Genomic DNA, 70,513 nt, shown 5'->3' on the forward strand with positions numbered 1-70,513 from the left:
GCTCCTGCTCCTTTCCCTGCCCTGGCCTGTGCTCCTGTTCCTGTCTCTGACCCAGCTCCTGCTCTGGGTCCTGCACTGGCCACGACTGCTGACCCTGTCCCCGCCCCTAGCCCAACCCCTGCCCCTACACCTTCTCCTGCGGGGCTCCCAGGCCCGCCTCCAGAGCCCACAACTCTGCGGGGAGATCTCCCCATAAAAATACCATCAGTTCCATCCCCTGACCCCGACATCCCCCCACTATGTTTCCTCCCCTCCCCCTGTGTTCTTCCTCTCCTGTATGTAGTCACCGTTATCGTCACCATCCATCTCCTGTATGCTGTGTATTATTTATTTTAAATAAAAGGACTTGTTTTCCCCTGAACACGTCATGAGCATGAAGTCCATTCCCGACGCCGTGCCACCACACCCCAGAACCTCGCTGCAGGATAGCTCCTTCCCCAAAGGAGATCCCGAGCCCAAGCCCTCCCTGCCCATCGCTCCCCCAGCCTGGCCCCTCGCAACCCCGGAGCTGCTTTCTCTTTCTCTTCCTGCACGTGTTCTGGAGGTTTCTGCAAGTGGAATCCCTCCACAGGTGTCTTTGTGTCTGCACCGATGGTCAAAGGGCACTCGTTTGGTTTGTTTCTCTGTTGGACATAGAATTGCCCTTATTGGGGGGCGCCTGGGTGGCTCAGTGGGTTAGAGCCTCTGCCTTCGGCTCAGGTCATGGTCCCAGGGTCCTGGGATCGAGCCCCGCATCAGGCTCTCTGCTCCGTGAAGAGCCTGCTTCCTCCTCTCTCTCTGCCTGCCTCTCTGCCTACTTGTGATCTCTGTCAAATAAATAAATGTTAAAAAAAAAAAAAAAAAGAATTGCCCTTATTGGATGTGGAAACGCCCAATGGATTACAGAGGAGATGTCATCCTAGGGACCCCTTTAGGAATTCTGGGCACAATGTCGGGGCCAAGGCCCCTGTTCCTGCTGGGACCCCACAGTCGGTCCCCAGACAGGACACGGCTGTTTCCTCCTGTGGCCCCCACAGAAACCAGGCAAATGCAGCAAGCTGGGAGACACACCGCAGAGGGCAAAAGCATCGCTCACAACCCTAGGCCAGAGAAAGGTTTCCCATGGGTCTGCTCCGATCCATGCTCCAAGTCACTGGGTCCCACAGGGACAGAGACGAAACACGTGCAAGTTCAAGGGGGAGGACAGGCACACAGGGAGTATGTGTCAGGAGATGCAGGAGCTCCCGGGGAAGGACTCAGGCAAAGGAAACCCTGGGGAGGCAGTGCTGGTCACCCTCCGACGGGCAGGTGTCTGGTCTGGGGACCAGCAGTCCTGGGGAGAACGTGGGGAAGCAGACGTCCAATGCAGGTCCCCTGGAGAGAAGGGGGACAGGCACCCCTGTCTAGGACAACGGTGAGCGGCACCCATCCCAGGCCACAGGTGCACCTATCACCTAACAGGGCTCAGCCCGTGACTCACCCCCAGAAACTCTGGCTCGGTTTGTCACAGATGTGTTTTCAGTAGGATTTGGCACAGCAGTGGTGGAGACAGCAGGCAATGGAACAATGTTCATGCCAAAGGAGATGGAGGGGATCCTCATTCCCCGTCCTCAAGACAGAATGTCCTGTAACTACTATCTCAGTGTTGTCAGTGATATCAGGATTGGGATAGGCCCTCCTGAGACCCCACTCCTGCCACCCTCCTCCTGGGTACATTCATAATTTTTGAAGGAGGAAGTGGAGACGATCCAGGATGACAGACGGCCAAGGAGAAGGAAGGTCAGCACTGGGCGGACGATAGACTGCCCCAACTTACCATCCAGGGCCTGGGCTGTGATTCCCTCAGACCTCACCCAAAATAATGGCTCCTGTTGTATGGACCGACTTCTGGGGTTTCACTCCCTCCCTCCCTTCCCAATTTTTCACTTCATCATTCATTCCTCCCCTCTCCTTCCCCTCTCCCCCTCCCTTCCCTCCCTGACTCCATCCTCCTCCCTCCCTGACTCCCTCTCTGCCTCCCTCTCTCCCCTCTCATCCTCCTCCTTCCCTCACTCTCATCCTCCCTCCCTGCCATCCTCTGTCCCTCCCATCCTCCCTTTCCTCTGCATCTCTCCCCTCCCTCTATCCTATCCTCCCTCCCTCTCTCCCCTCCCTCTCTCCCATCCTCCCTCATGCCCTCCCTCATTCAGCAGAGCATTTGGGGTCCCTGCTCTATACTGAGCACTGGGGCTTCATCAGTGAGCCCCCCTCACCCATGTGGTCACATCCACTATGGGAGGTGACAGGGGGTAGTCCTCAGGGCTCACAGTGGTGATGAGCACCAGGAATCTGCTCCTGAAAACAGAGGCCCATTTCACAAAGAAAAGAATGGAGAGACACATGCTTAGCATTTCCTCAAGAAAAGTCTAGTCCTGCAAAATAATGAAAAGTAAATATATCCTAGACTTCATGCAATGTGAGTTCTAATGGCCCATACACACTGATTCCTAGAAGCAACAAAGAGTAACTCATTCATTGCTGACTGGGGGTTTGTGACACAACTTTTCTGATCAAATAACATTTCAGCCAACATCTCCAGGGCCTCTGAGTTTACCCAAAAGTCTGTGTGATCCTCTGACTCTTCCATCAACCTCCAGGGAAGCTCAGTCCTGTTGCCTTCCTTGTCTCCTGCCTGTTCTGGGACACTTCTATGGACCCCTATCCCCACCAGGGCCTCCCCCACCAGGACTCCCCATGCCCTGTGGCCTGGTACCCAGATCCTGCGCTGGGTCCCTTGAGCCCAGTGCTTTGTGCAAGGGCTGGGTGCTCCCTCTGGGGTCACTTGGCATCTCCCATGTAGTGGCCTGCATCTTCCTGCACTGGGTCTCCTCTGATGAGTCTGTGAGATCAGCCTATGCCCATGTCATGGGCATGGAAGCACGAGTCCAGAAGGTCCAGATGACCTGCTCCCAATCCCAGCGTGTAGAGCCTGGGCCAAGAATGGTTCCTGAGCAGAGGATGACTTGGGCCTAGGGAGCCTAAGGGAGGACGTACTACACTGAGCCCACAGGAGAGTGAGCACAGTGGGGGCCTGGCACTCAAGCCAACTAGAAGACCACACCCCACCCGCAATAGCTCTGCCCCCAGGGCTGGAGGTCATTGGGGTATCTACCCTCCCATGCTGCAGGCTGGCAGTGACTGGCAGGGGAGGAGGCACCACTGGAGCAGGAGAGAGCCCTCCACAGAGAGGAGGGGGCAGGGGCTCTCCCAGCAGCAGGTGCACTGGGGTGGGCTGAGGAGGCATCAGGAGACAGCAGTGTCTGCAGCTGGGGTCTCCACACAAACCCCCTCCTCAGGTTCAGCACAAGCTTGTCTGGATGGCCTTTGTACCCCAAACACAAAGTCTGACTCAGGACTTCCCCTCAAGCTCCTACTCCCAATCCTTTGTATCAGCTCAAGTGACAAGAAAGGGCCAATAGTTTAGGTGGTGTTGGGTGCAAGACATGTGATTTTCTAGTCCACACTGTAACACTGCTGGCATTTTAAAGACCTCAGGGCTTTGATGCAAAAACGGTAGGATGCCTGGGACCCTGGAAAGCTTTCTGAAACATGCCTCTGTGCCCTGCAGCCCTCCCATCCCACGAGCTCTGCTTGGAATCCCTCCAGCCACAGACCCACAGTCTTGGGTACTCAGACAATGTGCCTTCAAAAAGGTGGGGCACCAGGACACACTGCGGATTCCAGCAAATCCCCCGCCCGGAAAGTGCAGGTACCGCTGGACAAACTGTTTGAGAACAGCCAGGTCAGGGTTCCAGGAAGACGCCAGAGGCACTGGAGTAACTGAGGAGCATCTGAAGGCAGCCACCTCACTACTGGGAGAGTTGGTGGAAGCGAGAAGTCACAGAGGACTCCAAAGGTCTGGACTTGGTGTTTCCCTCTCCTGAGATGGGGACACCTGTGGGAGGAGCAGGTGGCCAGCTGGTGGGAAGTGCAGGCGCCTGACATGGGCAGATGGGGTAAGTGAGGCCCGAGACCCCCAGGGGATGTTCCTGGCATCTGGACTGAACATGTCTTCAAAGCTACAGATATGTTGGGATCATCTTCAGGCTGAGAAGGAAGATGAGGGGGACAGAGGGGACTGAGGAGGCTCGGCATAGACAGGAAAGGGCTGAGCCACTCCTTTGGGGAGAAAGTGGGTCAGCTCCAGGCTCATGGGGACAGACCTTGAGGCCATGATGCTACATGAAATAGCCAGTCCCCAAAGGACTGAAACTGAAGGACCCCACTTGTGAGGGACAGAGAGCACTGATTCATAGAGGTGGAGGAGCTAGTGGGTGCCAGGGCTGGGGAGGGGGAATGGAGGGTTAGGGTTACGGTGAGTAGAGTTCAATTTGGGGTGATGACAAAGTTGTGGCAATGGATGGAGGTGGCAGGTCCAGAAGAGCGAATGTACTTATCGCCACTGAATGGACCCTGAAACGTGTTTAACGGTGTCAGTTATATGTCTGATACACCACAGTAGGAAAGAAGTGAGTCAGGAGGTCAGGGCCATCGTGAGTCCCAGGAGGGCCCTGGAGCAGGGATCCTGTATCTTAGTTCTCGCTCTCACGCTCTGCCCCTTGTTGGTGACTGAGCTCACAGCAGGCACTCAGTGAATGCTTGCTAAGACACAGCGCAGGCAGATGGGGGCACAAGTGCAAACCCGCCGGTGGGCACTGAGGAATCCCAACAGGATGCACATCCCGGCGGAGCCACTACAAATACCAGCACAGAAATAGTCATTTAAAACCAAGGCAGGGGGGCGCCTGGGTGGCTCAGTGGGTTAAAGCCTCTGCCTTCGGCTCAGGTCATGATCCCAGGGTTCTGGGATGGAGCCCCGCATCAGGCTCTCTGCTCGGTGGGGAGCCTGCTTCCTCCTCTCTCTCTGCCTGCTTCTCTGCCTACTTGTGATCTCTGTCTGTCAAATAAATCAATAAAATCTTTAAAAAATAAATAAATAAATAAAAAATAAAACCAAGGCAGGAACCACATATAACCCAGAGGGTTCCATTCTCCTGGAGGCTGAGCTAGCAGCCACAGCCAAGGCCTCTGGCAGTCAGGGGACTGGGGGTTTGACAGGTGGCTCGGCACACCCTTGACCCTGAAGCCCCATGGGACTGGGAGGGAAGACCCAGCCAGGGCCCATTCTGGCTCCACATCAGCTGCAGGGCCACTCCCAGCACCACCAAGATGTGTCTGTTCAGAACCAGGGAGGAAACCTTTTCTCTCGACTGTTCTTTTTAAAGATGATTGCTCAGCATTGACACAGAAAAACATCTGACATAAAACTGGAGCTGTTGGGGCGCCTGGGTGGCTCAGTGGGTTAAAGCCTCTGCCTTCGGCTCGGGTCATGATCCCAGGGTCCTGGGATCGAGCCCCACATCGGGCTCTCTGCTCAGCAGGGAGCCTGCTTCCTCCTCTCTCTCTCTGCCTGCCTCTCTGCCTACTTGTGATCTCTGTCTAATAAATAAATAAAATCTTAAAAAAAAAAAAAACTGGAGCTGTTCACAGCTGCCAATGACCCAGAAGTTATCAAAATGTAGTGACCACAAAGAGAGGAACTTGTGTCCCCAGGCAGGCCTCCCGTATGCAGGTGTGGCTGGGGGCCCTGGACATCTGGGCCTCACAGTCTCCCTCAAAGGGAGAAAAGAAGGAACCTGCTCTGATGGCTCCACTGGCAGCATCTCCGGATGGAAATGGGGGCAGCCCGTCACGTGTTCCTGGTGTCCGGATGATTCTTAGGCACAGCCATGTCTCTCAGCTTCTTCATGATGGGGAAGGAGGTGGTGGGTAGCCCAGCAGCTGCGGATCCCACAGATCCTCCAGGGACAGCCCAGCATCTGCAGGTCCCACAGGTCCTCCAGGGGACAGCACAGCAGCCACAGGTCCCACAGTTCCTCCAAGGGACAGCCCAGCAGCTGCGGGTACCACAGGTCCTCCAGGGACAGCCCAGCAGCTGCAGGTCCCCCAGGTCCTCCAAGGGACAGCCTAGCAGCTGTGGGTCCCACAGGTCCTCCAGGGCACAGCCCAACCACTGCAGGTCCCACGGGTCTTCCAGGGATAGCATCTTGGTGAGCTTGTGGTCCAGCAAGTACCTGCTCAGGTGGCTCTTGTCATGCCACATGGCCTCCATCCCATTGGCCAGGTCGACCCCCATCGCATGGTGACGGGCCAAGGTCAGTCAGTGAAACTCCACCACCAATACCCTAAAAAAGGCCCCCATGTAGTAAATGTTGCCCTGATCCCTGGGGATGTGGGCCTGGGACTATGGCTGGCACTCATAGCTGAAGTCCTTGCAGGCTGCCCAGTAGAAACTGGGGTACAGGGTGCCAAAGAGGGGGGACAGAATCTCCACACCCATGTGGTCACAGAACTTCAGGTCTATACCTGCACACCAAGTCGTCCACCTCACGGAGGAAGTGCTGCTCGCAGAAGCCGCTGACCATCACCATGTGCTGCATGGACACATCCTGCCAGTGCGGGGCACCACAGTCCTTGAGGACCTCCACCCTCCAGCCCTCCTGGTGGGGACACAAGGGCCCGGCAGCCAGCTGGTCAGTGAAGATGTAGCAGGTGACCCTGTGTCTCACCATGAAGACCACTATCTTTCAGCCCTCCCGGACAGGAACAAGGGCCTGGCAGCCGGCTGGTCGATGAAGACATAGTAGGTAACTCTGTGGCCACCATGAGGACCACCAACATCTGGCTCTCCCAGAGGGACACATGGGCCCGGCAGCCAGCTGGTCAGTGAAGATGTAGTAGGTGACCCTGTGTCCCACCATGGAAGGCTTCTCCACTGTCTGCAAGAACAGGTCCAGGAAGCTATAGGGACAGGGGACAGGGTGTGGGGAGGTTCACTGCCAGAGGGTGGCAGCAGGACCCCAGAGCTGGGGGCTGTGAACATGTACACCTTCTTCTAGGGGGCAGGCTCTGGGCTGTTTTAAGCAACAGCCACTCTCCCAGCCTGTCCTGAGTGAGTCCGCCCATGGGGCTCCCTACCTCCTGCTCCCAGAGATGGGGGCCATCAGCACCCCACCTTACAAAGGGGACCCTAAGGCTTAGAAGGTTGGAAACCCATGCAGCTCCACATGTAAGTGGGGGAAGCTCACACACGCCCAGCAGGCATGAGCCAGGCCAACAGGGGCAAATCGAGGCTCAGCCAATGGGGAAACAAGCCAGACGTGAAGCAGGAGGAGAGAACCGTGCTCCTGGCAGAGGCACAGCGTATGCAAAGGCTTGGATTCCAGCCGGAGGCACCTGCGGGAAACCACACTCCTCGGTGCCCACAGAAGGGAGGGTCCCCGTGGGAGAGGTGAGGCTGGGGGCGGGGGGGGGGGGGGCAGGAGGGGAGCAAACCACAGCCCAAAGCTTATGTTCCAGAAAGACCACTCTGGTTACTGGAGGAGAACGGGCTCTGTGCGGGCGAGGACAGGGAGACCCTAGCCCTAAGGCAACCGGAACCCTAACCCTGACCCTAACCACTAATACCAGCCCCAGTGAAATCATCACAGGATCAGCGAAGTGCATTCCTACAGCTTTCTTTGGGTAAACGTGAGGAGCCTGACCAGGAAAACTGGAAACCAAGAGCTCACGGACTCGTCTGCGCCATAAGCGAGTGTCTCTCGACAAGCGTCTCCGCTTCAGAGAGTGAAACCATGTTGCGCACCACAATGAATGTTTCAGTGAAACCACGCGGGCCTGTTAAGTGACGCAGAAATGTTCTGACCCAAATGCACGCCTGTCGCGGATACAAACACTCACGAAAGCAGGAATGAGGGTCATTTTCCGTCAGTCTACGGCGACACCGCGCGCGCCTTGAAGGAGATCCGGAGCGAGGCCGGACGCCGGCGCTCACAGGAGGACAGACACCAGGACCCGCTCGGAGGAGGCGTCCGGGACACAGCCGGATGCGGCTGCGGGGCCGAGGCCGGGACCGGAAGCTGGTGCTTAGCGCACACGGTCGCCCTCGGGAGAGCGAGAACGTTCTGGAGACCGACGTGCGGCACGTGACCTGGGCTGAGGCTGCGCAGCTGCCACCTGCCGCGTCTGGCGCGGTCCGTGTCGTCGTGCTGGGTCGCCGTGAAAACACGGAGGATGACGCTGTCCCCACGCGCGTGCACCCGGAAACGGCCCCGTGACGTAACCTGTGGAAATGCCCTCCGCCGGGAGCCTCTGCGCCGTAAACCCGTCAGGGTCGGGCACACCGCGGGTCTCGGGGCGGCTCAGGGAGAAGAAAACCGGACGGGACCGGAGAAGACGCCGGACCGTGCGGCGGGCGCGGCCGCTGACGGGGGCCTACGGTCTGGGGGCCACTGCGGGCGCCGTCAGAGTTTCCTCACCTGGGGTTCCGTGGGGGTTCCGCAGGACACTGTCCCTGTTTGGGGTCAAACGCCCCGAAGCAGCCCGTGCGACGCGGCAGACGTGGTTCGGAAGCGACAACAGAGGGTCTGCTGACGCGTCTGTGCGGCGGCCACCCGGTCCCGCAGATCCGAGGTCACCGCAGAGGACGCGGCGCTTCCCGACACCCCCGCGGGACCACGTCGCAGAAGCAGAGACGACCTCGGACTCCGGGAGGGAGGCTGAGCCCGCCGGGTCCAGAGGGTGTGGCCGAGGGAAGGACCCCGCAGGGCTGAGGCGGGGGGAGCACGAGCACCGGGAAGGTGGCTGCGCCCTGACTGCAGACTGTCGGAGGCGCCCTAGGAACCGAATCGGAGCCCGGAAAGGGGAGACCCGACAGCCCCACGCACGGCACCACCGGGGACCCCACGTCAGCCCACACGAAGCCCGGGAAGCAGGTGTACACAGCACACCCTTCCCCCGCGGGGCCCTGCGAGCACGCGCCCCCTCAGCAGTCCCGGTTCCGGCAGCTCCTGCTCACCGCCTTCTGCCACCGCGGGTCCTGAGGAGGCCGCGCTCTCGTCAGAAGGGACCGCGCATACCGCTCCCCGTGGCCTCTAGGAGCTAGGCTCTGGCGCCCCCTGCGGGCGGTGGGGGCAGTGCAGGATGCGGTGCTCTGTTCAGTGGTGACACCTGTCCCCTCCTGGGGCCCAGCCAAATCCATTAAATTTTGGAAATTCACACTGAAATCAAGCCCAATATCCCCTGACACCTCCAGAAATAGGGACAATTATCTGGAAACTATATGTAATTAAAAGAAATGCAGATATAAACTTAACAACTTATAGCAAAATTCATTCGAAATTGAAAATAAATTTAAAATACAAAACTACCAAAATATCAAAAAGAAACCATAAAGGAAAATCTACATGACCTTGGGTTTGGTGAGGAGTTTTAACGCACAATACCAGAGGCCAATCCACAAAAGAAAAAAATTGATAACATGAACTTCTTAAAATTAAAACTTCTAACTCTGAAAAAGATCTTGCTCAGAAAACTAAAAGACAAGTCACACGCTGGGGGAAAATATTTGCAAAACACATATATGATAAGGGATTTGTATTCAAAATACACCAAAAAGCTCTCAGAATTCAACAAAAAGGAAGTAACACAATTGATCATGGATAAGTATCTGAAAGATGCCTGGACAAAGAAGACGTATAGATAATAAATGAGCATATGAAACATGCTCCACAAACAGTGAGACAGCACTGCACACCTATTAGAAATGCTCACCTACAAAAAACAAGGATACCAATTGCTGGAATGTGAGAAATGGCAGCAACTGTCCTTCACTCTGGGGGAATGCACCTACCACTGCTTCGGAAGACAGTTTGGCAGGTTGTTTTCCAAAGCTAAATCTTCACCTTTAGGATCCAACAATCGTGCTTCTGGTATTTAGACAACTGCACTGAAAAACTATTTCCAAACAAAAACTCGCATGCAGTTATACACAGCAACTCTATGTCTAATGGTTAAAATCGGACAAAAATCAAGAGATACTTCAATAGATGAATCCATAAGCAAATCAGAGTACATCCAGTGAAGGAAGCAGAACATGCCACCCCAAATATGCCTCTTTGGCACAAGAATTATTTGGGGCTGATTAATTTTAAGAACCAGCAGACACAGGAGCATCTCTGAAAACTGAGCAGAGGTTGTCATTTGGTGAATGAAATGTAAACAGATAAAGGAAAGCTCCATTTATAACGAGCTTCCTGCACCAGGAACAGAAGAATGACTAAAACTCAACACACTTGTACCAAAGGAGAAGGCACAGACATAAATATGCATAACGACCATAACTTTCTTTCCTGTGCTTGGCTTGGTACTGTCCTTTAACTGGCCTTTCCACCACCCAAAATCTTTGTGTCTTTAGCTGAAAATGGCATTTAGGATGATGGCTGGGCCACTTTAGGGAGTTACTCTGCTTTCCTGGTTATCTTCCATGAATACAGAACGTATGATGGTGTTAAACTTCTGTTTGTTTTTCTCCTGTTTATCTATTCAGCAAAAAAAGGAATCAACCATCACCCCATACAAAGACATGGGTGAATCTTACATGTATTTCCCTAAGTGAAAGAATCAAGTCTGAAAAGGATACACACTGCATGACCCCATTTATAGGACATTCTGGAAAAGGAAAAACTACAGGGTGACAAAAGGATCATGGTATGGGAAGCTTGAAGTATGCCATGATATTTTAGCGCTGGATACCTGCCACTGTGCATTTGTCAAAACCCAGACATCTTCACATCCACAGAGTAAATCATAATCTACTCAAGTTATTAGAACATGGGAATATCACATTTAGGATGTGGGGTGTTTGGACCAAAGGCTGCCCCAAATGTGCCACTTCAGCATACCAATCACTTTAAATAAGTTACTTACGAGACAGCCTTGTAAGGGGGACACTCAGACCCTCCTCTGTTCCCCTAGAAGCAGGATATCAATCTCCACGTGCAGATCTCCCTGTACCAGGAGATGAAAAGACCACCTAATCACCAGATGGCAAATTTACAGCTCAGAAGGCTGCATAAACAACCCTTGTTACTTTAGACTAATTTACCACCCCAGTTCACTACCCCAGTTCAAATTGTTTAGAACTCCTTACAAATTGAAGCTCCTAAGGTTTTCTTTCTTCTCTGAATTCCTCACAGGAATTTTATCTTTGTCCACAAAGTATAAAACCTGCCTGCCTTAGTCATTTAATCATGTGTACACGATTAAACTTTGTGGGGTCAATGTAATTCCTAGTCCAAGTGGTAGAACCTTGACATGAGCAGAATTTCTTCTGCCATTTTAGTGGAATACAGAATATGATAAGTGATCTAACCGTACTGGAAATGTCTGAAAAAACACTCTCTGCAGGTTCTATGGCAAAAGATGGTGACCCAAATTAACTTCAGAAATGAGCGGAGTCTGTAGAATGTGAGGGCCTATTTAGCCAGAGCAATTCATTCCATCTTGGATTAAACAGTCATTTTGTTGTTTATGCAGTAAAACTTAAACTGACCCTGCCCCTCCCAGGGGACTCACTTAAAAGCAAGTCCAGGAAACCAGTCCCAGGTAACAAAGCCCAAATACAAGGGCGGGTCAGGCCAGGTGGAGACATCCAATCAGTGGGGAACGCATACTGTCTCCCTAGCTACCAAGGAGTGTGGGCTCCACCTTTTGGGTGCCTTTTGGGCGCCAGTTCTGACCAAGGTGGTAGGCTAGATCAAATATCTACTATAGGGTAAATTGTAATTCAATTGGTCACCTAGCATGTGACCTAGCATGACTATGCAACTTTCTCTGTGTGTTACAATCTCATTGGCCGCCTGTGTGTGGCCAGGCCCAACCACATGGCCTTTGCCCTTTAAAAGTTAATTGGCAAGGCAGAGAGGGGTCGCCCTCTCTATAGGAGGCGACCCCGGCCAGTCAGTTTGATTCTCGATGCTTGGTGCGAAATAAAGCTTTGCTTGACCTTCGCTTTGTATCAGTCTCGCTCCTTTGATTATGGACCTAACATAGACTAATGGAAAAATGTGCTGTATGTACACAGTGGAATCTACTTCACAAAGTCTCCCATTACAGTGGTAGCGAACAGATAGAACAGATCTTAAAAAACCATATCTGTGATCTGGAACGGAGCAATGAATTAAATACATGGCAGGTGGCGAAAGCCAGTTTGTCACTGGTGGAGTAGAAAGTTACAGACCAGCAAAGGGAGAAGATCACAATATGACCAGGTTGGAGACATCAGCATGAACTCGTCTTTGGCTTAATATGGATACAGACGGTACCACACAGAAATCTTTAATTAGGTGTGTTTACATAGGCTGGAATACAGGCATATGTTGTCTTGCATTGTTCACTGAGCACATTCAATTTCCACAGATAAGACTTTTTTTTTTAAGATTTTATTTATTTGACAGAGATCACAAGTAGGCAGAGAGGCAGGCAGAGAGAGAGGAGGAAGCAGGCTCCCTGCTGAGCAGAAAGCCCGATGTGGGACTTGAACCCAGGACCCTGGGATCATGACCTGAGCCAAAGGCAGAGGCTTTAACCCACTAAGCCACCCAGGCACCCCCACAGATAAGACTTTAATATCATTCTCTAACAGAAGGAGCCAGAGCTCTTTGAAGAAATTGCTGACACTAGGACTGAGACAGTAAATGTAGGAGCAAGGTTACCCTTGAAGTATCAGAAACTAAGGAAGTACCAAGAAAAAACCCACAAAGATGAAATGATGTCAACAGAAAACAGGAGCCAATGGAAAACACTGGAAAAATGAATGATTTGTAAAAAAAGAAATCACAGGCCCAAAATGGAGTCACTTATGTTAAGAGACCCAGGTCAGCAAACGACAACTTACTACCTAACCCAACTGCTGTTTCACATAACCCCATCTCCATGTAAACTTTAAGCAGTCAACCTGGAAAATGTACTGAATGGCCCCTTCGGTTCCCCTTAAGAGGCCGACCTGGCCTAAAACAATGCATTCTTTATTAATGATTTTCTTTTTTCAATTCCTTGTGTGTGTGTGTGTGTGTGTGTGTGTGTGTGTGTGTGTGTGTGTGTTTTTAAGAATTAGTCATTGTGTTTTATTTGACTTGTTAACTAGAAACATTATCAGGAATCCCCCACCCCAGGCAAGATAAAGGGGGAAAGTATGCATTGTATTATCTATTTTCAGCTTCTGAATAAAAATGATTTTTAAGGCCATGTCTTCAAGACAGAGAGATTTCCCATCCTGTTCTTTTATTTTTTTTTTATTAAAGATTTTTTTTTATTTATTTATTTGACAGACAGAGATCACAAGTAGGCAGAGAGGCAGGCAGAGGGAGAGAGAGGAGAAAGCAGGCTCCCTGCTGAGCAGAGAGCCCAATGTGGGGCACTATCCCAGGACCCTGGGATCATGACCTGAGCCGAAGGCAGAGGCTTTAACCCACCGAGCCACCCAGGCGCCCCTCCCATCCTGTTCTTTTAAACCTGAAATGATTTAGCACTCACAATCCCCCAAAATACTCCGGCACAGTACCAATCCTTGACTTCCTCCATGTAATACAGAATTTCCCTATAACTTAGTCACACCTTTATAAGATGAAAAAGCAACAAAATATTTTATAGATTGTACATTTTAACTCCCTTGTTATGCATATGAAGAAACTGAGGACTAGCGAAATAAACATCTTGGAGAACCATTTATTTATCACGATGGTCCCCAAGTCCCTCTCAACTCAGGAAGCAACTACCCTTCTCCTACTCTCCTATTTGAATAGTCTCTATAATTCTTATAAATAAACCAAAGCAGTCTCCATTTATTCTTTCACACTGCTACTCTGGTACTTCACATTGTATTACCTATTGTGAAAAAATACAAGATTACAAATGTTTTAAAGAAAGGAGCATTCACCATTGCTGGAATGATTAAAGACAACTGTACGGAGAGGTAGTACGTGTGCTAGGCCTAGAAGCACGTTTATAATTTAGACAGGCTAGGGGTATAAAAGGGGAAGTATATAAATACTGTCATACAATTCCCTGTCTGCTTTTAAAAGCCTTTCCTTCCATGCAGCTCAAAGAAGGCCCTTTCTATTTGCTAGATGGGATGCTGAGCAATTCAAGAACAGTTCAATAAAGCCAAGGTGATCTTTTAAATTACTCAGTTGCATTCTTTATTAACAGATTAAATAGGTTTTTACAATTGGGATTGAATAGACCTGTCCTAACAGAATTCCAAATAATAGATATAGACACTTAGCCACCCATCAAAGAGGTGGCTTCTGAAGCATGTGGGCTCCACACAGTGTCTTGAAGACACACCATACACACACAGGAAAGGGTAACGTCATGGCGGAGAAGCCTGACCAACACTGCCTCAGCCAGGTGACCAACATTAACATGGACAGTGACAAGTGTTCTCTTGTTGTACAGTGATGACAGAGCACTTTAACTCTGTGATCTGCTTCCTCGAAACCTACAACCCCAGTCTAACCATGAGAAAAATAACTAAATCCCAATGCACGTCTATGTACAAAATCCCTGACCAGTCCTCCTCAACATGGTCAAGGTCATTGAAATAAGACAAGTCTGAGAGACTATCCCTGCCAAGGAGAGCCTAAAGAGACGTGATGACCACATGTCATGTGGTGTCCTGCCCAGAATGCTGGAGCCAGGAAAGGTAGAACAGAGGGAACCTGAAAAAGGAAGGACTGTAGTAAATAATATATCAACATTTGTTCATTAATTATGACAATTCTGAAGAAAAATAGAAAGAGAGTAGAAATTAAAGGTCAAATAAGAGAAATCTATTCCATCAGACTGGAAGCTTAGAGCAAATAAATGATTCTTTAGTAAAATAACATTAACAAAATGGACCCTAAAATAAGGAAAAAACAACAAGCAGACCAATTAGCCATCCAGGGACTCTCTCCTGCTGGCTCTCCCCTCACTGCTCTGGAGCTGCCCTGAGACTTGCCCACCCCCACCACTGTCTTCCCCTCCCCAGCCACGCACAACCCAGTGAGGACGCCATGCACAGGGAGTCTCAGGGATTGTTGACCTTGATGTGTCACCTAGCACTTTTTGGATGGCAAGGGTCTGGACACGCTTACTGAAGTAAAAGAAATTAATATTTTTAAATGGTAGAAATAAATTATTACTTGCAGGAGGCAAATTAAGAGTGGGTTTGGACCTAGAAGTGCCAGAGGCTCACACTCTCACAGTGTGACCTGGACCCTCTCCAACCCGCCATCCTGCTAAGTGTTCTGGACATTCACAGGCACAGTCTCTCTCACTGCATCTGGGGCCTCTAGCAACTCTGGGCTGATACCCACTCATCATCTAGTCTACAGGGAAGCATTTCTCCTTCCCTTGAGTCCCAAGGAAAGTCACAGCTTTAAGTCTTTGGTCTTGGGACACATTCTTATCCTTGGAACCATCTGAGCACCTAGAAGATGGAGCACGGTGTTGGCTAGACTTGGATCATACACCCACCTTCAAGGTGGGGGAATGTGGGGTCTAAACTCTGGAACTCTTTGGATGGGAGGTAGATGATATTATTGCTCAGTGAATCGGTGGGAGGCTCAAGGATTATTCCACAGCCCAAAATCCATACTTGGCATGCTTTCTAAAGGTCACAGTCCTTGGATCATGCACATGGCTCTCCAAGAACACACAGTCTCAGTGAGAAACTGCCCGCTGGGAACACAGTTGTTCCTGTATTCTTGATTCTTAACGAATGTGCATGTCAAAGCTCACACTATAACTGGGAGGCCAAACGCTTGCGGAGCCGGTCTGCTGTATGGCTGTTGTGGCCACGGCCACATCCAATGTTTGGAGAGTAAGAGGCTGTGAGGGAGCAGGCGTTTGTCTCCACCACAGAGGCTGAATGAGAATGAATGGAGACATCCAGAGAGGCTGTCTATGTGGCCCATGAACCATTAAACTGACCAGTAATTGGCCACAAGGGTTGTCAAGACCCAGGCTGGCCTGAGCAGGACCACGGATGCCTGCCTGGATGGTTGGAGGCCAAGGGCTGTCCGATCTGAGACCTGACTATCTATTTCTGATCACTCAGCTAGGATGAAGGATCCAGATGGTGCCAGGAGAGCACCACCAGCCCATGAGAAGTCTGCCCATGGTAGGCTTTCTGGTAGCTGGTAAGCCACTGCACCCAGTCCTGTATAAAGTCACGTGCATCTGGGGCGCCTGGGTGGCTCAGTGGGTTATGCCTCTGCCTTAGGCTCAGGTCATGATCTCAGGGTCCTGGGATGGAGCCCTGCGTCAGGTTCTCTGCTCAGCGGGGAGCCTCCTTCCCGCTCCCCATCTGCCTGCCTCTCTGCCTACTTATAATCTCTGTGTCAAATAAATAAATAAATAAAATCTTTAAAAAAAAAAAAAAAAAGTCACACGAATCTACTGTATGCCCCCAAGGGTCAGGCCTTTGCTGGAAACTTAGGCTGCCCAGGCAGAACCCCTCCCAGATGGGAGGATGGAAGGACTGTGCACAATCTTGAGGCCTTCCAAAACCCTCAACTGGGGTTGAGTTGAATTTGAAACAGTGACCAGGCAGATATTTCACTCTTCTATTACAGTCCAAACTGAGGGGCAAAAAACCTATAGCCCAGCTCAATCCCTAATGTGTATGTGATCATGGGTGTTTCCTGTCCATCCTAGAGGCCCAGAGAGTCAGAGATGAGATAGAGGATAGGCAATAGGGCCATTACACTAAAACCAAACCCTGACCCAGACCCTGACCCAGGCCCTGACACTGACACTGACTCTGAGCCAGACCCTGAACCTGGTCCCAAGCCTGCCCCTGGACCCAACCCATGACCCTGACCCTAGACCTTGATCCCCAACACCAACCATGGCCCTGACCCTTCCCTTACCCCCAACCCTGACTTTACCCTAAACCCTAAACTGGACCCTGACCTGCCCTCTAGCATGTTTTATTTTCCAATCACACCGACATTATCTTTGGCTAAGTGCAAAGGAGATGACAGTTCTCTGGGTCTCTCATTTCTCCAAGCCACTACTGATGGATTTGATAATTTATATCAGTCAGTTCTCAAAGACTTTGTAATTTTTACTGCATCCCGTATTAGAGAATAATGTAACACTAGGAGGTTGAGTCTGGGACCCATGATCACAGAGTGAGTACAAAATGTGAACTAAGATCCTCCTCAATTCTCATCATATGGAGAATGATCAAGGTCTCTGGGCTTCAAGCTCAAGGGGTAAGTGGTATTCCCACTGCTTATCATAAATATATGGATGTGAACACAGGTATGACTGTTTTTAAATACATAGTTTATTTTTCCAACTGTTGCATATCATGAATGATCCTTAACAGAATTTTGTGTGCACAGTATAAATATTCCCGTCTTCTTAAAATTGAGGATTAGGGATTGATGTGTTCTTGAATGTAGTTTGCATCAAAAATACTTCACTATGGTTCTCACTGTAATTGTTTTATATTTTTCAATCAGACCTAACCTTCCTTGCACCACGAGACCTCTCTTCAGCACACCTGCACCTGAGGAACATCCAAATTAATAGTGCTGGGGAGGACGTTTTCTGGAATAATAACGGAAAATCCAGGGCATAATATGTCATTCTAAACTATGGGAACTTTCCTATTGGTTCAGAATTTTCAGTGGAAGAGGAACACTTTGTCCTCAGTCCCCACGGAATCATGGAGCCACCCAGAAGACAGGGTGGGCCACTGGGTCACTGAGATTAATTACAAATCTACTGTTGGATGTATTTTTGCACAGAGCTCAGAACAGAGCTCTGACATAAAAATAATCATGCTCCCTCGCTTGAACATTCTGAAATACCAACATAATAAGTTATCGGTATAATTATAGTTATTCATTAATAATTAAACACGATCTCAAAGAAGCTGTATTCAAATACATATATGACAGATCATGTCCTAATAGACTAGGACTTTTTATCAATTACTTAAACGTAAGCACTGAAACCTGAAATACTCTGTAGTGGTAGCCATGAGCCTAGGGAATTTAGCAAGGTAATACAGGGTTCATGAACTTCATATGACATTTCAAGTGTTAATTATGACATTTACCTATTGCTCGGCATTGAGTTTTTTTTTTTAATTTTATTCATTTATTTGACAGACAGAGATCACAGCAGGCAGAGAGTCAGGCAGAGAGGAGGGGCGGGGAGCAGGCTCCCTGCTGAGTAGAGAGCCCGATGCGGGGCTCGATCCCAGGACCAAGATCATGACCTGAGCCGAAGGCAGAGGCTTAACCCACTGAGCCACCCAAGAGCCCCTGTTTTTCTTTTTTTAAAGACTTTTTATTATTTGAGAGAGAGAGAGAGCGTGCACACCAGGGAGTAGGGGCCGACCCCCCACTGAGCATGGAGTCCAATCCAGGGCTTGACCCTAGGACCCCAACATCATGACCTGAACTGAAATCAGATGCTTAATCCAGTGAGCCACCCAGGGACCCCACAATTTTTCTTCTTTACTAATCTTCCCAAACACAGGATCTGATTTCATTAACTACTCTCTCAAAATATAAAGTGAGGGTGACTCTTGCAGGTACTCTAAAAAGCTACAAATCTTTAGTCGAAAAAACATTAAATCTGTTCACTATTAGATATTGTAACTACTGTGAATATCCCTCAAATCTACAGCAAAATATCTCTTATTATTGCTCGGACTCCCTACTCTGTATGCAGACAGAACTGGGTCCCAGGACTCAAGAAAATCTCTCTGAAGCCTGCCTTTAATGAAAGCTCTGCTAGTTCACGGGGGCAGGTGTCCAACCAGTCAGGCACCTGCAGCAGCATCTCTCTCCTATACCTTCTCCCTCCCAGTCTCCCAGGGGAGAGTCATGTAACTACAGGCAGGGTTTCATTATTCAGCCATCATTTATTCATACATTTAGTTAATTCATTTATTAATTCCATTGCTGAAACTTAGTCATTCCACTATGTAATCAGTAAACTACCCATTTGCCTTGGAATCTCCTCACCACCTACCTTGCCTGGTTAATTCCTACTCATTCACTTCCCATCTTGAAAATGTTACTGCACTTGAACAAAATTTGCCTCGCTGATTTAGCAAATCCAATGAGACTACCAAAACTATTTTGCAGGGCGCTGAGGTCTCAGAAATGGGAAGACTCAACAGGAGGAAGAGACCTAGGAGCTGTCTAGCTACTGAAAAATATGCGGAGGGATGCCTGGGTGGCTCAGTTGGTTAAGCAGCTGCCTTCAGCTCAGGTCATGATCCCAGCGTCCTGGGATCGAGTCCCACATCGGGCTCCTTGCTCTTCAGGGAGCCTGCTTCTCCCTCTGCCTCTGCCTGCCATTCTGTCTGCCTGTGCTCGCTCTCTCTCTCTCTCTCTCTCTGACAAATAAATAAATAAATAAATATCTTAAAAAAAGAAAAAAAAAAAAAAGAAAGAAAAATATGCCGAGACCTAAGAGAAGCTGTGGATTCTTTAAATTACAGTTTTCAAACATGTCTGTTTTGTGTATCAAGTGATTGGAAGCTCAGAGAAGTGTCAAGAGGGTTAGATAAACACGTTTAAGGCTTAGCAAGCCTCCAGGACAATGTCCAAATCACACTACAGAATTGGCCTCCAAAATGTACGGGAAGTTGGTGCCACCCCAAAATCCCTATCAATGGCATTGTTCAGAGACAACAAGGGGACGAGGACAATACCACACTGCTGTTGGGAATAAATTGAGGGGAAACTGCCATCTTATGGCAGAATTTACTAACTAAAGTTGACAAAATAGTTTTCTTATTAGGACTTACATTGTTTAAACTTACAGTAGAAATTCACTTGGGGAATAAGAAATTAATGAATACTGACCCAGTGAAAGTAAAGGTAAACATATTTTAAACTCAGGAGGATCTGCCACTGGTGATTTGTCTTTTCTTCTTTTTTGACATAAAAGGAAATTTTTTTTTTAAGATTTTATTTATTTGACAGACAAAGATCACAAATAGGCAGAGAGAGAGGGGGAAGCAGGCTCACAGGGAGCCCGATGTGGGGCTCAATCCCAGAACCCTGAGATCATGACCTGGGCCAAAGGCAGAGGCTTTAACCACTGAGCCACCCAGGTGCCCCAAAAGGAAATTTTTCAAATATAGTGGAAAGAATGGTGTGATGAATGCCACATACACATCAGATTTAATAATTAGCCATATTTACTTTTGTATTGTAAAATATAATAAATTACAAACAACACTGCACACCTAAATATTTCAGTCTGCACTTCTACAAATACCAGCACAATTTTCCACAGAACCACAATACCATTGCTGAACCTAATAAAATCAACAATTCGCACAGATCGTCAGTGTTCAGTTACGAGGGATTTTCCAAAAACCAATTAATGTCAGAAGGCATACCGAAGACACAACCAGGAGAAATATTTGCAAGTCGTAAGAATCTACTATAATTTCCCCATGAAAGACAAAATACCTCCCTTGTACACTGAAGAGGAATAAAGGAAATATTTTTTCCCATAAAATTATCAGGGAACAGGCAACGTAAACCCAAAATTATGCATGAAGGACCTTCCCTAAGCTGTGTGGAGAAATATGTCCATGTTCCAACGTGACTATGTCTTGTTAGTGGGAATGTGTAAGAATTACCAAACCTGACACACTACATCTCTGCTTTCTCATCGACGCAGACAGACCACTGCGTAAAGTGTGCAAACTATGCAAATCACTATGCAAACAGGAAGAGAGACTGGCAACACCCCCCCCAACAAAAGCTGTGATCTTTCTGGTTTTTGACTGGGGGGGTTGGGGGCTGTGAAGCTCTGAGTGGAGGTCAACAAGCAATCCCTCAGCTCCAACCTCCTCATCTCCCGCACCCAGTGCCTCCTCTGCTCCTTACTCTTCACTGGCCCCCAACACAGCTACCTGCATCCTCTGGCAGTCCACATTTCATGTGTGTTTACCACAGGCCTTTCCATTATTTCGACCAAAACCATCACTGTGGTCATGGCTTTCAGGTTCAACATACCTGGAAGGAAAGTGAGGTATGGATCAGTGCCACAAAGCCTCTAATCCTGGCATTCCCTGAGGCAAGTAAATTTCATCTGGCTAGGAAGGTCTCCGGGCTTCACCGACACAGATATACACTGAGTCGAGATATACAATCTTTTACAAAATTCTGTAAATCTCCCCTTACCAGATGTGCAGTAATCTCATTTTACAATCTATTTCGTGAACCACTATTCTGTCACCAGGCTTTATTTCACTTTCCTATTTTCCTCAATTACAAGTCTTTCTCACCGTCCAGGATCAAACGGGTTTTTCTAGTTTTTTCCCAGCATTCCTAAAGGTTAATTTACAGCTTTATATCTTTTACTCCTCTGGGACTCATTATCCAGAATTGTAAGAAACTAGCATTCCTTTCTTTTTCTTTAATTACCAAACGTATAATACATCATTAGTTTTTGATGTAATGTTCAGTGATTCATTAGCTGCATACAACACCAAGTACTCATGACCACATGTGTTCTCCTTAATGTCCATCACCTGGTTACCCCATCCCCCCACCACCTCCCTTTCCATAACCCTCAGTTTGTTTCCCAGAGCCAAGAGTCTCTCATGGTTTGCCTCCCTAAGTAAAACAATAGGGAACTGGCTGAGTGTCACCTGTTTCTGAAGCTCCCTATGTGGGATGCCCACTGACCAGAGGTGGAGGGAACAGCTAAGCCAAGGACTGGAAGGGCAGGACTAGAGTTTCAGGCCAGGGGGCCCAGCTTTTGGTGAGTCCCACAGAGGCACAGCAAGGAGGCAAACTAGGCTGGGAGCTTCCTGGGATCCGATACCTGTGGCATGTGCAGTTGCATGTGGGCATTAAAGGGGCTTCCAAAACCTTGGGGGATGTGGGTGTATCCTGTCCAAGCACCCAGAAGGTAGGTGATACACCTCCATTTTTCAGGAGGCAATGGGACTCAAATTAGGGGGGGAACCCCCAGCTGCTGAAAATATAGTCCTTAGAACACGCCATGGGGAACCAAGCAAATGCTGATAAAAGTTTGTAGAACAGGAGCGCCTGGGTGGCTCCGTCAGTGGAGCATCTGTGTTTGGCTTGGGCATGATCCCAGGGTCCCGAGATCCAGTGGGACTCCCTGCTCAGCAGATCTGCTTCTCCCTCTCCCTCTGCCCCTCCCCATTGCCTGTGCCTGTGTCAAATAAATAAAGCCTTTTTTAAAAAGTGCATAGGGGCACCTGGGTGGCTCAATCATTAAGCCTCTGCCTTCGGCTCAGGTCATGATCCCAGCATCCTGGGATGGAGCCCCACGTCAAGCTCCCTACTCAGCAGGGAGCCTACTTCTCCCTCTCCCACTCACCGGGCTTGTGTTCCCTCTCCCTCTGTGTCTCTCTCTGTCAAATAAATAAATAAAGTCTTTAGGGATAAGAAAAAAAAAAAGTGCGTAGAACAAATGATCATCATCCAGACATATGGCTGTAGCCACAGGAAGGCCACTAGGAAGAACCAAACATGAGCTGCAGAGCCAGGGAGCTGGTGTTGAGACCCCACACAGCAGGCCTGCGACACAGACCAGAACACCGAGGCCTGAGAGGATGCAGGTAGGTCAGGGCCTCCAGCTAACCTCACCTAGCACCACCTACACCCACCCTATTTATAGACAGGTGAACTGTGGCCACAGTCAGAGGTCTGACTTAGCTGTGGGTGCCTAACATGCAAGCCATGGATGAAACACCACCAGGAACACAGCTGGGTACATGCTGAAGGAGCATCCTCAGTAGAAAAATGACCTAAGAGGGAAAGCAGAGTTGATGGCCCAGAGGCTAAATAGTGCCCTCCCCTCTTCAGATGATGCCGGTTTCCCAGTCTCCACACACCATGTTCCCCAGAGTCCCAGCCCTGCTACAAGTGGACTTTTAGTGAACATCATATCAGGACTGAAGCCTTGAGGCAGAATGGAGTTGGTTATCTCAGGAGCAGACAAGAAGCCAGCACAGTGGGAACAAGAAAGGGGGACCACTTCAGAGAGGTGGTCAGGAGGCTAAAATGTGCACAGGCCCTAAGCGGCACCTTGTCCACCAGCCTTCACATTGTATCATGGGTACAATGAAGTCACTAGGTCAGAAAAATAGGACCCAATATACATGGAGGACCACTGGCCGCACTGAACACACAAGAGGCAAGAGGCACGTATTGACACTAACTCCCGGAGGCTCACACGGCAGCCAGGGCAAGAGCCGGGGCCAGGATTAGAATGCCAAACAATGAAGAGAAAGCACAAAAGATTAGAGATTTGTTTGAAGACTGAACTCACATTCCAGCTAAAGTATTGAACACTTGTGTAGAAGAAGGAAAGCAAGAAAGGATGACACAGGTTGTTGGCTTCATCAACTAGGTGGGCAGCAGGACCATTCACTCAAAAGCAGAAGACGAAGGGAGATCAAATGTTTAGACTTGTCAAGTCGGAAGTACCCGTGAAACATCAAAGTAGAAATGATGGTAGGCAGCTGGGCTCCAGGCATCTTATCTAGTCTGGGATGCAAGCTTGGGAGACACCAGCAAAGATGGCATCACAACCACTGAGGGGGACTAAGCCACCCAATTCAAAGCAACAGAGGTCCTGGGACGAGGACTTGGAGCAGCCAAGGTCTGGAGAGGTCATGTACTGATGCTCAACCCTGGTCTTTAGCCAGGACTGAGGACAAGAAGCTCTCTGCTCCTAAGAACAAAGCCTGGCCTTCTGGGAGCCACACTGGCTCCCTGAGGAGGACACATGCTCAGGAATGATACAAAGGACAAGCACTATGGTGAGCCTGGAACCCAGCCATGCCAGACACCTCGTCTATACTCATGTAACACACATAGTTAGCCCATGAATTCACTAATCCATTTTTACAAAAAACAGTTTTATTAGTGCAACGTGACAGTATGACATAAAGAACTACCCCATTTGACAGGATACGCTTTCATAAGCAAGCACCACGATGCAGTTACACAGCTTCCTCCACGTTCCTCGCTACAAACAGCTGCTTAATCTCAACCTAAACACTGAGTAAAACATTCTACAACGTGCTGAACACTCACTTCAGGTTACTGTAGAAGCTTTTCTAAACGGACCTCCTTCCTCTGGCAGGAAGGACATTTCATCTGAAAACCTACAAATGGCTGTAGTGCTTACGTGACAGTACCCGACAGGCTGGTCTCACATCTGTCCCACAGCCAGGGCACCAGATCCCACTGACCAGCCATGGACAGACCAACCCCACGTGCCACAGAGCATTCCTGGAAAGGCTCTGTACTCCAGACAAACCCCACACTACCTGGGCAGGGGAACTGTTCTGGGATGGAAGACAGGCTAAAAAAAATTGAACCTAAACTCTTCATCAGGCGTGTCCAGGGTGGCCTTGGCTACCCCTGCCTGGCGAGGCCTGCAGACCCTTGCGTTCTTCTTTCTGGTGGCCTCACCAACAGGCTGCACCTGCGCTGCACGGGATGCTGTGGGGGAGCAGACAGACAGTCTCAGAAAGGTCCTAACAGCTAACCTCACCTGTGTCCATTCAACTCCAATCTCCTGGGATAGAAAACTATTCATTCCTCAAAATTGTAGGGACGGTGTTATCTCAAACTCCACTTAGACACAGGGGCACCGGGTGGCTCAGTCAGTCAGCTGGGTTGATTTCAGCTCAGGTCATGATCTGAGGGTCAGGAGATCCAGTCTCCCATCAGCACAGGGCTCCGCACCGGGAGCCCGCTGAGACGCTCTCCCCCTGCCCTCCCCACCGAGCGCTCGCGCTCTCTAGAACAGCCCCAGCCTTCCCTGTGCCTGCTCTCCCAGGCCTCCGGGAGTCGGTGTCCTCCCCCTGCCCACCCGCGCCAGCCCTGTTACTCTGGGTTTCCTCCGGTCACTCCCTGGGCTCTTCCTCCCTACCCCCTGCACGTTTCTTAAAAGGCGTCATTTATTTGACGGCGCGCACTTTCCTGCTCCTCACCGGTTCTGAGAACCCGAAGGGCCTCACGCCGCTCGGCTTCCATCTGAGCCCTGTAGTCCCCAAACAAGGAGCGCATCAGCTGCCTCTTCCGGGGCAGGGGCGTTCTTTCGCTGCGCAGGGTCCGGATTGCCCCAATGGCCTGCTCTTCTGAGGATCAAAAAAACAAATGACCCGGCGGACAGCCGCATCCCGCGGCGGACAGCCGCATCCCGTGGCACCGCCCGCAGCGGCACGACCACGACTCCCGCCCCCAGCTCTACAGAAAAGCCCCTCACTCTGTCTCGGACTCGGTCTCTGCATCTTGAGGCCCAACTCCAGCTGGTCCACGCACCACGCCAGTTCCCGGGCCAGCTGCTCTGCCTGCGATAAATGGGGGACGCGCCCATGACGCGGCAGCAGGACCCCCGCGGCCGCCAGCCCCACCCCGCGCCGCCCTCCGGTCCCCTTCCCCGCGCAGCCTTAGCGCCGCAACTCCGAGAGCGCGCGCGCCCGGACGCACCGGGGTTCGCCGCCCTTGCCTGAGCCTCCGCGCTGACGGGCGCCTCCTCGGAGACCGGCTCCTCAGAGCCCTGCCCGCCTCCGTTCGCCACAGACGCCCCATTCCGAGTTTTCTTCTTCGTCTGCTTCTTGGAGGCTGCGGCGCCTCCATGGCGTTCGGGGTGCGTCCCGGGGGCGGCGTCGCTGTAGGCGGAGCGCCCTAGGCGGAGACCGGCCGGCTGGGACCTGACGGCGGAAGGACGCGGGGCGTCGGGGAGCGACCCAGGCGGCCGGGGGCTGCGGGGCGCGCAGGCGGTGCGTGGGCTTTGGGCCGCTGACTTCTCCCGAGCCGGCTGTCCTAGGGCCTGGACAAAGGGGGACAGCACAAGGATCGTGGGGGACCGCCGATGGCCCAGGACCCGGGCACCCCGCGGTCTCTCCGCACATCTCACCGCCATGCGCCGCCGTTGCCGCCGGAGATTACGTAGGGCCGGAGGTCCGACGCCGAATTCCCTCCTCCGGAAACGCGTCTGCGGCGCCGAATTCCGCCCGTCTGGGACGCGCGGTGGGCGGGGGCGGAGGGCCCAGGCTTCAGTGGGCGAGGCCGATGCTGCGGTGGGCGGGGCCGAGGCCCTGGCCGCAGAGACCCGTTGGAGAGGTCGGGCGCTACCAGGTCGCAGGCACCGCTCTGGATGGGAGGACGACGCCCTAAACAAGGGAATGCTCTGGAAGCTCCCCTAGTGGGGAGAGAAAAGCCGTCACAGAAGCGCCGAGAATAGCAGCCGAAACGGGATGGCGAGTGGTCAGCAAAGACCTCTGGTGCCAGGCCGGCGGGACCGGTTGGGGGCGGGAAGGACGCGGGGGGTGGGGGGGGGGGGGTCGCGGTGCAAGGCGAGGTCGGAGACTTGGGCGAGATGCGGTCCTGCGGGCGCTGTGGGGTAGCCCGCTGTCCGCTGTGATGGTGAGCGCTGGGGAAGAGACGTTCGTCCAAAGAGTGATGTGCGCAAGGGCCTGCTTAGCCAGAGGAGCCGTTTGGTTGTTTATGCAGGAAACTGAGACTGACCCTGCCCCTCCCAGAGGAACTGACTTAAAAGCAAGTCCGGGAAACCAGTCCCGGGTAGCAAAGCCCAGGTACGAGGACGGGTCAGGCCAGGTGGAGACATCAGTGGGGGCACATACTGTCTCCCTAGCTACCAAGGAGAGTGGGCCCTGCCTTTGGGGCGTCAGTTCTGACCAAGGTGATAGGCCAGTGCAAATATCTACTATAGGGTAAGTTGTAATTCAGTTGGCTACCCGCGTGTGACCTAGCATGACTGTGCAGCTTTCTCTGTGTGTTACAATCTCATTGGCCGCCTGTGTGTGGCCCGGCTCAACCACATGGCCTGTGCTCTATAAAAGTTAGTCTGTGAGGCTGGGAGGGGTTGCCTCTTTGTAAGAGACCCCCCCGACCGGTGGGTTTGATTCTTGATGCTTGTCATGAAATAAAGCTTTGCTTGACCTTTGCTTTGTATCAGTCTCACTCCTTTGATCACGGACCCATTATTGGGGGACCTATCACTGTGGTCCCACTCAGATGTATTTGAAAGATCCCTCTGCTGTCTTGGGATTAGGGTTAGGGCCAGACTGCTGGGGGCGGGTGAGGCTGGGAATATTGGGGGAGGGGGTCAGAAACAGGGGAAGAGCCTGCACACTTGCTGGTGGCTGGATGTGAGCGCCGCAGGGGAGAGGGCAGAGGGAGCCCCATCCCACAATCTGCCCAGAACAGTCGTCCTGCCATATTGCACTACAGACCAGGGTGCCTCCTCCCTGCCCCGGGTCATAGGCGTCAGCGGACCTCCACAAGAATGAGGGGCTCCAGGAGGACGGGAGTCTGAGCGCTGTCTGATGATTCAGAAATCGGGATAGAAAGTGTCGTTTCCTGAGACCATGGGTGGGAAGTGTTGCCTGCCTGTGCTGGAAGGTCTCAAAGGGGAGACAGTTGGTCATCACAGATAGCTGGTGTGCTTTTATTGCAGCGTAGCAAGTTGTCATAAAACTTAGCAGATCGACAACAGTAAACATCTGGTACGGTTTCTGAGGATCAGGAATCTAGCAACAGGACAGCTGTTTGGTTCTAAGGGTCTCTGGTGACCCCTCTTGAAGGGAGGAATATCAAAACCTTTTAGACGTATTTTTAAACTACCACAGTTAGAATGTGTTTTAGTCCCGGCAGATGGAGGTTTTGGTGGTGAGTGGGTTCCAGATCCAAAAGGGCTTTTTCCTGCCTTTTTTGGCCGGGAATCAACCTGTGAGACTTGGCCCAGAACTGCTTCTACGAGAAAGCCTTCTTAGCCCAAACATCTGTGTCTGAGCACAAGCCTCACACCAGACTGCCCTCTTCCACAGCCCTATGTGCAATCAGCCATGCAGTCCTATCAGTTTATCTCCTAACTGGTCTCTGCCCCTCTCCATGCACACCATCTCTGCCCTGAGCAACCTCAATGCAGGCTTTGCTGATTCTGCACTTCCTCTCCCTTGTACATCCTGTGGTGGGAGTGAGCTTTGTAAAACAAAGACTGTGTTACTCTCTTGCCTAGGAATCTTCTGTTTCCTCCATCATGAAGCCCAGACTTCATAGCCGACATGGGCAGCTCCTTGCCTGATCTTCCAGCCAGCACAAGCCCGACAAATCACACAGAAGCAACAATTTCCAGACCTCACTCTGCTCTGGTCCCACTGAGCTCCCAGCCTTCCGAGTTTCTCCTTACAGGCCCCTGCAATCCCACTACCCTCTGCCCTGCACAGACACCTCATTTTCCTTCCCTGGCAGTACTAGCACCTGTTCAAACCCCCAGACCCAGACAGCAGGTCCCTGAAGAACTTTAGAGAGGAAGGCATAGAGGACCCAGCCTTCTTCACATCTCTCCACTGCCTCCCACCCTGGCATGTAAAAAGGACACATAAAAGTAAGTACAAGTCCTCAGCTTCCTCTCCCTGGCTTCTCACCCCCACAACCACCCAAGAAACCACTCCTAATATGGCAGTCTCCATTACCATGGCTACTCCCTATTCTTTTTTTTTTTTATATTTTATTTATTTATTTGATAGACAGAGATTACAAGTAGTCAGAGATGGAAGCAGGGAGAGAGGAGGAAGCAGGCTCCCCGCTGAGCAGAGAGCCCGATGCGGGGCTCGATCTCAGGACCCTGAGACCATGACCCCAGCCAAAGGCAGAGGCTTTAACCCACTGAGCCACCCAGGCACCCGGCTACTCCCTATTCTTAAATAGATAATCCTCCACTAGTCTCCACTAAAACCATCTTTCCTCTGCCTACTCCCCTAGCATCTCTAGAAAATATGTTACAAATTTCATACCTGTAAATATCAATATTCTTATGCAGTCACTTCTTATCATTCCAGGTAGTTCTATATAAAGTAACTAAGAATAGTGAATTTGTGAATACTGAACCATTGCTCCTAGGGGAAGTAGAGTTGGGTTCTTGGGAGCCTCCAGTCACAATATTTTCATCAACCACTTGATACATCACCTTATTGTGTTTCTCTATTTAATATATATTAACATACACATCTAATATACGTTGTTGGTTTATTAACATTGACATCATGGCCAACAGCATGAGGACTAGTACCTGACTGAAGCTTATGTAGAACAGGTTTTTTCTCTGTAAGGCACAGCACACCTTAGGAACACTAGACAGCACCCCAGCACTATGCTTGAGAGCCATTTTAAACAGCAAAACCACCACAAAAAGCAAAAGAATGCAAAAAAGTGTAACATTGAATGCACTATAAAAAGGACACTGATGTAGAGTATGAGAGCAGTGTTGCCGGTTCAGCATTAGCTGGGAACATGGCAGTGGAATCACCCAGAATTTTCATTACTCTGTGCATCTCCATGAATGACTGTGAAAGCATGAGGGGAGGTTTTGGGGGTTACAAGTAAATTTTAGCAACCAGGTGAATTTGCAAATATGGAATCCACAGTAATGAAGATTAACTGTATAAATAAATATATTTGAAGGTAAAAATCAAAAATGGATGTCATTAGCACCTAGTTGAAGAAACAGAACATTATCAATGTAATCAGGACTTCCGTGTGTGTACATTAACATAAATATGGGGATACCTGGGTGGCTCAGTCAGTTAAGCCGCTGCCTTTGGCTCAGGTCATGATCCCAGGGTCCTGGGATTGAGTCCCGCATCAGGCTTCTTGCTCAATGGGGAACCCACTTCTCCCTCTGCCTACCACTCCCCCTGCTTGTGCTCTCTCTGACAAATAAATAAATAAAACCTTTCTAAAAAATAACATAAATATGTATCTCTAAACAATACTGTTTAGTTTTGCATGTTTTGAATTTTACATACATTAAATCACCCTATATGCGTTCTTAAGCTTCTTTTTCTCAGTAAGTTTGTGAGGGTTACACATGTTACTGTGTGCCATAGTAGTACACGGTCTTCACTGGTGATAATATTCTACCGTATAAGGAAACCTAACAATAAACATTTGTTTCTTCCACTTTTTTTTTTTTGCTATTATAAACAATGCACTGGGCATATTCTTGTATGTCACCTATGTTCAGGTATTTCTCTAAGATATATATCTAGGAGTGAAAAAGCTGAGTTGTATGGTTTTTTCACTTTCATTATAGTATACTTTGATGAAAAGAAATTCTTATTTTGAACATTGATAAATGTATCAATCTTTTTATTTTCCCTTTTTGTGTCTTAAGAACCTTTTGTTAACCCAGGATCATTCAAATTTTTTGCCTGGAAGTGATTTTTCTGTCTTTTATAAAGTAGGAGTCAGTTTTGTTTTTTAAAATATGGATAATCAACTTTTCTAACCCCATTTGTGAAATTCAAGTCTGCCATGCACCTTTGTTTGAAGTTCATTTCTACATGTGCATGGATGAATTTCAGAGCTCTACACTGTGTTCCATTAGGCATTTTGAATATCCCCACACTAAGTCCACTCTGCTTAAGTGCCAGTCTTTACAGTAAGTCTGATATATAGGGACTGCACTCTCTCCACTGTTCAACAGAGTATTGGAAGTCCCAGCCTCAGCAGTCAGACAACAAAAAGAAACAAAAGGCATGCAAATCAACAGAGAAGAAGTCAGACTCCCACTCTTCACAGATGACATGATTCTCTACGTAGAAAACCCAAAAGACTCTACCAAAAAATTAATAGGACTTATACAGGAATTCAGCAAAGACGCAGGATATAAAATCAATGCACAGAAGTCAGTCATATTTCTATACATAATAATGAGGTGGAAGAAAGAGAAATCCAACAACCAATCCCATTTACAATTGTACGAAAAACCACAAGGTCCTAGGAATAAACCTAACCAACGAGGTAAAGGATCTATACTCTGAAAACTATAGAACATTTATGAAAGAAATTGAGGTAGACACAAAGAAATGGGAAAACATTCCAAGCTCATGGATTGGGATAACAAATATTGCTAAAATGTCTATGCTACCTAGAGCAATATACATTTATCCTTGTCAAAATGCCATCAACATTTTTCATGGAGCTGGAACAAACAACACTAAAATTTGTATGGAACCAGAAAATACCCTGAATAGCCAAAGGAACATTGAAAAAGAAAAACCAAAGTGGGAGGAATCACAATTCTGGACTTCAAACTGTATCGCAAAACTGTAATCATCAAAACAGAATAGTACTGGCAAAAACAAACAAACACAGACAGACACATAGATCAATGGAACGGAATAGAGAACCCAGAAAGGGACCCTCAACTCTATGGTCAACTAATCTTCAACAAAGCAGAAAAGACTGTCCAATGGAAAAAAGACAGTCTCTTCAACAAATGGTGCTGGGAAAATTGGACAGCCACATGCAGAAGAATGAAACTGGGCCACTTTCTTACTCCATACCCCAAAATAAATTCAAAATGGATGAAAACCTAAATGTGAAGCAGGAACCCATCAAAATCCTAGAGGAGAACACAAGTAGAATCTCTTTGACCTCAGCTGCAGCAACTTCTTGCTAGACATGTCTTCAAAGGCAAGGAAAAGAAAGGCAAAAATGAACTACTGGGACTTCATCAGGAGAAAAACTTTTGCACAGGAAAGGAAACAGTCAACAAAACTAAAAGACAACCTATGGAATGGGAGAAGATATTTACAAGTGTCTTATCAGATAAAGGGTTAGTATCCAAAATCTATAAAAAAAAAAAAAACTTATCAAACTCAACAACCAAAAACCAAATAATCCAGTCAAGAAAAGGGCAGAAGCTGCCTTCGGCTCGGGTCGTGATCTCGGGGTCCTGGGATCAAGTCCCACGTCGGGCTCTCTGCTCAGCAGGGGGCCTGCTTCCCTTTCTCTCTCTCTGCCTGCCTCTCTGCCTACTTGTGATCTCTGTCTGTCAAATTAATAAATAAAATCTTTAAAAAAAATTAAAAAATTAAAAAAAAAAGAAAAGGGCAGAAGACATTTCTCCAAAAAAGACATACAAATGACCGACAGACACATGGAAAAATGCTCAGTATCACTTGGCATCAGGGAACTACAAATCAGAACCACAATGATATACTACCTCACATGGGTCAGAATGGCTAAACTTAACAACTCAGGAAACAACAGATGTTGGCAAGGCTGTGAAGAAAGGGGAACCCTCTTAGCACTGATGGAAATACAAACTGGTGCAGCCACTCGAGAAGACTGTATAGAGTTTCCTCAAAAAGTTAAAAATAGAGCTACCCTACAACCCAGCAATTGCACTATTAGGTGTTTATCCAAAGGATACAAACATGGGGCATCGGTGGCTCAGTCCTTTAAGAATCCACCTTCAGCTTGGGTCATGATCCCAGGGTCCTGGGATTGAGTCCCGCATTGAGCTCTCTACTCAGCAGTGAGCCTGCTTCCCCCTCTCCCTCGGCCTGCCGCTCTCCCTACTTGTGCTCACTCATACTATCTCTGTCACTATCTGTCTCTATCAAATAAGTAAAATATTTTTTTAAAAAGGATACAAACATAGTGATTCATAGGGCATGTGCACCCGTGTTTATTAACAACCATGTCCACAAGAGCCAAACTATGGAAAGAACCCAGATGTCCATTGACAGATGAATGGATAAAGAAGATGTAGTATAGGGGCGCCTGGGTGGCTCAGTGGGTTGGGCCGCTGCCTTCGGCTCAGGTCATGATCCCAGGTCCTGGGTTTGAGCCCCGCGTCGGGCTCTCTGCTCAGCGGGGAGCCTGCTTCCTCCTCTCTCTCTGCCTGCCTCTCTGCCTACTTGTGATTTCTGTCAAATAAATAAATGAAATCTTTAAAAAAAAAAAAGAAGAAGAAGATGTAGTATATACATACAATGGGATACTACTCAGCCATCAAAAAGAATGAAATCTTGACATTTGCAACAACATGGGTGGAACTAGAGGGTATGATGCTAAGTAAAATAAGACAGAGAAAGACAAATATATGATTTCATGTGTATGTGGAATTTAAGCAACAAAACAGATGAACACAGGGGAAGGGAAAGGAAAATAAGACAAAAACAGAGGGAGACAAACCATAAGAGACTCTTAACTATCGGAAACAAACAAGGTTGCTGGAGGGAAGGTGGGTGGGGAGATGGAGTAACTGGGTGGTGGGCATTAAGAAGGGCATGTGATGGAAAAAGCACTGGTTGTTGTATGCAAATGATGAATCACTAAATCCTACCTCTGAAACTAATAATACACTATATGTTAATTAAGTTGAATTTAAATTTTAAAATTAAAATATATATATAACAAAATAAGTATACAATAAGTCTAATACAGATAGAGTACATCCCCTCACCCTGTTCTTTACTTCAAGGGCACCTCAACTATTCTTGGACCTTTGTTTTTCCATATACATTTTCTTTTTTTTTTTTTTTAAGATTTTATTTATTTGTCAGAGAGAGAGGAGAGCGAGCGAGCACAGGCAGACAGAATGGCAGGCAGAGGCAGAGGGAGAAGCAGGCTCCCCGCCAAGCAAAGAGCCCAACGTGGGACTCGATCCCAGGATGCTGGGATCATGACCTGAGCCGAAGGCAGCTGCTTAACCAACTGAGCCACCCAGGCGTCCCAATTCCATATACATTTTCAAATTGGCTTATCAGTTTCCATTAAAAACTCCTTTGGATTTTGTTGGAATTAATTCTATAGAGGATTTTGGTTAGAATTGACTCTCCATATTAAATAATCATGACTCTAACATGAACCTGCTATACCTCTCATTTATTTGGGTATTCTCTATATTTCTCAATAAGGTTTCAAACCTTTGTCTCTAAAGACCTTTCAAAATTTTTGTAATTAATTTTGCATATGTTATTGCTTAATTGCTATTAGGATTCAAAGTGGAACACAATCATCCAAAAAATATGATATAGTAAGAAAAATATTTGATTTTTTTCCTGGTTCATGGCACAGAGCTCCTAAAACCCTTGAAATGTCCTCAGTGATAAGGATAATAGGAGCATCGTGGCTCCCTGCATAGCTTCAAGATGAAGGCTGGTCAGCAGAAACACTAAGCCTTCACCAGAGCTTCTACCTTGCAGCCCCATCTCCCAACCTCCTGGAAGGGGAGAGGGGCTAGAGATTGAGTGAATCATCAATGAACACAACCATGCCCTACATAGTGAAACCTCCATGAAAACCCCTAAAGGAGGGGGTTTGTGGAGCTTTCGGGTTAGTGAACACACCCACGTGCCGGTAGGTGGGGCACCCCAACTCCCGAGAGACAGAGGCTTCTCGGCTTGGGACCCTATCAGACTTACCCTACTTACCTCCTCATCTGGCTGCTGATTGGTATCTTTTACAATAAATTGCAATCCTTAATTAGTATTACCCTGGGTTCTGTAAAGTCCTTCTAGCAAGTTGTTGAATTTGGGACAGGGGTTGTGGGAACCCCTGATTGGATATCTCAGCTACACAGAAGTGTGAGTTCTTTGGCACTTGATGCTCGTGACTGGCATCTGAAGTGTGGGCAGTCTTGTGGGTGAGCTCTTAGCCTGTGTGGTCAGTCTACCTCTGGTAGTGTCAAAATTTAGGTGAATTATAGGACTCTAGCTGGTGTTGGAGAAGACATTTCTCATCTTTGAATTGATTAGGATTTCTTTCTTTCAATGTCTCCCTCTCTACAAGCTTGGAAACTACACTATTTCTATTCTTTTATGGTTAATCTTGAAATCTTGAAATTTTAACATGCTTTCTAAATGTATAAAAGTCTGAGGTATGTCAATATTCCTCCTGAATGACACCTTTGAATACTCCAGTTCTATTCACCCATTCCTGACTCATCGGCTATTCTTTTTTTTTTTTTTAATATTTTATTTATTTGAGAGAGAGACAATGAGAGAGAGCATGAACAAGGGGAAGGTCAGAGGGAGAAGCAGACTCCCTGTGGAGCTGGGAGCCTGATTCGAGACTCGATCCCAGGACTCCAGGATCATGACCCGAGCAGAAGGCAGTCTCTTAACCAACTGAGCCACCCAGGCGTCCCTCATCGGCTATTCTTATCCCGACTTTATTTCTATTTGGTTTTTAAACCTCCCAAATTAGACATGATTTTTATTTACACTCCATGTTTTTGTTAGTAAGCTGAGATGATCAGGTCAGAAGATGGGATTCCTGCTCATGGGAAAGTAGATGATATATCTTGAACACACAGAACACCCTGCATGAGTACCAGTCTCTAGGTTTACAAAGGCATGTTGTTAAGGAGACAGAGACTTCTAGAGACACCATGATTTTAACAGTTCAGGGGACAAGCTCACACCGGGTGTTAAGAGTATTTAGTTACAAAGAAGAAACCAACTTGTGTCTCTTCTCAGTGGGAAAGCAGGAAAGGAATACGGTGCAATGGTCAAGAGCACTACTGTGAAGGCGGGAATGTCTGCATTCAAATTTCAGCTCCAATATTTACTGTGTAATTTTAAAGAGGGTAATTAACCTCTCCTATCTTCAAGTTCTTTATCTGTGAAATGGGGGGAGTAGTTGCACCTGCCTTCATGGGTTTGTTGCAAGAATTGAGGGAGATTATGTGAAGAACTTGGCACAGTGCTTGGATAAATATGCCTCTCATGGTTGGCATTTGCTGGTTTTGTTTTGTTTTGTTTTGTTTTTGTTTTTGTTTTTTTTTTGGCTCTCCGACACCTGCCCCCTCCTTAGTAGCATCCAGTTTCTTTTGGGGTTACAGCCTCTGCCCCACTGTGTGTATTCTTGGAGGGACATTAATTCAAGGTTTCCTTTTGGGAAGCTGCTTGTCTCCCTGCCACAGTCCAGTCAGGGAGAACATATGTGACCTATGTATGTGAATCAGAGAAAGGCAGAGTGAACACTGGTAGAAATTTCACTTGGCAGAGCAAACAATTCTGACTATGTGGGGCCTGCTTCCCCATTCCTCCAAAGCATCCTTGTTACCTACACTATCTCCCTTGATTCTGCAAGTCTCCCAACTTCAATATTTCCACACAACCAAGAATCCCAGATAAAACAATGGTGATGCTACAAATCAGCTGACATTGGGTATGGATTTCATGCTGGACCTTTGAAGGAGTCCTGGAACTGGAGTGTTTAGGCTGGTTATCAAAGAAGCTCAAAGAGGAAGAAAGTATAAAATCAGGGATCCCAAAAGAAGACAGCCCATTTCAAACTCTCCTTAATAATGGAGAAGAGGAAACAACTTTTTTATTTCACTACAATGGAATTTTTACTACAAACTTAATATACTTGTCTCATTTAATTTAAACAATTCTGTAAGAAAGGAATTTTTCTCTTAATAGAAACCAAGGCTCAGGGGCACCTGGGTGGCTCAGTCTTAAGCGTCTGCCTTCAACTTAGGTCATGATCCCAGGGTCCTGAGATTGAGCCCCACATCAGGCTCTCTGCTCAGCGGGGAAGTCTGCCTCTCCTTCTCCAACTACCTCACCCCCTACTCGTGCTCCCTCTCTCTCTCTCTCTCTCAAATAAATAAAATCTTTTTAAAAGGGGGGAAGGGCGCCTGGATGGCTCAGTGGGTTAAAGCCTCTGCCTTTGGCTCAGGTTATGATCCCAGGGTCCTGGGATCAATCCCCGCATTGGGATCTCTGCTCAGCAGGGAGACTGCTCCCCTTCCTCTCTCTCTGTCTGCCTCTCTGCCTACCTGTCATCTCTGTCAAATAAATAAATAAAATCTTTTAAAAATTATCAAAATAATAAATAAATAAATGAAAATATTTGACTAGTGTGGGAATTTGATAATAGGGAAGGCTGTTCATGTGTAGGAGCAGGGGATACATGGGAACTCTCCCTACCTTTTGCTTAATTTTGTTGTAAACTTAAAATGAACAGCAGGGAGGGGTTTGTTTATTTTATTTATGTATTTATTTGAGGTGGGGAGAGAGAGAGAGAGGGAGAGAACAAGCAGGGGAGAGGAAGAGAGAGAGAGGAACAGAACCCCACTGAGCAGGTAGTCTTATGCAGGGCTCAATCCCAGGACCCTGGGATCATGACCTAAGCTGAAGGCAGTCACTTAACCAACAGAGCCACCCAGGCACCCCTAAAAACTCTACTTAAAAAAAAGTGATGGAGGGGACACCTGGGTGGTTCAGTTGGTTAAGCATCTGACTCTTTTTTTTTTTAATTATTTGACAGAGATTACGAGTAGGCAGAGAGGCAGGCAGAGAGAGAGGAGGAAGCAGGCTCCCCGCTGAGCAGAGAGCCCGATGCGGGGCTCGATCCCAGGATCCTGGGATCATGACCCGAGCCGAAGGCAGAGGCTTAACCCACTGAGCCACCCAGGCGCCCCAGCATGAGACTCTTGATCTCAACTCAGGTCTTGATCTCAGGGTCATGAGCTCAAGCCCGTATTTTAAAAAATAAAAAAATAAAAAAGTTATGGTGCAATAAATGTATTCTCAGGCACAGTAAGCCTTTTCTGAAATCATGGATTCTTTTGTAGGAGGAAGTACTATAGTAAGACAAGACAGAAATCCAGAAAAACAGAAAGGGATCCATAGAAAGTGAGAGTCCACTGCACAAAGATACTGGAATTGAACAACTAAATAAATGGGGGACAGAAGATAAGAGCCAGATTTGTTACTGTTGAACTGGGAGATCACGGACAAGCAAGGGACAAAGACTAGAATGATCCATGCAGCAATGGCTTAGATTTGGAAATGTCAGGTTTAGCTTAATATACAGACAGACAGATGTGTACAGAAATATGGACACGTGTGTATATAGTAGATCAGCGCACACACGTAGCTCCCTGTCGCATCAGCTGACATGAGCTAGAAGCAGTGACATTCCACTGGCGATGAGCATGCCTGGGACCAGATCTAATACCCTTCTGCAGCAAAAGAAACCAGAGTTCCACGGAAAGATGACCAATGCTACAGCTAGAACAGAGCAGGAGCTGCCTGGGGACGAGCTCCCGGCTCCCTGCTAAATTACCACCATTTCTCAGCCAGCCCTTCTGATTTTTATTTCAAGGTCACTTTAATTAAAACTTGTCTTCCTAGGTGTTACTAAACACAAACTGAACACCTAGTTAGCTCTACGATCCGCTCTGAGCTAGTTTTTGTTGAAAGCGTACCATCTGTGTCTGAACATTTTCTTTGATGTGCACGTCCAGTCGTCCCAGCACAGTATGTTGAAAAGATTATCTTCTCTCCTTTAACAGCCTTTTCTCTGGTACCACAGATCGGCGGACCGCATTGCAGGCGCCTCTTTCTGGGCTCTGCACTCCGTTCCCTCATCTACTTGTCCGTCTGCGCCAATACCAGACGGTCTCGATTCCTGCAGCTTTACACCGTGCGTTAAACTTGGGTAGAACCAGCGCGGACTGGGACCCGGGGTTCTTCGGTACCGCCTGGCTCTTCTGCGTCCTTTGCCGTCCCTGACACACTTTGAAATCTGTTGATATCCACCAATTTGGGTAAACTGGCTTTTGACCTCTACTTAAAAACGTCTTTAAATTTCCTTGAGACGTTCTTTTGACCACGTGTTTATTGCACGTGTTGTTTAACCCCCAGATACCGGGGATCACCCGGCTACGTCTCTTCACTGGTGTGCGGCTGAATTTCACTGCGGCTCCGCCGTTTTAAATCTGCGAAGCTGCGCCCTACGGCATGGGTTTATGTCGGCGACCGCTCCACGCGGGCTGAGGAGAGCGCGGACCAGTACGCGCCGCGTTGCGACTGTTCTTTATTCACTGCGCCTGCGTCTTTAAACAAGAAATCTTTCCCCGGACGCCCGGCCGGTTCGGGAGTCGGGTGGTGCGTTCCAGCCCCACGGCGGGCGCGAAGCCCACTTTAACGAACGAACGGGTGCGGAAGGAAGATCGCCTCCGCCTTCTCCGGTTCCACTGGGCGTTCGGTTTACCTCCGGCGTTCCCTATCTCGCGTCTTCTTCACACTCTGAAAACTCCCTCGTGCCGCGCACAGCCGATCTGAGCCCGCGGCCAAGCGGCACCGCCCGGCCTCACCGGCGCCACAGGGGCCTGCGACCGAGTCCCGCTGGCTCCGGCGCCCGCGCCTCACCCCGCCGCCGCCGCCCGCGTTACCCATGCGCGCGCTCGAGTGACCCGACGCACTCCTGCTACTCTTACTCTGTCAAACACGGATCTTTTCATTACGAGGAGGAAAAACAAAAGGCTTTGTCTCGCCTCCATTCACTCCTTCTCCTTCCTTTGGGCGTCTCCGACTGAGCGCCGGTCCCGCCTCCCTGAGGAACTCCGGCCATTCCTCACAGGGGTTGGGACCACGACCCGGAACTGGCCGGGAGCATAGACTCTTCCGGGCGGCTAGAGCGGCCGCCGGAAGCGGGCATCCGATTGGTGGCGAGCTGGAGGGCGCGGCGGAAGTGCAGTGCGGGTACTTCCCGTCCGGCCGCTCGGGTTCTGGCGGTCGGTAGTCTGCGAGCGGCACCTCCGCCCCAGCCGCGAAACCGCCAGACGTGAGTCGCCACCGGTGCGGGGAGCGCGGAGGCGGCGTGGAGTGTGCGGTGAGAGGCGGGCGGGGGAGCGGCGGAGGCCCCCGCGCAGAGCTCGCGGCCGGGGGTCCGGGGAGGCCGCCGAGGCGGGGCGGCCGCGCGGACGGGGAGGGCCTCAGCGAGGGGGGAAGCTGGGTGTGCTCAGGGGCTGCGTCGGAGACAGGCCAGTGCGGTGCACGCGGCAGAGGCGGAGGGGGGCCGAGGCTGCGGTTGTGAGCGCGGCGGGGAAGGGGCCTCGGCTGCTGGGGACCGGCGGGAGGTGCCGCTCGGCGGGTGCTCGCGAAGCAGTGCCGCAGGAGTTGTCACTGCGGGTCCTCACGCTCTCCGTGTCTGTGCTTTGCCGACACTACGCGGAGCACCTTGTACGTTTTCTTCATTAAATTTTCGAAACAGTCCCTTGGGATAAGTCTCATTTTAAGTCCGTGTGGAGACTCAGGTCACGTCCCCGAGTTTGCACCTGCGGGGGGTGTGTCCGGGATGGGGGGAGCCCGCGCCTCCAGCCGCGGTGGTACCGGCCTCCCGGTCCGAGTGCAGGTGCGCTCGCGGCACGCGCTTCCTTGGCCAGGCTGGGGGCCTTGGAGGTGGAGTCGGCTTCGTATCGGAGGCTGTTCGGGACGGGTTTCCGGGAGGCATGGCCCGTGTCAGTTCTAGATCGTGTGCGCACCGCCAGTTCCCAGTACACCCGGCCCGCGTCAGCCTTTCTCTTGAGTTTTGGACCTGTAAACCCAAAAGCTCTGATTCTCCCCTTGTAAATCTGAAACGCAACATGTACCAAAACGGCTTTTAATTTTTACCCTTAGATGTAAGTTTTATCCTTCAGAGTGAATGAAGTGTCGTCATCGCAGTAGCCTGGGGCAAACCTTGGTTTCTCACCCCAGATCTACTTCATCAACAAATGCTGTTGACGATACCTGTGAAATGCATCCAGAATCTGATCCCTTGCCATCTGCTCCCACCACCCTGGTCCAAGATACTGTCATCTCTAGTGGATTGCTGCTGGAGCCTTCCAACTGGTGTTCCTGTTTACATCCTTACACTCCCCAGCTCCACCCTAGTCTCTTCTCAGAGCAGCAGCTGGAGAGGCCACATGGCAGGTCATAGCACTGCCCAGATCTTCAGGATACTTCCCAGCTCATTCAGAGTAAAAGCCCATGTCCTGTAGCCTATGAGGCACCCCTTCCTCCTCTCTCTTGCCCTCCCCTACTCCACTTCAGCCCCTCTGGTCTCCTTGCCCTTACTTGAGCACATCAAGTGGGCCATCGCCTCACACCGTTTGCCCCTGTGCATTCCCCTTCCTGGAATTGATCTCCCCTAATATCCACACAGTGCCTGCCCTCGCTCCATCTGGACCTCTGCTTTGGTGTTGCTTTATCAAAGTTGCCTTCCCTAGCCAGCCTGTGTAAAATATCTCCTGCCACCAGCTGCTGCCCTCATGCTGTTCATTCTTTCTGTCCCTTATTGTCACCTGACACAGGCTTTTGTTTGTCAACCGCCCTATTTGCTTGCACACCGCCTTAGGGTAGGTGCCTGGTCTGCTTGTCCTCAGCTGTTTGCCCACTTTCTAGGACCCTCAAAGTGGTCCTGAGATGCAGCCTATTGTCTGCCCTGGCCAACCAAGTGCACTCCTGGGGCCATCATATGGTGGCCTTAGGATGCTGTTGTACCAGGGGCTGCTGGGGAAGCCTTGGGGTGGAGAAGGGAATAGTCTCAGAGACCACTGGGTGTTTAGTTCCTCTGCCCTTCCCAGGGCTTTCTGGCAGCCGCAGACTTGGTCTCTGCTGCCATAGACCTCTTGAGATCTAGGCACGGAAGTCTCAGTGTTGCTGTGAAAAGCAGACTGGTCACGCTCCATTACAGCCTTCCCTCTCCCTGCAGTTTTGCCCGCCTCCTGGGGACAGGCTAAGAGATGCAGCGATGGCCATCAAAGATCTCCTTCCTCCTGGGCCTCAGGTGAGTGGTCCTCTTGGAGATACCTGAGCCCTTTCTTGGCTAAAGTCTCTCCATGGTTCTCTCAAGGAGGAGCTGTCTTCACCAGTGTTCTCACTCCCTGAGTTCCAGTCCCTTAAATGTGTTGCACCCTATCTACCCCGTCCCTGCACTAGGCATGGTAGAGGGCAGGGGTTGGGCAGACAGAGACAAGTCAAAATGGTGCGGGTCTCAAAGAACCCAGTCTTGTGAGGACAGCAGTCTGGTGCGCATTCAAAGGGGTTTTGCCTATCATGAGCCACCCTGGGCCTGACCCTGAGTTGCATCAAGATGTTATCGTTCCAGGTTTTGGTTTCTTTTGAGGAAGTGGCTGTGTTCCTTTCCCGGGAGGAGTGGGGCTGTCTGGGCCCTGCTCAGAGGGGCCTCTACAGTGATGTGATGCTGGAGACCTACAGAAACCTGATCTCACTGGGTAAGGCTCCTTCTGAAGTTCAGCTCTGGGTTCCGTGCTCGTGAACAGCACTAGGGTTAGACTCAAGGCTCAGAGGCATCTTTCCTCCAGGCCCAAACACAAGGCATTTCTGACCATGGTTTCAGGCAAGCCTGGTCTGCACGGAGTCTGTACCACAGACTCCCCCAGTTTCCTTGTAGGAAATATGGAAGGAGAATATCATTCATTAAACCCTAAGTATTTTCACATTCAGAGTCAATCACAATGCATCTTCAAGGTTGGTGTTGAGTTAAATGGTTTATAGTTGACTCTGAGGCTAACATATCATAACTTTTTTTTTAAAGAGATTTATTTATGATCTCAGGGTCCTGGGATCAAGCCCCACATCAGGCTCTCTCTTCAGCAGGGAGCCTGCTTCCCCACCTCTCTCTCTGCTGGCCTCTCTGCCTACTTGTGATCTCTCTCTCGCTCTCTCTCTCTGTCAAATAAATAAATAAAATTGTTTAAAGGGAAATTAAAAAAAAAGAGGTTTTATTTGTGTATTTGAGAGAGAGAGAGAGAGAGAGAGACGGTAAGCACAGTGGGAGAAACAGACTCTACGCTGAGCAGAGAGCCCAATGCAGGGCTTAATCCCAGAACCCCAGTATCATGACCTGAGCCAAAGGCAGATACTTAACCCACTGAGCCACCCAGGTGCCTCATATTATAACCTTAAGTTCACACAGGTAGTCAGGGGCAGATCTAGGATTTGAATCCATTTGGTTTTCAAGCCCTCCCTTACACCAAAACGTGCTGCTTCCCTTTAGTCCTCATGGAAGTCAACACCAAGACTCTATTATTAGAGTCTTCTAGCATGATGTGTTCAGGCCCCAACTCTTTCCCTTATCCTTGGCCCCCAGAAGAGCTGGGTTTACTTTTCTTCAGCAGGGGTAGAGGCCTGCATCTGTCTCTGGTTTACAGACAGGTGGCAGGGGAGGTCATGAACAGGACACAGGTGCTGCCCATGGGGCCATCTTACCCTGGACTTGGGTGAATTGTCAGCCTTGCTTCCTTTCTCTGGAGCAGGACTTCAAGGTTCCAAACCTGATGTCATCTCCAGGCTGGAGAAGGGGGAAGAGCCATGGGCCCCATACTCACCGAGAATTGAGGAAGGCTGGATCTGGAGTCATGGGAGTGAAAGTGAGTCTCCAGGAATGCCGCCGTGCTCTCCTGCCCCTGCTGGCAGGTGCTGCCACTTTGCCAGGCCCTTCTCTGTGAGCTCTGGACCACATTTTGTCACGCCAGAGCCTTGCTCTCCCTCTGCTCCATTCCCACCTCTCTTTTCTTTCTGATCTATACCCATAAATGAGTTCATGTTTCCCTAACCCTACAAAATGTTCTTTCAATCCCAGAAAAGAGCTCAGGTATGTCTCTGGCAGCTGGCTGCCTCTAAACTGCTTCTGTGTCACCCAGTCTTTCTCAGGCCTTTCTGGCTAGCTCTGCCTTGGCTGCTTAGGAAGGCCATCCAGAGACATGCCTCTGCCCAGACTTACTCCTGCTGTTGCTCAGAGTTCCCAGGCTGATTCGGGGCCTTGGAGAAAAACATGAGCTAGCGTTTCTTCCTGTGTAGCAAAGGGTATGGGCATGTAACTAGTAAGTGGAGCAGCGTCTTCAGCTACCACAGCCACTAACGATGCCGGGAATCTGTGCTCAGGGCATGCCTAGTGCTTTGCTGACAAAACGAACTTAGCAGTCCCACACCAGCCTTCCTTGCTTTGATAACATACTTCTCTTCCCCTCTTTCCTCTTCTCAATTCCAGTGAGATGGTTTTTTGGTTCTGCATTCAGGAAATCCAGTATGCTCCTAGGAGATAGTTGTTTCGTGTAACTATTCCTATTTATTCTCTAATTCTTTCTCCCACGGTAAAATATGAGCAACTCATTTGTCCTATTCTTTCAGGTTTTGAGTCTCGGACAGGAAAGAAGGGATTGACTCCAAGACAGGAAATTTCCAAAGCAGTGGGGTCCCAGAGAGCAAAATCAGAAGAACATGTAAAGAATATTTCCAAGGAACCTGATTTTGAAGAGATGAGTAAAACTGAGGAAAAATTAAAGAACTGCTGGAGAAAATCTGCAGAGGAAGGGCTTAAGAAATCCTTCTCCCAGAAGAACAATTCTGGGCCAGTGACATTGACACATATGAAAACCCCTATTAGAAGGGAAGGCCAGAAATCCAGTTCTGTGGAGGTAAACTGCACTGCAGACCCAAACCCGTTTGGATTTCATAGAGCATCTAGAGGGAAGAGTCTCCACCAGAATGTGCCATGTATGGATGACTATCAGCAAAGCCAGGACCTCACTAATCGCCAGTGTTTCTCCCCAGAAGAAAGAGCCTGTCAGACAGATGTGTGTGTGAAAGTGCCCAGGCAGAGTTCAGTTCTTAGTGAGAATCAGAGGGTTAACAATCCAGAAGAGTCCTTTGAGTATAATGAGTATGGAAAACCTTTCAGCCTGAGTAGAACTCTTTCTCAGCATCAGAGAAGTCATGCTGGAGAGAAGCCCTGTGAGTGTGGCGGGTGTAGAAAAATTTCTCAGCACTGCTCGGTCCTAAGCCAACATCAGAGAGTTCACTGTGGAGAAAAGCACCATACCTGTGCTGAGTGTGGCAAATCTTTCAGGGCTCATTCCTATTTCATTCAGCACCATAACACTCACACTGGAGAAAGACCTTATGAGTGCAGTGAATGTAGGAAAGCTTTCAGTGTACGTTCATCTTACAGCCAACATCTTAAAATTCACACTGGGCAGAAACATCATGAGTGTCATCAGTGTGGAAAAGCCTTTAGTCATAGCTCTAACCTGATTCATCATCAGAGAATTCATAGTGGAGAGAAACCATACAAGTGTAAGGAATGTGGGAAGGCTTTCAGTAGACACTCTCACCTCCTTCAGCATGAGCGAACTCATTCTGGAGAGAAACCTTATAACTGTACTGAATGCGGCAAAGCCTTCAGTGCACGATTATCTCTCATTCAACATCAGAGAACTCACACAGGAGAAAAACCCTATGAATGCAATGAATGTGGGAAATCCTTTAGTTTGAACCGAACCCTTACTGTTCATCAGAGAATTCACACTGGAGAGAAACCCTATAAGTGTAACGAATGTGGAAAATCCTTCAGTCAGCGCTCCCAAGTCATTCAGCACAAGAGAATTCATACTGGAGAGAAGCCTTATGTCTGCAATGAGTGTGGAAAATCATTCAGTGCTCGCCTGTCCCTCATCCAGCATCAGAGAATTCACACTGGAGAAAAACCTTACAGATGCAGTGAGTGTGGGAAAACCTTCAGTCAGAAGGGACATCTTACTCAGCATCAGCGAATTCACACTGGAGAAAAGCCCTATGAGTGTAATGAGTGTGGAAAAGCTTTCAGCCAGAGTTTTAATCTTATTCATCATCAAAGGACACACAATGGTGAGAAGCCCTATGAATGTAATGAGTGTGATAAAGCCTTCAGTGTGCTCTCTTCCCTTGTTCAACATCAGAGAGTCCATAATGGTGAGAAGCCCTATGAGTGTCACAAATGTGGGAAGGCCTTTAGCCAGGGCTCACACCTCATTCAGCACCAGAGGAGCCACACTGGGGAGAAACCCTATGAATGTAACAAGTGTGGGAAAACCTTTGGGCAGATATCCACCCTAATTAAGCATGAGAGAACACACAATGGAGAGAAACCCTATGAGTGTGGTGACTGCGGGAAAGCCTTCAGCCAGAGTGCACACCTCGTCCGCCATCGAAGGATTCACACTGGAGAGAATCCCTACGAGTGCAGTGACTGTGGGAAGGCCTTCAACGTCTGCTCATCTCTCGTGCAGCATCATAGAATTCATACTGGGGAGAAGCCTTATGAATGCGAGAAGTGTGGCAAGGCCTTCAGTCAGCATTCACAGTTTATTCAGCATCAGAGGATTCACACTGGAAAGAAGCCCTACATGTGCAATGAATGTGAGAAAGCCTTCAGTGCATGCTTATCCCTTATCCAGCACAAGAGAATTCACACAGGAGAAAAACCTTACAGATGCACTGAACGTGGAAAGTCCTTCCGACAAAGCTCTCACCTTATTCGACATCAGAGAGTTCACAGTGGAGAGCGCCCTTACGTGTGTAATGAATGTGGGAAAACTTTTAGTCAGAGACTAACTCTTACTAGTCATGGGAAAATTCACACTAGAGAGCAGGCCTATGAGTGTATTAAATGTGGGGACCTCTAGTGCACAGGCAGCTTTCATTCAGCACCATAAAGTTCACAGTGGAGAATAACTGCTTTATTCGATAAAGTCTTCACTGTTGTACATCAGGAATAGTATACTGATGTGAAAGCTTCTGTTTCAGAGATTCATCTCTTGAGTGTTTAACAATGTCCCAGTGCAGTGCTAACTGAAGACAGGCTGCCGGATTACATGGTAGAAATTCCAAGGTCACATGCCTTTCCTCCCACAGAGGGTGCCCTGTGCTTGAGTACTTGAAACGAGCCCCGTCTGAGTACACTTATTTAAGATTGTGTTTTCATAGCTCCAGACCTTAGGGTGCAGTGAGGTATTTCATGCAGCCACTTGCTTTTCCTTCCTCATCTTCATCTATTTCAAGTTCAAGGAGAGTAACTGGGACCATTACACTTTAAATCTGGAAAAAACCAGGTTGGGATTTCCTTGTTGGTTTGGACCTCTTCAAAAAGTTTTTGTGTTATTGTGAGGGATGTCCCTTTAACTTCAAAAGTATTATCCCTTTTCAGCATCAGGTAATCCAAGCAGGAAGAAACTAGGAGCATGAACAAAATTTGTTAAGGAGGTGAGGCATGTGTGTAGATACAGACTTTGAAATCCTGCTAGGAAGTCAAATGACACATGTAAAACGAGTTTTCCTACAAGTTAATTTGGAAAGTCAAACTGCTGTGAATTGGGAGGAAAATAAGCATAAAGTAGACACACCATAGCATGGGATATGACTTACAAGTTTTGTTCTCAAAACTTGGTATGGTATGGTATATTCCATATCAGTTTTTTGAGGAGAGAATGGGAGTGGTCACAGCTATTCCCTTTCACTGGGCAGCCTGGCACTGAACAGACCCTGGTGAGGAGTGGCAGGTCCTGCTGCTGCCAGAGGGCAGGACTCCAGGTAAGGCAGAGCCACTGAGCAGCTTTTAGTAGATAGATAATTGTGCAGGTTGTCTGCGTGCTTTAAAGGTACCTTTTGTCCCCTGGAATGATGTTGGTCACCAGTGTCTCAGCATCCTTTAGTTCTTGATGTTCAAGATGAAGTATATCCTGGGAGTTCTGTCTTCCTAAACCCAGTTTTCAGAGTTGCCATCCTTGCCTGTGTGCTTCTGCCCTGGTTCACTCATGGGTGGCTCACTTCAGCATCCTCAGAAACCCATTCTCAGAAACGTCTTTAGCACTTTCTCCTACATTTTGATGGAAGAAAGATTAGCATCAAAATGAGCTGAAATATGTTGTACATATGAGAAATTCAGCAACAGCAGTCTGTGAGAGACAGTTCTAGAAGCTAAAATCTGGCAGCTGAAAGTAGCTTAAGTCTGATGAACAAGCTGGATGCCACATGTACAAACATCTCAGAAGGGATTGGCTGATTAATATTTGGGATAAGCTATAATGGAGTGATGCTTTGTATATAAGAATCAGGGTAAGAAAGAAGAAAAGGGGGACACCTGGGTGGCTTGGTTGGACGACTGCCTTCGGCTCAGATCATGATCCTGGAGTCCTGGGATCGAGTCCCACATCGGGCTCCCAGCTCCACGGGGAGCCTGCTTCTCTCTCTGACCTTCTCGCTCATGCTCTCTCTCACTGTATCTCTCTCAAATAAATAAATAAAATCTTAAAAAAAAAAAAGAAGAAGAGATAAGAGCAATGAATTACTTAATGATTGGCCAGTTTATTCCTTTATAGTGTCCTTTTCTCTAATAAAATTATTCCAGTTTTCCTGTTTATCAAAGAAACTTTATTAGAATTTGACTGATCTTTTCTCCTTATGTTGACATGACCTGTATTTCAGGTCTTAATTTCCAGGTTGTCCATATAATAGTAGTGGTCTGGGCTTAGAATGTTGAAAAGCTGATTAGGAAATCTGCATCTTGGTGATAACCCTCCTAAGCACATTTCACCACAGATAGCTTTGACTTAAATAATAAAATAACATAAAAACTGGAGTGAATTTAATAATAAGGGTTATTGGCCAAACAGTAATCTTGACTTTTTTTTTTCTTCTTTTTGTATCTTAGCATGTACCAGGCATTGTGATTGAGGCTTTGCACGGGTTTTCTCATTTAAGCTTCACAGAATTTCAGTGAAGTAGGTACTTTTACTTACCCTGTTTCACAGTGGGGCTGGGACACAGAGAAGCTGCTCGGTGACAGTGCTGGCTCTGTGCGGCTCTACCACCCAGGCTCTCAGTACCTCTTGAGTCCTGCTGCATGCAAGACTGAAGGCAGTGCTAGGAGGGAGCTTACAACCCCAAGGCTGGCCCAGCTGACTGATTCCAAATGGGAAATAGTACGCTTTACTTAAACATGGTTTGGCATGTGGGGTTTTTTAGGTGTTTTATCAGGGAAGGAAAATGAGAAAACAGTCCAAAGGTAGGAGTCTCTGGCTTATGACTACACTAATCATCACTCAATAGCATGTCCCACATGAAAGGCAGGGAATGTCCATCTTTTCCTGAGGTGACCAAAATTTTAGTTTTAGTTTTTGTCAGAAGCTCCTCCTTACCAGGTTCTCCAGGCCTCTCAGGGACGTTACAACTTCTAGAAAGGGACCTTTAAGAAGGAAGAAAAGAAAAACTGTGTTTGCTCCAAGGTCTCTGGTATCCTTTTAAGAGACAGAAGGACTAAGGAACTGTGGCAGTGTCTTCCTCAGGACTGCATGCGATCTTAGAATGCCAAATCAGGAAAAATAGTTGGGTTTCTTTTTTTTTTTTTAAGATATATTTATTTATTTGAGAGAGTGAGAGCATGAGAAGGGAGAAGGTCAGAGGGAGAAGCAGACTCCCTGTGGATCTGGGTGCCCGATGCGGGACTCGATCCCAGGACTCCGGGATCATGACCTGACCCGAACGAAAGAGTCAACCAACTGAGTCACCCAGGTGTCCTGGGTTTTTTTCTTTTTAATTTCATCTTTACATACAGTGGAGGTGTTTACTTAACTAAGAATCCCAACATTTATCCTAATCCTCTATTTCAGCTTGTATGGCTAAAACATCATTCTAATTCCTGTGATGAGTTTTTCATTGTTTTAGTTTTCAGTTAAGTACTTCATCCAAATTGTATTCCATTTTATTTACATAGTTGTTAATGTTCTCGATTCCAGTCATAAGTTTCTCTGTTACCCAATTTCTTCTTTAGCTTGGGGATGACATTAATACTGGTTGGGAGCCACACTGTCCCCTGATGGTGCAGACCCTCTCTTTGCTACACTTGTGGGTTAGCACAGAGCGGTCATCCACTTGGGACCTCCAGCTTCTATACCAAGTAAATTAGCTACAATTGAGAAGAGAAGGACATTTCGGTTTCTTCAGTAGGTGGAAAAAAAGCTTTATGGAAGAGAGATTCATTCTGTAGTGACTGGCAGTGCTGACTGATGCCCTGTTCATCTACCCCAGGCTACTTTCCCTCACCCCAAGAGGGTCACCCAAGCTTGAGAAATGCATTGGCAAGGGTGCACCAACCTCCCTGGGAGATGCTGCAGGGCTACTTCCTATAGACTAGGAATGGCAGTGGGAGGGCTGTCATGTAAATGGGTTCCACAACTCACTGGGATTGGATGGATACCAGACAGTAGCTCATGACCCTTACAAAGACATGGAAGTGTGTCACCTTAGCAGGCCCAGGGCCAGAGCAGTAATCACAATACTTATCCTGAATAATGGTGTCTCTGAGACTGAAATAGCCTACTAAAGTCTGTATGTAAAAAAAACAAACAAAAAAACACATACCACAAATTTGGTGAAAAGACCCGAGCCTCATGAAAGGAGATTCCCTTGAGGAAACAAAGACCCTGATGCTCTCCCCCAATTTTAAACTATATCTTGTTTACTTCCCCAAAGGGAATGTGGCCAGTTATGGGGTAACCACGTTGAAAGACAGGAAATACCCACACTTACAGAGAAGAGAAAGTAAAAATTAGCTTAGACCAGCAAAGGAAAAAAATCTATTAAACTATTCACAGGGCTGGAATCACGGATAAAACCAGCTTCAAAGGTTAGAGGAGAAAATACCTTCCAAAAGATGTATTCTGTTTTCTTACTGAGAAACTTCGCTCCCCAACATCACAGACTAACAGAAATGTGTTACAAATTATCAAAAATGAAATAGGCACTCTTTCCTGGCAGATATAAATCACCTTGATACAGAGATGCAACATTGATTTACAACTAGAACCAGATAAGGTGTTTTGAACACTGCATTCCACACCTAAATTTTGCGGTTTTCAAGGAAATAGGAACCCGGGTCAACTTCACAGTCCAGACCTAAGTCTGACCTACTACTCACAGCCCAGCTTTGCTGCCCACGCATCGAAGCACTGCTCCACATGGATTTCACCCCAAATCCACCCTTCGCTGAAGTCCTATAACAACTCCATTTTCCATTGTTTATTGGGACACCCCACAGATCTCATGTTTGCCACTCTCTTGGTAATGGGTCTGTGACCCTGACTTGGTTGGAGTACAGGCTTGTCCCGGTATTCTGAGGCTGATTAGCCTAGGGTAGGGGTTACTGGGTTCTGACTCTGAGTTGACATTGGTTCAAGATATTGCTGTTGTTTACCAGAGTAGGAGCTTATGGAGTCAAGTGGCAAATGGATTTTTAACTCAGTACCATCACAGTGAGATCACTGGGACCCAGAATCCACCCCATCAAGAATGTGTACACAGAGTAGACACACTTCACTTGACAGAATCGCCATATGAGTTCTCAGGGTGTTATGATAGGAATCCTTGGACTAAAGAGGCCCAGAGATGACCCCACCTCCCTACCTGTAGGTACATTACTCTGGGAAGACTAACTTCTCTGAGTGAGTTTGCGTATATGCAAAATGGGAAAAGAAATACCAATCCATGTGGGGCTATTTGGGGATTAGTTAGAACCAAGTATGCAGAATGACCAGTGTGCTACTCAGGATGCAGTGGGCACACTGCAGACCCACTCTGGTTGGGGTAACAAGAACAGAAAGAGCACACTGCCTTTGGAGAGGGATGGATTGAGTTACAATCTGGGTTTCTTCTCACTGGCCTGGTTTTCAATGTAAAAGAGGGCATAACTCCTACTGCAGAGAGATTTATGTGTAATGGAAGGGCCTACTTATCCAGAGTGACTCCATCTCGGTTAAACAGCCATTTTGTTGTTTGTGCAGTAAACTTAAATTAACCCTCCCCCGAGAAAAACTTACTTAGAAGCAAGTCCGAGAAACCAGTAAAATATAGTCGGCCAGTTCCTAATAACAGAGCTCAGAATACAAGGATGAGTCAGGCCAGATGAAGACATCCAATCAGTAAAAAGCGCACATACTATCTCCCTAACCACCAAAGAATGTAAACCCCGCCTTTTGGGGGCCAAACTTGGGCGCCAATTCTTACCAGAGTGATAGGCTAGTTCAAACAGCTACTATAGGGTAAACTGTAATTCAATTAGCCACCTGCGTGTGGCCTAACATGACTATGCAACTTTCTGTGTATGTTACAATCTCATTGGCCACCTGTATGTGGCCAGGCTTAACCATATGGCCTTTGCTCTATAAAAGTTAGTCTGTGAGGCTGGGAGGGGTCGCTCTCTTTAGAGGCGACCCTGACCGGTCAATCAATTCTTAAGCCTGTAAAATTGGGAGTCGTTGCTCTCTTTGGAGCCAGCCCTGGCCGGCCAGCCTGACTTCTGATGCTTGGCATGGAATAAAGCTTTGCATAACTTTCACTTTGTCTCAGTCTCGTTCCTTTGATAATGGGCCCCAACATTTGGGGGGCTTGTCCGGGATCAAACAATGAGAACTGAGCCAGCATCATAATTTCTGGGAAAAGCCTCCGGAGGTAAGATCTCGAGATCACGTTCTAAGAGATCCTGTTCTGTCTGTATGTTAGTGGAGCTCCAGAGATTTGGCCCACCGCGGAGAAACTGGGCACAGTATTGATCCTCAGGGCTGGAGTAGATGTGGGGATGCTCCACCCCTCCACTGGCAAATCGCCAGGGGGTTCAAGTCCCCCCAGGCAGTCAGGGGACTGAGAAAATCCCCACCAGCGGCAGGTTGTGTTTTTGAGTTGGGAGTATATCTTGCACACCCTTAGACTTGATATCTGGTCAAGGAAGGGCTTCTGGGTCTGCGGTTGTCTTTGTCATGTCTTTTTATTGTCTGTTGTATTGTTTGTTGTGTTTGAAGAAATGGGACAAGTGGGGAGTAAGGGACCTGTGACACCCGTAAGTCTTGTTCTCCAGCATTTCAAGGATTTTCAAGGTAAAACCACCCAGTCAGGTGACAAGGCTTACCCAGGAAAACTCTCTAAAACTGGGAACCCTTTCTCTGCCTTCTGGCAGCACTTTGTTCTTTTGTCTCCCCCTTCTGTTTCTGCACCAACTTGGGTGCAGCCTGCATAACCGGCCTCTAGACCATCCTCGGTGCTTCCTGCACCCCGGCTCCTTCTCTCTTCACTGTCAAGGAACAAGAAGAGCACCCCTGGACCTAACACCCCCCACACTCCAGATCTTCCCATCCATGTCTCAGGTAAACATTTGAAGTGGAGTGGGCCCAGATGGAACGTAAATCAGTATTTGAACTAAGCTAAGTTTGTTAGTTTAATTAAGATAGACATGTCTTTTAAGTTACAGCACTAAACATGAAACTTCAATCAAAGTTTACTGAAGGTCAAATAAGCTCATGTTATTTGTTAAAATCTGTTAGCAAAGAGATGACTGAACTGATGGTTAATTGTCTGTCTCAAAGTTTTAATGGGTAATTGTTAAAGTAGCTTTCAAAGTCTTTGGTAACCTGAAAGTTTAAAGTTTTGGTTGGATGACAAATGAAATTAAATTTGTTGAACATCAAGGTCTTAACCAAATCGGATAAAATGCTAAAGCATTGAGTACTTGATGTAGGTTTGTGCCTTTGACTTCCTACTGCAAAGAAACTAAAAATATTTAACTCTGTTGGTAAACATGTTTTGTGCTTAACTGATTCATAAATTTGCCATCTAAAAAATTCTGTTGTAACAGTTCACAATTGGTTTATATTTAGCCATCACTAAAGACTGTTATGTTTCTAAGAGTACAAAATTCTGCTAACTGTAACTAGTTGATGGAAGTAAGAAAAACAACCCTGTAGGTAGGAAAGTAGGAGATATATAAAAAAGATTTAAATAATGAAAATGTATTTTGTTGAAGGTAAAAGATAAAAGGTAATTTTGTACTAAATGAGGTTGTTGTTTGGAATAAAATGGCTTGGGACAAAACCTGAATGCAAAAGAGGGTATGTAGTAACTCGTAAAAGGCTTGGGGGAAGTGATTTTTATTTGCCTTGGTTTATAGGTTTAAAAGAAAACAATAAAATATGTTAAAATTTTACCATATTAGATCAGTTTTGGTGGATTTATTCGCAAGAGGGGAAAAAAAAACTAATAAATCTTTTCCTGTAAAATGTTTCTGTTCAAATGAGACATAGTATTTAAGGAAAAAAGACGAAAGCCCTGTGTCATGGCAAATCTATACTGGTGATCCACTTAAGTAAATATTAACTATTATGTAAACTAAAAAGACACTGGTATAAAAAGTCTCCTTTCTCTCTGTTGAAAAAAGGGCAGAGTTTTCTTAAATTAATTGATCTGCTGTTTTTAAAAAACATAAATGGTTTTCTCTTTACCTGCCCAGAAAAACCAGTTTCTATGTTTTGTTTTATCTGATCTTAAACATCCCTAATCATATTTAGGCATGAACTTTAAAACTTTCTGAGATTTTAGCAATTGTTGACAAGATTTAAATTGTAAATGAGATCTCTTTGACTCATAAGGCTTTTCCTTGGTATGCTAAGTTACTCAGAAAGTACTGCTAAATCAATTATAAACCTTGAGTTACAATTGGGTAAATGCTGTTGTTGGGGTCCATTATCAAAGGAACGAGACTGAGACAAAGTGAAAGTTATGCAAAGCCTTATTCTATGCCAAGCATTAGAAGTCAGACTGACCGGCCAGCGCTGCCTCCGAAGAGAGCAACCCCCTCCTGATCTCACAGGCAGGTTTTATAGGGTGTAACCACAGACCCAAGGTACGTGGCTTCTATTGTTAAGGCATTTACTCCTGGAATTGATACCCGGAACCATACCAGGAACTATAGGGGCGTTTATTCCCAGAATGAAGTCGGTATATGTAAACAACAATATGGCTACCTAAGCAATATGGAGTTGCTCTGGCTAAGCAGGCCCTAATAGTTAAATAGGTTTTAACATTAAATTGGCCCTAACAGCTGTAACTACTCTAGAGGTTCTATACACTTTCTAAAGTTTTAATGTTTTGATAGGATCATCACTTGATATTTAATTAATTCTCTTATAAAATGAATTTTATCTTAAAGAAAATTCATATAGAAAACTTTCAGGACAAATACAGGTACTTGATATGTTAAAAATCCTAAAACTGAAATGGATAAGAATTTCCAGAAGTAAAAGCTGCATTCAAACTAAACCAGAATTAGTAACATGGGACTAAATGAACTAAAAAATTATTATGTTATGTCTCTTAATGTTTTGTCTCATTTCAAACATTGCTGGTTCTCATATGTTTGCTCTTCCAGACTAAGGAAACTTTTTCTTGAGATGTCTGTGACTTACAGAAATGTAAAAATATTCATTTGTAAACAAATCAAGACATTCAGCTTTTCTCTCTATCTAAACCCTCTGAAACTCAAAAGGTCTCAGTAAGTATTCTTTCTTCCATGGCAATTGGTCATTTGCATAAGTTCAATAAGAATCTGTTCTTGTAACAGGACACCATTGAAAATACTGATTATTTTACCAAGACTTTGACTGGAATGTCATATTTTAAAAAGACTCAGATATGACCAGACAGCTTTAAGGAACTAAGGTTGACTTTATAAAACCTAGAGCCATAAAGTCTGTTGAAACTGTTGGCCTGATACCTTGTTTACAGAGTTTCCAACAGCCTCACCAGGTAAGTAAAGAATGTCACTTCCTGGCAGGTGCCAGTACCTCAGGATATATTGGGGACCTCAGGAAGAGAAATTCACCCAAATTGACAGGTATTGCAGGCATGTCTGATGGCATGTATGTGGTTTGGCTTCTGGCCTGGAGAGGCTACTAAAAAGTTCAACCTAGAGATTCCTTATAAAAAGTTCCAGCAAAGCAGATTCTAAAAGATCTGTATAAACACTCACTGTTCTTGCTGAGCTTATGTAAATAATTAGGCCAAGTTTGTTAAAACTGGACTTGTTTTTCAAATAAATTAGTCCTAATTTGACTATCTCTGAAAATGAGGGTTATTTTTTTTAATTATGTTTCAGTAACACACCTTTATGGATATTAAGTTCTAGATTTTGTTGTCTTTAAATGTTTGTTTACCTAAGCTAAACAACTTGAGGTAAACTTCAGAAAAGTTACACAATAGCTCATTTAAACGATCTTGCCTAATATTCTGTAGAAATAATAACAGAACCCATTAGACACAAGTATATGTTAATTTTTGTGGATACCTTTTCAGCCTGGGTAGAGGCTTTTTCCACCAAACATGAAACAGCAGAAATGGTAGCCAAAAAACTACTGAGAGAAATAATTCCTAGGTTTGGGTTGCCTCTCATGATCAGGTCAGACAACGGCCCTGCATTTGTGAGTTCAGTCTCACAGACATTGGCCAAGGCCATGGGCACTAATTAAAAACTACACTGTGCCTACCAGCCCCAGAACCCCAACATTTAATAACCTGTATAATGTGACATAATGTTTTCCCAAATAGCACTCTCTCCTTTCTTAAAGAGATCTAGTACAGTTGATTCATGGATTCATTTAATCAACAAATGTATTTGGTAAGTACCTCTTCTGGGAATGGTTCTAGATGCTAGGGACAGAGAAGTGAATAAAACGAAATTCCTGGCCTCATGGAGCATATATCCTAGCATGGAGAGATGATAAGCAGAGAAGTTATTTGGGCTGGTGAATGCTCTGAGGAAAAATGAAATACAGTAGCTTGTTATGGAACAGAAGTAAGGTGTCCTTTCCATCCTGTGGCCAAAGAAAAATACCTAGAAGTTCTTAATCTCAGAAGAATTTGACAAATAGCTGCAGGGCCTGGGTCCCCAAGCCCTGTAGGCTGGGGTGCCTATATGGAAGCAATTGTTTTCCCCTCAAAGCTATGGGGGGGCCTGCTTGAGGGTGAGGACTGAACTTTATCTGCTTCTGTGTCCTAAGAAGTCCAAGTAGAACAGTGGTCACTGCGTGTTGCAAACACTAACCATGGAAACATCTCAAGTCACTCATTTCTCACCCCTTACACCCAGCCCATGCCCTTGCAAAGAGGTTAGGGGTCAAGTTTCAGGCCACAGCACCAGGCTCCAAGGACTGACAACTTACCTGGGTCCCAGCAGCTGAAAGAGGATAAAACAACAGGAGGTCATGCAAGCTGCTCAGAGACCACCTGCCCTGACTTCCTCACCAACACAGCAGGCTGGCCGGTCCTCATTATGGGCATCCATGATGAGCCAAACCAGAGAGAACCTGGCTGTAGTAGCCCCAAGACCCAGGAAACAACAGAGAGCCTCATGGAGTTCCCATTCTCACACTTTCAGATGCTCATTTATCCCATTTGCTCCTCCTGAGTCCACTTCCTCTTCTCACCTGCCTGGGCTTCAGGGTTGTCATTCTAACTGTGGAATGAGATCAGGAGAGTTCTCTGTATTAGTCACAATCCCATTTTTCCAGAAATCTAGAACAAAAGGGGCCTTAAGAGACCCCTAGCTAGGGGCGCTGGGATGGCTCAGTGGGTTAAAGCCTCTGCCTTCAGCTCGGGTCATGATCCCAGGGTCCTGGGATCGAGCCCTGTTTCGGGCTCTCTGCTCAGCAGGGAGCCTGCTTCCCCCTCTCTCTCTGCCTTCCTCTCTGCCTACTTGTGATCACTCTCTCAAATAAAAAATAAATAAAAATATTTTTTAAAAAGAGAGAGAGAGAGAGAGACCCCTAGCGGTGGTAAGAATCCTTTTTTCTGGGGATGGTGATTCCCTGCCACACAGAAACATCCGTGATGCTGTCTAGTTCCCCAGCAGAAAGGTCTGCCTAGAGCACTGCACCCAAAGCCCTCCCTGCATTTCCAGGGTAGTTTCTCTGATCTTTTTTTCTTGCATGTTTATTGGGGTAAATTAACAAAAATAGTATATATTTAAGGTATACAATGTGATGATTGAATACACTTATACATTGCTAAAATGGCTACCACAATAAAGCTAATTAACAAGTCCATCACCTCACACAGTTTTTCCACGCCTTTCTTTGTGTGATAAGAACACTTAACATCTATTGTCAGCAAATTTCAAGTACAGCGTGCAGTGCTATTAAGTATAATCACCACGCTGTGCATTAGATGCCCAAACTTACTCATTTTGTAACTACAAGGTTATGCCCTTTGACCAAGATCTCTCTATTTTCCCCAACACAGTTTCTCTGGTCCTGATCATCTGTTCCAAATTTCTTCAAAAGAACACACAGGGCACCTGGGGGGCTCAGTCAGTGAAGCATGTGCCTTTGCTCAAGTCATGACCCCAGGGTCCTTGCTCAGCAGGGAACCTGCTTCTCCCTCTGCCTGCCACTTCCCCTGCCTGTGTGTTCCCTCCCTCTCCCCCCCCTCTCTGACAAATAAATAAATAAAATATTTTTTTAAAAAATTGAAAGAACACATCCACAAAAAGTCCCCACAAACCACCAAGATAAAGGGAACACCACTTAAGTGAACAAAGTCATAGCTAAAAACAACCCCCTTCCACTCCTCAAAAAAAACATTCTGAGAACACAGCCCTCCCTCAGGACCCACATGGGAATGTACAGCTCCAATTCCCATACCATGTGTGGCTGTTGGAGCAGTAATGTCATCCCCCCTCTCCTCCATCCCCAAGTAAAGAGCAATAGAGGGAGGACCCAGTCTCAGTGGGCCTAGGGCACTGGTCAACAGTGAGGAGGAAGGGAGAGAAAGGGGCCAGGACAGGCATGAGCACAAGTGAGTGTGAGCACAGGGGTAGTTCTCATGCTGGGTGCAGAGTCCCAGGCAAGCAGAGGCAGAGGCTGAGGCTGAGACTCCCCACCATGCATGACCCTAGGGACCAGGACCGGGCACCAGCTATAAAAAGGGGCATTGAAAGCTTTGAGAGTATTTAAGCTGTATCAAGTCAGGATGGAGTTGTTTTAACCAGCCAAGGTAAGAGGCAGGGAAGTGGCTGTTACGAGCCTGCTGGTGGGGAAAAGAATGAGGAGGTTGTAGGGATGATGCACATAAAGGTTTATGGGATTTAACTGGTGGGAGTGGACAAGAAGAATGTGTCAATTCTGGTGAAGGTGATATGGAGCTGAACCTATGGTAGAGAAATGGATAAGCAAGGTGAAGGGGTAATGCAGATAAAGTCACTTAAGATTGAAAGGGTTAGGAATTAACCAAGATAAAGGTGATACAGGACTGAATTCATGATAAGCATGCAAGAGAAGGCACAAGTGCCAGAAATGCTTAAGGGGTAAAAGTAGAAGGACTAGGTGACTGGACAGATTTAGACAGTGAGGAAGAAATAAGATCAAGGACGACCCCTCATTTCTTATGTAAGTGTCTCAGTACATCAGCCAAGATAAAGTTGGTGTTTTCTTGTATGGGGATAGATGTGAAAGGAGGTGAGGAATTGATGGTGCTCTGGGCCATGTTGGAGTCATTAGATTGGCAGAAGTTTGGGTCCTGGGCAAAAGCATCATTGAGGGCAGAGAGAGGAAATGGAGTCCATCAATGAGAGATGGAACTCATTAGTGGAATCAGACTAAAATTAGGGTCCTGGTAACATTGAAGTAAAAGAGAAACTTAAAGGCTGGGGTGATAACTGCATCAAATTCAACAGAAGTCCTTTATAAGGACTAAAAGTGTCCCAGGATTTAAAACCCAGGATAGGGCGCCTGGGTGGCTCAGTGGGTTAAGCCACTGCCTTCGGCTCAGGTCATGATCTCAGGGTCCTGGGATCGAGTCCCGCATCGGGCTCTCTGCTCAGCAGGGAGCCTGCTTCCCTCTCTCTCTCTCTCTGCCTGCCTCTCTGTCTACTTGTGATCTCTCTCTGTCAAATAAATAAATAAAATCTTTTTAAAAAAATAAATAAATAAATAAAACCCAGGATATCCAATGGAACTGCATGCCAAGCCCTGTGGGGAGGAGGAACCGAGGCGGGACCCGGGCTGCACTGGGCATGACCACATACGTGTGGCAAGCACAGAGAAGCTTCTGCGAACACCCCAAGCTGAAAGGACTAGGGTCAATTCAGGAGCAACACTATGGAAGGGTCAAGAGGAAGGGTGCAGAAGGAAGCGAGCTAAGCAGAGTCCACAGGAAGGCATGAGATCACAGAGCTCAGGCTCTGAGGTCTAATAGGTAGAGTGCATGTGTCTGCCGTGAAGTCTCAAAGGCACAGTGGGGACACTGGAGTGTTGGAGTCTAACACTCAAAGGGAGGAACTGCTTGAGGAGAGTGTGATGTTGCAACTAGGAACACTGAGGGCCCCACACTGAGAATTGGATGCCCTCGAGAGGGACTGTGGTGATGTTGCAGGCACCCGAGGGAGCCAAACTCCTGGTGCTAAAGGGCAAGGGGCTCCTCAGAATGGAGCCATGAGGAGTGTGCAGTGACCCCACCCAGTAGACCTTCCCACCTTCTGACTCTCAAAGTGGAGCATGCACAGTCACCTGTGAGAGACAAGAGGCGAGAAGAGCATCTTGGAGAGAAGGGGGCAGATAGGCCAGACAGGGCTGGCAAGTATCCCCTTTCCCCACATCCCTGATTTCTGATAGTCCTTCTATCCCTCACCTCATGGCTCCTGGCACCTCCCTTTCCTCGTGCTTCTTGCTCCCAGGTCAACCATATGCTGCACAGGCCCTGGTAATCCATGGGGGAGCTAGAGAGAAGAGCCCTGGAATAACAGAGGGCACAAGTGACTCTTCCGAGGGGGAGGGCTGTCCACTGCCACTTTAGGGTCTCTCCAGTGAGTCTTACAGCTGGGAATTAAGAGAACAGATTGTAGTGTTGAAGGGAGGAACAAAAGGACCCTGTGGAAGCCTGAACAGAATGTCTTCTTGGGCATAGCGTACTTCAAAATCCAACCCTGAGTGCCCCCAGGAATTCGTTTCCAAGGTCAAAGGGTCAATAAGCCACAGCAGTAAGGCTTAGTCTGTGACGGATGGATCATTCCGCACGCATATCCCAAGTGGTCATGTAGGGCTAAGTGCCCTCTCAAAGGAGGAGTCCGAAACATTAAGGGCCTTAACAACTCGCCCAAAGCCAGGTTCCCCACATGTTGCCTCTGAAACATTCAAGCATTCTTCCACTACGTGTCACTGTCCCTAGAGGGTAAGGCCCCTTCCCAGCTCCATCACTGTGTTATCCCCACAGAGGGTAGTGCAGAGCAAGCAGAGTGCTAGGTCTCTCTTCCCCCAATGAGCTCCTTAGGGAACTCTGATTTCTGAGAAGGACGGGCTCTAGGAACTGGCATCCTCCATTTTGAGTGACCTGGGCCTGGTGGAGAGGGAGACAAAGGTCAAATCTGTGGGAGCCCAGGGTTGGCCAGCAGAGTCTCACCTTTAAAAGCCCCTACTCACTTCTGTCTGCCTCTGAGTTCCTGCTGAAAGACCAAAAACAAAACAAAACAAGACAAAAACAAAAAACAAGGAGAGAGTTTGGAGCCTGTTTCTTGCTGACCTCATTCTAATCAAGCAGCAAGCATGAGGTTATCTACATTAACCTAGTTAAGATCTCTATGTTTCTGGGCGCCTGGGTGGCTCAGTGGGTTAAGCCGCTGCCTTCGGCTCAGGTCATGATCTCAGGGTCCTGGGATCGAGTCCCGCATCGGGCTCTCTGCTCGGCGAGAAGCCTGCTTCCCTCTCTCTCTCTCTCTGCCTGCCTCTCCGTCTACTTGTGATCTCTCTCTGTCAAATAAATAAATAAATAAATAAATAAATAAAAAAAAAAAAAAAAGATCTCTATGTTTCCACGTTACTCATTTCAAAGGTGATGAAAACACTTTCTACTGATCCTTTTCTGTCCAACCCAGATGACGGAGCATTTTGTGCATTAGTCCTCACTTGACATTTCCATGTCCCCTGCTGAAAAGAGGCCAAGATGTCAGAACTGGGGCAACATCTGAGCTGCATTCTATGGATTCTTCTTTCTAGGGACAGATGGAATCACGTGTGGCCAGTCTTTCCGGCTCAGTGCTGGCCTCCAGGTAGCCCTGACTCGGGAAGAAGCTTGGCCCACAGACACCTGAGATGGCAGGGTGAACCAGTGTGAAGCCTGTCCACTAGGGGTCCTGAACGCTCTTAAGGAGTCCACCCACAATTCAGATTTTACCCTGGACCCCTCCACCACACTAAGAACATGGGCTGTGAGTTTTGGATAGAAGCCCTAGGCTTCACCTGACCCTGTGCCCTGTGGTAAACCCATTCTCACAGGTTGATAATGTTCCCATTTCATCAGAATCCCTGACGGGAATGATCCTCTGCACCAGCAATTGCTTTAGAAAAGTGAGAATGGAGGGTGCCTGGGTGGCTCAGTAAGTTAAACATCTGACTCTTGATCTCAGCTCAGGTCTTGTTCTCAGGGTCATGAGTTCAAGCCCTGTGATGGTCTCCATGCTGGGAGTAGAGTATACTAGAAAGAAAGAGGGAAAGGGAAGAAGGAAGGAAGGAAGGGATGGACGGACGGATGGACAAAGACAAGAGTCCATGTCTTTTGTGGGTTGGGCCTTGGTTTTCCTTTCCCTGAGTGATGTTTGTGTTTTTTTAGGGCAGTTTTAGGTTCATAGAAAAGTTGAGGTGAAGGTACAGAGAGTTCCCATATATCCTCAAACTCCTACGCATCACACCCTCCTCCAGTACCAATATCCCCACCGGACTGGAACATTTGTTACAACTGATGGACCTACATGAACACATCATACTCATGCAAAGGCCATAGTTCACATTTCGATTCACTCTTGCTGTCGTACAATCTTTGGATGTGTACAACCATGTAATGACATGTATCCATCATTATGGTACCATATAGAGTATTTAATTGCCCTAAAAATCTGTGCTCTATCTATTTACCCCTCCCCCTTCTATCCCTGGAAACCACTGACTTTTTACTGTTTACATAGTTTGCCTTTTTCAGAATGACCTATAGTTGGAATCATGCTATATGTAGACTTTCCAGATTGACTATGCTGGCCTAATGGAATGAGTTAAGATGTGATCCCTCCTCTCCAATGTATTGGAAGGTCTAAGAAGAATTGGTGTTGATGTTCCCTTAAATGTTTGGCAGAATTCACCAATAAAGCCATCAGCTCCAGGGCTCTTTGCTGTTGTTGTTGTTGTTGTTGTTGTTGTTGTTGTTGTTAGCGTTTCCATCTCCTATTTTATGTCTATTCACATTTTCTATTTCTTCATGATTCAGTCTTAGGGGGTTGTGTGTTTCTAAGAATTTTTCCATTTCCTCTAGGTTATCCAGTTTGGTGACATACAACTGTTCACAGCACTCTCTTATAATCCTTTTTATTTCTGTCAAATTGGAAGTAATATCCCCATTTCTGTTTCTAATTTTAATAGTTTGAGTATTTTCTTCTCTTCTTAGTCAATATAGCTAAAGGTTTATCAATTTTGATGTTCATGTCCATACATATTCATCATTTTATTGGCTCTCCCAACTTGAGAAGACTGACTTATCCTTTATATGGAAAGGATATCTGGTGAACTCAGATGTGCTGACTCTTATGCCATATGAAATTTTCTAGTCTGTGGAAGGTAGTTAAATGTGGCAAATCTATAAGACCCAGATTTGAAGCAAAATTGACTAGTGTCTTAGTCAGCTTGGCTGTCATAACAAAATACCATTGATTATGTGACTTACAACAGACACTTATCTCTCACAGTTCTAGAGGCTGGGAAGTCCAAGATCAGGGTGCCATCATGATCAGATTCTTGATGAAGGGCCTCTTCCTGACTTGAAGATGGCTGCCTTCTCACCATGTCCTCACATGACAGAGAGAGAGAGGAGAGAGAGAGAGAGAGAGAGAGGGAGCAGAGCATACTCCTCTTCTTCTTATAAGATTACTAGTCCTATCATGGGAGTCCCATTCCCATGACCTCATGTAACCAAATCATCTTTCAAAGTTCCCACTTCCAAATACTATCACACATGGGCCAGAGCTTCAACATATGAACTTGGGGGACACAAACATTCAACCCATAGCATTCCCTCCATGGCCCACCAAAATTCTTGTCCTTCTTCCATGCAAAATACAGTCATTCCATCCCTACAGTCCCAAAAGTCTTAACTCATTCCAGTATCAACTCTGAAGACTAATTCCAAAGTCTCATCTAAATATCATCTGTGTCAAAAACAAGTGAGACCTGAGATATGACTTATTCTGAGGCAAAATTCTTCTACAGCTGAAACCTATATAACCACATAAGCTATGTACTTCCAAAAGACAATGGCGCGAAAGGCATAGAATAGACATTCCCATTCCAAAAAGGAGAATTGAAAGGAAGAAGGGGGTGATAAGTTCCAAGCAAATTGAAAACCTAGCAGGAAAAATATCATTAGATCTAAAGCTCAAGAATACCACTTAAGGGGGCGCCTGGGTGGCTCAGTGGGTTAAAGCCGCTGCCTTCGGCTCAGGTCATGATCCGGGGGTCCTGGGATCGAGCCCCACATCGGGCTCTCTGCTCAGCGGGGAGCCTGCTTCCCTTCCTCTCTTTCTCTGCCTGCCTCTCTGCCTACTTGTGATCTCTGTCTGTCAAATAAATAAATAAAATCTTAAAAAAAATTCTAAAAAATAAAAAAAAAGAATACCACTTAGGGGTTTAGGCTCTGCCTTCAAGATCCACCTGGGCAGCAGTCTCCCCTCTGTGGCTCTGCCAAGCAGACTGGCATCCTGAAGGCTCCAGAAAGCTCTGCAGAGCACTTCCCAAGGGTCCAGGCAGACAGTTAGGGCTGAAACTGAGGAAATGAGCACCCCCTTTAAAATTGAGAAGGCAGCCATGATGATCTCCGTACCACCTTTAGGCTCATTCTTCCCTTGTCTTGCAGAATAGTGCACATTTGTAGCCAAATAGCTCTGTGGTTCAGTCCTGTAGAATCTTAGAAGTCTGACAGCCTTCCTTCATTTTGTCCAATCTCTGTCCCATCCAAAGCAAATTGGCAATGTTTTTGCTTGTGTCTCATAATCTCTTTTTAAAGATTTTATTTATTTGACAGATATCACAAGTAGGCAGAGAGGCAGGCAGAGATAGAAAGGAGGAAGCAGACTCCCCGCTGAGCAGAGAGCCTGATGTGGGGCTCGATCCCAGGACCCTGGGATCATGACCTTAGCCAAAGGCAGAGGCTTTAACCCACTGAGCCACCCAGGCGCCGCTCATAATCTCTTTATCAAGTCACATTCCTGGTGTTCTCCTTTGAACACACTTTCTAATTGTGTGCAGTATGGACAGGCTGGGAATTTTCCAATTTGTTTATGTTCTGGTTCCCTTTTGCTTAACAATGCCTCCTTCAATTCATCTCTCTCTTTTTGCATTTATTATAAGACGTCGGGAGGAATCAAGCCACTCTTTCAACAGTTTGCTTAGAAATCTCCTCAGCTAAATAAACATCCAATTTAATTGTTCACAAGTCCACCTTCCACAAAGACTAGATCATGAACACAATTTAGCCAAGTTCTTTGCCACTTTATAATCAGAATCACCCTTCCTCCAGTTTCCAATAACATGTTCCTTGTTTCCATGTGAGGCCTCATCAAAATGGCCTCTACAATTCATATTTCTACTCACATTCTATTCATGATTATTTATATATTCTCCAAGAAGATGGCATCTTTCTCTATATCTCTCCCATTTTCTTTCTGAGTTCTCACCAGAATCACCCTCAACATCCACATTTCTAGCAAAACTCTTTCCACTGTCAAGTTCTAAACCCAATTCCACATTTTTAGGTTTTTGTTACTCATCACCCCACTATTCAGTACCAAAATCATTATTGGTCAGCTTGAATTGCCATAACTTGACACCATTGACTGATTGGCTTAAAAAACAGAATTTATTCTCCACAGTCTGGATGCTGGAAAGTTCAAGGTCAAGGTGCTGGCTAATTTGGTTCCCTGGTAAGGGCTTTCTTCCTGGCTTGCAGTCTGACAACCTCTCATTGTCTTCACATGGGTGGCAGGGAGGGAAGAGGAGAGGGGGAGACTGGGGAAGAGAGAGGGGGAAAGGGAGAGAAGGAGGGAGAGAGAGAAAGAGAGAGAGAGAATGCACTGTGGTCTCTTCCTCTTCTTAGGCACTAATCCCATCATAAGGATCCCATCCTCATGACCTCATCTAACCCAAATCACCTCCCAAAGGTCCCACCTCCAAATACTATCACATTGAAGTTGAGGGCTTCAAAATGTGAATCTAGAGGGCAGGGACACAAACATTCAATCCATAACAAATTTTAGCTATACTCTCCTTGATTTCTTCCTCATTTTTGCTTTTATCTCGTTTTATGGCTTTTTGTTTTCGTTGTTGCAATCAACCATTAACAGAAATTTTCAGACTTCGAGGGCACCTGGGTGGCTTGGTCTGTTAAGCATCTTCTTTTGGCTCAAGTCATGGTCCCAGGGTCCTGGGATTAGCCCATATTGGGCTCCCTGCTCAGTGGGGAGTCTGCTTCTCCCTCTCCCCCACCCCTGCTTGTGTTTTCTCTTGCTATCTCCCTCTCTCAAATAAATAAATATTTTTTTAAAATTTCAGGCTTCATGGGCACCTGGGTGGCTCAGTAGGTTAAGCGTCTACCTTCCGCTCAGGTCATGATCCCAGGGTCCTGGGATCGGGCCTGCATCGGGCTCTCTGCTCAGTGGGAAACCTGCTTCTCCCCCTCTCTCTGCCTGCCTGTCTGCCCACTTATGATCTCTCTCCCTCTCTCTGTCAAATAAATAAATAAAATATTTTTTAAAAAATAAATTTAAAAAATAAAATAAAATAAAATTTCAGGCTTCAGCATGTAGTTTGTCATGTGAAAAACAATTTATAGAAGTTCTTATGGTCCATTCTTAGTCTCAGTTTTTTCCCCTTTCTTTTCTTTCTAAGTTTATTAGATAATTTAACCTCAATAAATTGATTAGATGTTTATTATGTGCTAACAGGCAGACCTCTAATCAATTTATTATAGTAAAAATGCCACTATCTCATGAATTGGTCTAGAATAAAATATTTTTATTACAAGGTTGATGAAAAACACAATTTTTCAGTCAATCTGAACAGTCACACACACACACACAAAAGCACAAAGATAACTGTGCTGACACTATACAAGACAGTCAGCTGCTGAACTGAGAAACTCTCTATGGCCACAAGATACCGACTTCCTGACCCAACCTACACCTCCAGCTCCCAACAAGAACTTGAGTCCCATTTGAGAAGAACGCTGGACAGAACATGGGACCAGTGATCTACCATATTCTACACAAATGTTCTTTCCCTTGGGCACATTATGGTGGGTTTTTAATGTGTTTTCATAAGAGCTTGTGTTGGGCATCTATAAAGATGTTTCCCTCCAATGTTTTCTCATGTTGCTTCATGGTTTGTGTTATTTTCTTTCACCATAGACGCACACAGCCTGCTGTCTGTCCCTTACCGTCCTTTCTCTCTGTCCCTTATAGAGATGGAAATTTAGCTGAGCATTTGCCCTTCCAAGCAAATAATTATGTTCCTGAGCTCTGCTGCAGTGACGTATGACATGTGGGCCATGGGCAGAAGGAAACTGCACATCTTCTTGGTGTGGCCTCAAAAACACCTTTTCTGCTGGTTGAAATGGAACATAGTAGTGCATCATCTTTAGCCATGAAGGTGTTCTGAGGAGGGTGGAATCCTCAGGTTGAAGTGGCCTGTGTCCCTCCAGCTTCAGGAGGACGGCCACCACACTCAATGTGGACTGTCACAGGAGACAGAAACAGCCCTGTGCCTTGCTGAAGCCAATGTTGGTTTTGAGCCTCTGTACATCAACTGAGCTTTATTCTAACTAATTCAGAACTCGATACCTGGGAGCAGGCTGGGGCCAAAACAGAACTAATACATGTGGAGTTGGCTTAATGATCAGCCAGTCAGGACAGAGATTTTACAGGTGGAAACCTGGTGACGCTTGCTATGCGTGAAGAAGCGTTTGGTGTGGTTCTTGCTTGTGATGTGTTAGGAGTAGATTGCATGTGACTAAAACTATAGCAATAGAGGAAGTGCTTGAAAATAGTTCAGAATGTCGGCAAGTGTTGGTTATTCTTGCCACTTTAAGCAAAGCCCACCTAGAGAGACTTGGGCTAGAGGAAGGCAGATGGAGGCGACGACAGCTGGACAAGAGGGTTTCCCTCTGCCTGTGGCCTGTGATCCATGAATCTGATAAGAAGACCCGACAAGGCTGAAAATGCCAGCCTCTTCTGAACCCCACATGAAGCTTTAAGAAAGAAAGGGTCCGAAGAGACAGCCAAGTCTGTGCCCCACATTCCTCTCAAATACTCAGAGTTCTTAGCCATATGACAGGGGTCAATCCAGCATTAAACCAAGTGCTAGCCCTTCTAAGCACAGAGCCCTTGTGACCGCCCAGATCCAACAGACATGAAGACAACCCACCCCATAGAGAGCAGCCCTGTGTTTCACTTGTGGAAGGTCATTCTATAAATACTTGAGGGATATATGGCAGTGCCAGTGGCCTCAAGGTAGTCACCCTGAGCTGTAGAGAGACAGAGAGAGAGAGAGAGAGAGAGAGAAGGATGGTGACCACATAGAGGCCAACAAATAAAAGAGTCCTCAGACGTAAACCCATGACTAGATGGGGCTGCGTTTCTGTCATGTCAGCACGTGGAGCTGAGTGGAAGTGTGTACGTAAAAAGCTGACCCAGGGACTTAGCTATCAATCAGGAAGCCCCTGCAAAGTCAGGCAGCAGCAGCTAGGGCAGCCTCTCACATTCCTTTGCAGATGGGCATCCAGATTATGAACAAGGACACCCCACTCCTCAGAGAGCCAAGTCAGACCTGATGAGACCTAGAGAGCTCCTCCCAGAGCTGAGTCTGGATACCAGGGTGCTGTTCCAGAGCTCCCTTCCCTGCCAGGGAGAGGGTCTCCAGCATTCATGCAGAAGTGCCCATGGGAGGATTCTGCAGACCCTGCACAGAGATGACAGCAAAGCTTGCTTACAGGTGTGCGAAAACTTTGCATTCAAATACCACACAGTTTATTTAAATAACCACAGGTCAGACTTACCATTGGGCAATGCCAAGCAGAGTTGAATGCTACTACTGTTTCCCATTCTCCTCCTTCTCCACACTGTGGGTTGAGTGTGTGTGGGCACATGAGCTGCCCCGCAGTGATAGGACCTGATGCAGAGGCTGTACCATGTCCAGAGTGACTGGACTGAGCTGCATTTGGGACTGGACAGGCCTTTGGGGTCTTCCTCTTGACCACAGGCTGCATCGTGGTACAGCAGGTAACCATATATAAAGACTGTGGCAGACACAGCTCATTACCTCTCTTATCCATTCTCCTCTTCTCCTTCAAGTCACCAGGCAGAGCATCCTCAGCTGGGGGGTACTCGGGTCCCTGATCACTGCCTGGGGTACCAGCCATACAAATTTGTGATTTCACATGAGAGAAAAATATTTGAACCTCAAATGCTAACACTAGTGATATCCAGGCTTCTAACTTCTCCAGCCCCCCAGTGTGAAGTGTTAGCATCTCACTGACTCTAGCTCGCCTTTCTCTGATAGTTGATCCACAGAGCATCTCTCAACAAGCTGTCCTGTGTATTGTTCCTGCTAGTCTCATTTCTGTTCCTTTCAGGTCTTTGGTTCGTTTAGAGGCTACCATTGTGTGCATTGTTAAGTAAAGATCTGTTCTGTTTTTCTCTTCGAGGGCGCTCACGTTCTCAATGCTTCTACTAAGGAATCTTTTGCCGTTGGTTGTTGTCCCACATTTATCATCTGTTGGACAAAAGTCTGACACCAATCTCTTCTGCTGTCGATCAGTTCTTCTCTCCATAGTAATAGGACATCTTCCCCATTCCCTTTTTAGGTTGATTTGGGGGGGAAATTACATCTTTGAAATATTAAGCTGTGGGTGCCTGGGTGGCTCAGTCGTTCAGAGTCTGCCTTCGGCTCAGGTCATGATCCCGGAGTCCTGGGATCGAGCCCCACATCAGGCTCCCTGCTAAGTGGGTAGTCTGCTTCTCCCTCTCCCATGCCCCCTACTTGTGTTCCCTCTCTCGGTGTGTTTCTGTCAAATAAATAAATAAAATATTTTTTTTTTAAAGAAACATTAAGTTGCCTAATCCAAAAGCAAGAAATATCTGTCCATTTACTAAGATCATCTTCTGTGTCCTTCACTAGAGTTTCAGAGTCTTCTCCACAGAAGTCTTGAGTGCTCTTAATTAAATACCCAGTGTTTTTTTAGTTTTTGTCGCTGTCATGGAGTACATTTCATTTTTTCTTACATTATCTTATTGATTATTGCTGGTACAAAGAAATGTGTTTTTCCTTTTCTTAACTTCTGAAGATCAGCCTTTTGTCTTCTTCAATAATGAAAAAGTATTTAAGGCAATATATTTATGCTATTGATACAATACTAATACAACTTTTAGAGTCTCTTAAAGAGAGTTTTGTTTGAGTCCAAGTTCGGGCAGCCACCCCAATACAAAATATTCAAAAAGAAGAGAACACTCTCTTCCACACGGGGCATGGGGTCTACTTAAAACAATTGACAACAGGGGCACCTGGGCAGCTTAGTTGGTTGGGCGACTGCCTTCGGCTCAGATCATGATCCTGGAGTCCTGGGACCCTGCATCAGGCTCCCTGCTTGGCAGGGAGTCTGCTTCTCCCTCTGATCCTCCCCCTGCTCATGCTCTCTCTCTCTCTCAATCTCTCTCTCTCTTTCAAATAAATAAATAAAATTCTTAAAAAAAATAGAAATGAAATGACAACAAAAAACAAGAAAGAGTGCTGGATGGGAGAGGAACATTTGGTGCAGGGTTATATACTTTTTTTTTTTTTTACATAAGAACTTACAATTTAGAAGACATTTCAGAGAGTTATAGTGTTATCTTAAGCTTTTAGTACATGCAGAGCTGTAAGATCTTAACCTCAAGGGAACCAGGGAGATTTTTGGTTTTGTTTTACTCTTCTCTTTATGTCTGGAATGCTCCCTTTTACCTTATTTATGAATGAAGCAGGTATTACGGGGTTGCAGGGTTCTTGTCTCAAGGAGTCAAGGATGAATCCTGCACAGAGGGGTGAAGTCACGGTGTATTAAGTGAAGGTGAGAACAGAAAGCAAGCTCTCTAGAGTGAGAGGGGTCCTGAACGGGTTGTCACTGGGGGTTTTTATGGTCTTTTATAGAAAATTGGCCAGGGAGCTTAAATCTTCTTGATGTCACCATGATAGCACCATGACTACTTCTCCTTTGAATATCTCTTCTCCGATGATTAGGACAAACCAGGTTGTCTGATTAAATCCCTCCCCTCTGCTGTCTTTATGCCTCAGCATTTCTGGGATTTGG

The 70,513-nt window shown here is 47.2% G+C and overlaps 2 protein-coding genes and 1 pseudogene across 12 annotated transcripts; 1 reads left to right on the forward strand and 2 right to left on the reverse strand.

The window, feature by feature from the left end:
- Positions 1-5,521: 5,521 nt before the first annotated feature.
- Positions 5,522-6,603, reverse strand: LOC125097537 (histo-blood group ABO system transferase-like; annotated as a pseudogene).
- Positions 6,604-23,773: 17,170 nt separating this feature from the next.
- C4H8orf33 (chromosome 4 C8orf33 homolog) lies at positions 23,774-39,205 on the reverse strand. Of its 4 annotated transcripts, none has more exons than XM_047725221.1 (6): positions 39,014-39,205; positions 25,807-26,091; positions 25,396-25,719; positions 25,153-25,237; positions 24,878-25,024; positions 23,774-24,383 (listed from the first exon to the last, which is right to left on the reverse strand). In XM_047725221.1, the coding sequence occupies exons 2-6, from the start codon at positions 25,810-25,812 to the stop codon at positions 24,244-24,246; spliced, it is 702 nt and encodes a 233-aa protein (XP_047581177.1). In that variant the 5' UTR covers positions 25,813-26,091; positions 39,014-39,205; the 3' UTR covers positions 23,774-24,243. The 4 variants fall into 4 exon arrangements, with proteins under 4 accessions (XP_047581177.1, XP_047581174.1, XP_047581175.1 ...); XM_047725218.1 differs by having other exon boundaries at positions 38,947-39,118; XM_047725219.1 differs by having other exon boundaries at positions 24,250-24,383; positions 24,826-25,024; positions 38,947-39,125.
- Positions 39,202-46,650, forward strand: LOC125097535 (zinc finger protein 252-like). Of its 8 annotated transcripts, none has more exons than XM_047725213.1 (6): positions 39,202-39,341; positions 40,130-40,847; positions 41,205-41,279; positions 41,601-41,727; positions 42,772-42,885; positions 43,646-46,650. In XM_047725213.1, exons 3-6 carry the CDS (start codon positions 41,244-41,246, stop codon positions 45,955-45,957), a joined length of 2,589 nt encoding a protein of 862 aa, XP_047581169.1. In that variant the 5' UTR covers positions 39,202-39,341; positions 40,130-40,847; positions 41,205-41,243; the 3' UTR covers positions 45,958-46,650. The 8 variants fall into 8 exon arrangements, with proteins under 8 accessions (XP_047581169.1, XP_047581166.1, XP_047581170.1 ...); XM_047725210.1 differs by having other exon boundaries at positions 40,130-40,470; XM_047725214.1 differs by having other exon boundaries at positions 40,130-40,423.
- Positions 46,651-70,513: the final 23,863 nt, after the last annotated feature.

Source organism: Lutra lutra, chromosome 4, assembly GCF_902655055.1.
Source record: "Lutra lutra chromosome 4, mLutLut1.2, whole genome shotgun sequence".
NCBI lineage: Eukaryota > Metazoa > Chordata > Mammalia > Carnivora > Mustelidae > Lutra > Lutra lutra.

What these genes read in the sequence shown, in the direction of transcription:
- C4H8orf33 (XM_047725218.1), bottom strand. Translation starts at nt 39,009, where the DNA reads ATGGAGGCGAGACAAAGCCTTTTGTTTTTCCTCCTCGTAATGAAAAGA. An exon ending in AAAGATCCGTGTTTGACAGA is followed by an intron (nt 26,092 to 38,946) that starts GTAAGAGTAGCA and finishes TCTCCCCACTAG; the next exon opens with GGGAGCTTCCAGAGCATTCC. An exon ending in GGCAACGGCGGCGCATGGCG is followed by an intron (nt 25,720 to 25,806) that starts GTGAGATGTGCG and finishes CCCTTTGTCCAG; the next exon opens with GCCCTAGGACAGCCGGCTCG.
- LOC125097535 (XM_047725210.1), top strand. Translation starts at nt 40,225, where the DNA reads ATGCTGTTGACGATACCTGTGAAATGCATCCAGAATCTGATCCCTTGC. An exon ending in TCCTTCCTCCTGGGCCTCAG is followed by an intron (nt 41,280 to 41,600) that starts GTGAGTGGTCCT and finishes TTATCGTTCCAG; the next exon opens with GTTTTGGTTTCTTTTGAGGA. An exon ending in CTGGAGTCATGGGAGTGAAA is followed by an intron (nt 42,886 to 43,645) that starts GTGAGTCTCCAG and finishes CTATTCTTTCAG; the next exon opens with GTTTTGAGTCTCGGACAGGA.